Raw genomic sequence first — 72,089 nt, 5'->3', positions numbered from 1 at the left:
CGAGCTGCGGACATTCTTACAATATTCTTATCATGTGGCACATATTCTGTAACCAATGTATAGTATGACAACTGCCAAGACTACAGAAGAAGAACAGACACATCGAAAGACCAGTCGGAAAGTTCATAATTTTGTGAAAAAAGGGGGCACGAGGGAAGATCGAATACGGATCTGCCATTTTGCAATCCAACATCGTGACCACACAACCAAGACTGTGGTGTTCTTGCATTTACTTCGATGTTACACATCTAGATCTTGGACCGTTCACTGTCTGTATTTTGCTTCTTTTTTCATAGTTCAGTATACCTTATTCCTGTTTTCGTGTTTGATCTGTTTCAATTTTTGTCGGACGACCTAATGGGCTAACTATCAAAAAATCTGAGGGGGTAGCGATGGGGAGTTTCCCTTGTAAGTACCCTCTACAACCCCTGGTAGCCAGTAATAAGAATTGTGAATCATTGCGTGTAGTGTGTATACACTCATGCTCATAAATTATGGATAATGCTGATACTTGGAGAAACAACGCTGTGGTGGGCGGTTTGCGGGTTTAAATCACCTCGGGGTATGACCATGCAGTACATCTGACCTGCGATCGTCGCACGGTGGCGCTGGCAGGAGTCCACACAAGCAGAGGTGTGTTGGTGCATGTCAGAGTACGGTGCAGCGAGTAAGTGTGCAGATGTTTTCAGACGTGCTAATGGTGACTGTGTGTTGAAAATGGCTCAAAGAACACATACTGATGACGTTATGAGGGGTAGAATACTAAGGCGACTGGAGGCTGGTCAAACACAGCAGGTCGTAGCACGGGCCCTCCGTGTGCCACAAAGTGTGATCTCAAGATTACGGCAACGATTCCAGCATGCAGGAAACGTGTCCAGGCGTTACAGTACGGGACGTCCACAGTGTACAACACCACAAGAAGACTTATATCTCACCATCAGTTCCCGCAGACGGCCACAGAGTACTGCGAGTAGCCTTGCTCGGTACTTTACCTCAGCCACTGGAACAGTTGTCTCCAGACACACAGTCTACAGACGACTGAACAGCCATGCTTTATACGCCCGGAGACCAGCAAGGTACATTCAACTGACCCCTGGTCACAGGAGAGCCCGTAAAGCCTGGTGTCAAGAAACAGTACATGGTCATTGGGACAGTGGTCCCAGGTTATGTTCATGGACGAGTCCAGGTATAGTCTGAACAGTGATTCTCGCTGGGTTTTCATCTGGCGTGAAGCAGGAACCAGATACCAACCCCTTAATGTCCTTGAAAGGGACCTCTATGGAGTACGTGGTTTGATGGTGTGGGGTGGGATTATGATTGGTGCACTTACACCCCGGCATGTCTTTGACAGAGAAACAGTAACAGGTCAGGTGTATCGGGACGTCATTTTGGACCAGTATGTCCGCCTTTACAGGGGTGCAGTGGGTCCCACCTTCCTCCTGATGGATGATAACGCACGGCCCCACCGAGTTGCCATCGTGGAGGAGTACCTTGAAACAGTATATATCAGGCGAATGGAGTGGCCTGCCTGTTCTCCAGATCTAAACCCCATCGAGCACGTCTGGGATGCTCTCGGTCAACGTATCGCTGCACGTCTTCAAACCCCCAGGACACTTCAAGAGCTCCGACAGGCACTGGCGCAAGACTGGGAGGCTATAACCCAACAGCTGCTCGACTCTCTGATCCAGAGTATGCCAACCCGTTGTGTGGCCTGTGTACGTGTGCATGGTGAAGCATCCCCTTAGAAAAATTAGTGAATTACTGTGCTGGTAAACCCCTTACGTTATTTGATTTTCAAAGAGCTGAGCAAAACTGAACGTACTCAGACATTACTCTCTTTACGTATTCTGATCATCACTAGAGTGACACGCAATATTTTTAGCACAACGCAATCTGACTTTCAATAATCCCTACAAAAGAATGGCCCTGACTAACAATAACCTATACGTTTCATGAATCGCTTACCTCACAGAAATCTTCATTACTGGAACTACTGCAATACAGCGATCACCAATACTGCCAGCTAAATAATGGATTCTAACTACTGAAGGCACTAACTACTGATAGGCATAGTTAGCAAATGAGAGATTTTGATAGAGAACAAACAATGTATTTACCTTAATAGTGTTCAAAAGTCATTATTATATATCAGTTCATGACATCCAGTCTTACAAATTTACTCTCTCTGATTGACACACGTCCACATCATCCGCTCTCAAAACTCCGCCATCTCTCTCCACACATCCACCAATGCTGGCGGCTCACCTCCGACTGCGCAACGCTACACGCTGTTCACATCCAACTGCCCAACACTACAATAGCGAATGTTCCAACAATGCCACCCAGCCACAGACTGCACACAGCACAGTCTGTGATTTTCATACAGAGCGCTACGTGGCGTCTCCAACATAAAAACCTAAACAGCCTACTTACAATGGTAATCATATCCCATATTGATGCCGGGGTACATGCATATGAAACAGTGACGTTTTGTAGCACATGTGTTTCGGGACGGTTTTCTCAACTTATCACCAATACCGTGGACTTAAAGATCTGTGTCGAGTGTGTTCCCAATGTGCCTATGGTATTAGCGCCAGTTTTGTGTAATGCCAAGTTGTGTGGCACCAAATTCTGCAGTTATCCTTAACTTATGAGCACGAGTGTAATTTGATAACATGTCACATGCTGGCAGCGCCACCAGGCAGCATTTAATCTGGCTGTGAGCAGTGGTAGCAAAGTTTTGTGTCATCAGTGTATACTTTACAGCGGGTAAGCTACGGCAAGGGCGGAGGCAACAGCATTGGCACAGCCCCATTTGCCAGCGACCTGTGGCAGTGGCTGAAGGCGGCGGCCACTGGGTCGCGTCTTGTCGGCCTGTGGCCTGCGGCAGTGAAATGCGAACCCACGCTGCGGGTCGTCGGGTGCGCCGGCGGCGACGCGTCGTGCAGGCCGACTCCTCGCCGGTCGCCGAGCCCCGGAAACCTGCGCCGCGCCGCGCCGCTCCCGAAAATATCGCCTTTCGCCGCCACCCCGAAAAACAAGAGACGGCCGCCAGAAGCCGTAGTGAGTGCTGCGCCAAAACACCCCACCGCTCACTGGGTGGCGTCGCCGGTCGTGGCACGCCAGGGTGAGGTCGTCTCTCTCAGCAACAGACACTGGCGTGTCTAAGCCGCGGCAACACAAGCGCCACCACTGAGCGCAGTTTCCGTGGTGCAGCGTTTTTGTTACGTGCGCAAAACATAAACAGTGATTTATCCATGTTAATGGTGACTGACCTGTGAGGCTGTGTGGAACGATTCACCAAAAGAAATACAGCAATCTGTAATTTCTTTTATTACGTCTACATCTTGTAATAGGTCGTGACTCTCATACAGCAAGCATAGGCATTTGTAAATATAACGCTATCAAAATACTGCAATTTTTGATTGCATCATTAAGTTATTCTCGATTGTATGTGTCAGTTTACGAGCTTATTTCTTGTAATTTGCGTCAGAGGCTCAAAACGCCTGGGTAAGACGTATGGTGAGGCACCTATTAGTAAGAGGACGTGCAGAGAATGGTTTCAACTGTTCAAGAACGGTGATTTTGACTCGAAGATGTTCGAAGCTGCTGAATCATAGGAGATCGTTACCGAAAACAATTGATGTGTTTGAGCCGAGCACTCGAAGACAAACGGCTATTATGTAGCTATAGACGTGAAAAGGTGGTTGGCTGGTTGTCTGGGGGAAGAGATCAAACAGCGAGGTTATCGGTCTCATAGGATGAGGGAAGGGGAAGGAAGTCGGCCGTGCCCTTTCAAAGGGACCATCACGGCATTTGCCTGGAGCGATTTAGGGAAATCACGGAAAACCTAAATCAGGATGGCCGGACGCGGGATTGAACCGTCGTCCTTCCGAATGCCAGTCCAGTGTGTGAAAAGGTGATTTAGCAGCATAACAGCGATTGACCCACTGTCGCAAAACTCGTCAAAATATATTTGGAAACGTACAGTTGGCATCTCCTACCGCATCCGCTTCTCCAGACATTCCTCCCCATGACTAACAACTTTTTCGATGAATGGCACACGGTCTGGTTGACAGGCGCCCCCAGTCGAATGAACGAAAATTATATCGATTCATGGATATCCTCAAAAGACGCGAAGTTCTTCTGCCGCGGGGTTCGTATGCTGTCCGAAAGTAGTGGCCGAAGACAGAAAATATTTTGAATTGCAATAAATTTTTTGTAACTTTTTCACAATAAAGCCTCGAACTTCGAGAAAAAAAGGCGGAAGCGAAGTTGCAGACCTAATATATATAGCATTACTTAGGCCAAAACTCTTTTCGGAGTTCCACCCCTTTGTAGTTGGCATGATACATTTACATTTTAATCGAGTGCCTTTGAAGCCTACAAGCTCCAGCTGCCCTGCGCAAAATAACAATTCCTTTAGCAAATACGTTTCAAGAGCTGTAAATGGACGAAGAGTAACAGGTCTGTAACATGCAGTTCCATTTTTCGCCTTTATACCACTTTCTTGAACACGTTGGCACCGCCTTGTACTACCAGTGGCTTTCGCTAGATCTTCCTGTGTGTGTGTGTGTGTGTGTGTGTGTGTGTGTGTGTGTGTGTGTTTGTGTTTGTGTGTGTGTGTGGGGGGGGGGGGGGGGGTGGCATTGTGAACAATTGATGGATCACTCTAGATCTTCCCGTGGAGCGGAGTGTACCATTGTTGGCTCACGCTAGATCTTCCGGTGGAGTGGAGTGGAGTGGACTGTACCATTGATGGCTCACGCTAGATCTTACCATGGGGCCACGTGAGCCACCCGTGTTTCACGCTAGATCCTTCTAACGTGTGAGGGGGGGGGGGGGGGGGGGGTTCCATAAACAACTGTGCCTCACGCTGTATCTCCCTGTGTAGCACTGGACTCTACCAATTATGCTACTAACATTACAACAGTCTGTGATGTATTACCTGTCAGCCAGGCACCACCAAAATCCCTTAATACAATTTTGTGTGTCACTTGAAAATGAGAGTTCTCTGAAAATAAAAAAAGAGATATAACATAATTTCCGTATCGATTAGTGTAAAATTGTTTTATATGGTCTCACGTCGTTTGTAAAACAAAAGGTAACAATATTAAAATAATAGCCTAGGGCGTTAGAACCATGAACCATGGACCTTGCCGTTGGTGGGGAGGCTTGCGTGCCTCAACGATTCAGATAGCCGTACCGTAGGTGCAACCACAACGGAGGGGTATCTGTTGAGAGGCCAGACGAACGAGTGGTTCCTGAAGAGGGGCAGCAGCCTTTTCAGTAGTTGCAGGGGCAACAGTCTGGATGACTGACTGATCTGGCCTTGTAACACTAACCAAAATGGCCTTGCTGCTCTGGTACTAAGAACGGCAGAAAGCAAAGGGAAACTACAGTTGTAATTTTTCCCGAGGGCATGCAGCTTTACTGTATGATTAAATGATGATGGCGTCCTCTTGGGTAAAATATTCCGGAGGTAAAATAGTGCCGCATTCGGATCGCCGGGCGAGGAATAGTCAAGAGGACGTCGTTATCAGGAGAAAGGAAACGCGTTCTACGGATCGGAGCGTGGAATGTCGGATCCCTTAATCGGGCAGGTAGTTTAGAAAATTTAAAAACGGAAATGGATAGGTTAAAGTTAGATATAGTGGGAATTAGTGAAGTTCGGTGGCAGGAGGAACAAGACTTTTGGTCAGGTGAATACAGGGTTATAAATACAAAATCAAATAGGGGTAATGCAGGAGTCGGTTTAATAATGAATAAAAAATAGGAGTACGGGTAAGCTACTACAAACAGCATAGTGAACGCCTTATTGTGGCCAAGATAGACACGAAGTCCACGCCTACTACAGTAGTACAATTTCATATGCCAACTAGCTCTGCAGATGACGAAGAATTTGATGAAATGTATGGTGAGATAAAAGAAATTATTCAGGTAGTGATGGGAGACGAAAATTTAATAGTCATGGGTGACTGGAATTCGAGAGTAGGAAAAGGGAGAGAAGGAAACATAGTAGGTGAATATGGATTGGGGCTAAGAAATAAAAGAGGAAGCCGCCTGGTAGAATTTTGCGCAGAGCAGAATTTAATCATAGGTAACACTTGGTTCAAGAATTATGAAAGAAGATTGTATCCATGGAAGAACCATGGAGATACTAGAAGGTATGAGATTATGTAATGGTAAGACAGAGATTTAGGAACCAGGTTTTAAATTGTAAGACATTTCCAGGGGCAGATGTGGACTCTGACCACAATCTATTGGTTATGAACTGTAGATTTAAAATGAAGAAACTGCAAAAAGTTGGGAACTTACGGAGATGGGACCTGGATAAACTGAAAGAACCAGAGGTTGTACAGGGTTCCAGGGAGAGAATAAGGGAACAATTGACAGGAATGGGGGAAAGAAATACAGTAGAAGAAAAATGGGTAGCTTTGAGGGATGAAATAGTGAAGGCAGCAGAGGATCAAATAGGTAAAAGACAAGGGCTAGTAGAAACACTTCGGTAGCAGAAGGAATATAGAATATAATTGATGAAAGGAGAAAATATAAAAAATGCAGTAAATGAAGCAGGCAAAAAGCAATACAAAAGTTCAAAAATGAGATCGACAGGAAGTGCAAAAATGGCTAAACAGGGATGGCTAGAGGACAAATGTAAGGATGTAGAGGCTTATCTCACTAGGGGTAAGATAGATACTGCCTACAGGAAAATTAAATATACCTTTGGAGAAAGGAGAACCACTTGCATGAATATCAAGAGCTTTTATGGAAACCCAGTTCTAAGCAAAGAAGGGAAAGCAGAAAGGTTGAAGGAGTATATAGAGGGTCCATACAAGGGTGATGCCCTCGAGGGCAATATTATGGAAATGGAAGAGGATGTAGATGAAGATGAAATGGGAAATATGATACTGCGTGAAGAGTTTGACAGAGCACTGAAACACCTGAGTCGAAACTAGGCCCCGGAGTAGACAACATTCCATTAGAACTACTGACAGCCTTGGGGGAGCCAGTCCTGACAAACCTCTACCATCTGGTGAGCAAGGTGTATGAGACAGGCGAAATTCCCTCAGACTTCAAGAAGAATGTAATAATTCCAATCCCAAAGAAAGCAGGTGTTGACAGATGTGAAAATTACCGAACTATGAGTTTAGTAAGTCACAGCTGAAAATACTAACGCGAATTCTTTACAGACGAATGGAAAAACTGATAGAAGCCAACCTCGGGGAAGATCAGTTTGGATTCAGTAGAAATGTTGGAACACGTGAGGCAATACTTACCCTACGACTTACCTTAGAAGAAAGATTAAGGAAAGGCAAACCTACGTTTCTAGCATTTGTAGACTTAGAGAAAGCTTTTGACAATGTTGATTTGAATACTCTCTTTCAAATTCTGAAGGTGGCAGGGGTAAAATACAGGGAGCGAAAGGCTTTTTACAGTTTGTACAGAAACCAGATGGCAGTTATAAGAGTCGAGGGGTATGAAAGGGAAGCAGTGGTTGGGAAGGGAGTGAGACAGGGTCGTAGCCTATCCCCGATGTTATTCAATCTGTACATTGAGCAAGCAGTAAAGGAAACAAAAGAAAAGTACGGAGTAGGTATTAAAATCCATGGAGATGAAATAAAAACTTTGAGGTTCGCCGATGACATTGTAATTCTGTCAGAGACAGCAAAGGACTTGGAAGAACAGTTGAACGGAATGGACAGTGTCTTGAAAGGAGGATATAAGATGAACATCAACAAAATCAAAACGAGGATAATGGAATGTAGTCGAATTAAATCGGGTGATGCTGAAGGAATTAGATTAGGAAATGAGACCGTTAAAGTAGTAAAGGAGTTTTGATATTTGGGGAGCAAAATAACTGATGATGGTCGAAGTAGAGAGGATATAAAATGTAGACTGGCAATGGCAAGGAAAGCGTTTCAGAAGAAGAGAAATTTGTTAACATCGAGTATAGATTTAAATGTCAGGAAGTCGTTTCTGAAAGTATTTGTATGGAGTGTAGCCATGTATGGAAGTGAAACATGGACGATAAATTGTTTAGACAAGAAGAGAAGAGAAGCTTTCGAAATGTGGTGCTACAGAAGAATGCTGAAGATTAGATGGGTAGATCACATAACTAATGAGGAGGAATAGAATTGGGGAGGAGCTTGTGGCACAACTTGACTAGAAGAAGGGATTGGTTGGTAGGACATGTTCTGAGACATCGAGGCATCACCAATTTAGTATTGGAAGGCAGCGTGGAGGGTAAAAATCGTAGAGGGAGACCAAGAGATGAATACACTAAGCAGATTCAGAAGGATGTAGGCTGCAGTAGGTACTGGGAGATGGAGAAGCTTGCACAGGATAGAGTAGCACGGAGAGCTGCATCGTACCAGTCTCTGGACTGAAGACCACAACAACAACAGGGCGTTTGAAGACGACAGCCACCCCGCAGCGAGATACACGAAAGGAAGCGCCTCCAGATGAAGGAACGCATAGATACGTACGCCAAACCATAGCCTAAGAAACAATTCACAGCACCGACGTGAACGCGTTAATGCCATTAAAGCACTGGTGCGACGTATCATTCACCTAGTGTCAAACTTGGAAAGTACCGTAAACGTCAAGTTACAGTTTTCTTACACACTATGAAACTACTGAAATCAGTTATGTTTATAGACTTTGCTGAGCTAAAAAATCATACTACTCTCTATACTGTTAACAAATTACTTAACATAAACTGTATTAAAGTAATGAGTTGCAGTGGAATGTTTTACAGGTATTTCTGATTAATGATAGAAAATGACATTAGCATGCAACATGAATGGTTATCAGCCTTGTGGAGAAGAGGCTGCCTACCATTAACAGAACGATAGTCGTCGAAGTAGCGCCAAAAAAAATTACTTGCACCAGGCTGCCTGCCATCCCTGATGGACTGCCGACCAACAATGCCGGATGTTCATTTCAATGGTAACTAAATTACAGGGTGACAATTAATGAGCTGTATGAAAAAAAAGTAAATTACTTACAAACTGCAACGTGCACACACTTTATTCAAATGTAAACGTCACTAAAAGATATTCGGATCTAGCTTATGACTTGTTCCATATGCCTGCCATCAATAGCGATGATGTAGCGCAGGCGAATAGCGAAATTCTGCATGACCCGCTGAAGTGTCGAAATATCGATGTTGTCGATGACCTCCTGAATGGCTGTTTTCAGTTCAACAATGGTTTTGGGATCACCGCTGTACACATTGTCTTTAATATAACCCCACAACAACCAGTCGCATGGGTTCAGATCCGGTGAGTACGGCGGCCAATCGAGGCCAACGGGTGTCCTCTGAGCCAGAATGCGGTCCACGAAGTACTCCTCCAGGACGTCAAACACTCTCCTGCTCCGATGTAGTCGAGCTCCGCCTTGCATGAACCACATCTTGTCGAAAACAGGATCACTTTGGGTAAAGGGTGAAACCTTCCCGTCTCCTCCATATCTCTTTTGCTACGCAACCTTCCCTTCTACAATAACCTATGAAACCTTCCCTTAGGATTTCTATCTCTTGCTTAGTAATAACAAATGAAATTTTCCCTTTGAGATTAATTCTCTTTCTCAATCTTCGCATACAAATTTAAATGCTGCTTATTAAAAGTGATTTTCCGATTATTTCGACGAAACGTAGAATGTGTCGTCGTCGTGGCCCTCAGTCGTTATCTGCAATAACCTAGAACTGTTCCTTACCTTTTTTTCTGTTACTGGATCGCTATCTGACTGCTACATCGAAGTGCGACATGAATATACTTACTTTGTTTTACTATACTCTATTAGCTGCTGGTGGGCTGTCATAATACGTATTTGTTACCAAAGCTGACTTTATTCTTTAATAGCAAAGCTGACGTTGTTCTTTAATTAATTTGACTGAAGTTACGTAACTTTTTCTTGACAACAATAAAATTTTGCTAAGTTTTACGTTGATGGTTTTTGGGATGGATTATAATCAGTAACGCAATATTGTTGGCAAAAATTAATTATATTCTGAATGAAATGATTTTACAAATGTTCAAATGGGACTTACTTTTTACAATAATCTTACAACTAGCATTGCGCAAACATACCTTCAGTAGTCTTGAGTTTCTCAAAAAAATTATTCAATAATATTAGTTCCTCTTATGATAATAGTTACCTGATGTCTCTGTACATCCGTTTATAATCTCTTGTAAATCGTAGGTGGTAGCTGGCAGGCACACCGCTCCGCTCAGCCTCTCGCTTCAGACCTTCTACCGACTCGCTTCGCATTTCGCTTACTACTGACTTCCTACGAACGCTAAAGTGCGGTCTCGAATGGCTCTGAGCACTATGGGACTCAACTGCTGAGGTCATTAGTCCCCTAGAACTTAGAACTAGTTAAACCTAACTAACCTAAGGACATCACAAACATCCATGCCCGAGGCAGGATTCGAACCTGCGACCGTAGCGGTAAAGTGCGGTCTCTCCCGCCAACAATGCTTTCTGGTGCAGACAATCACTGCTACCATTACAAAATGTATCAATGCGCGGTCTTTCCTGCTCTTTTCTTAAAATGTATCCATACGCGGTCTCCCCCACCCTTTTTAAAATTATATCAATGTGCGGTCTCTCCTGCCAACAATACTTTGGTGCAGACATTCCCTGCTACCACAATTATTTCCAACATGACAAATATTAATTATTCCTACTTAATCCTATTAATAAAATATAAACATCTTCCATAAATTGTGGTTTGACAATAGACAATAGAAATATACACGTCTTACAAGGGGAAGAAATCATCTCCCAAACCCTTAACGTACTGTTCGGTAGTCACCGTGCCATGAAGGAATATCGCACCGATTATTCTGTGACTGGACATTGCACACCACACAGTAACCCGCTGAGGGGTGAAGAGATTTCTAGATCGCGAAATGCCGGGTCTCAGCCCCCCAAATGCGCCAATTTTACTTGTTGACGAACCCATGCAAATGGAAGTGGGCTACGTCGCTAAACCAAACGATGCAGCGCATACTAATTCCCATAATGCCCCGCTTTGAACTGCGCAGTTTGAACGTCCAAATGCAAACCGTTTAGAAATTACGACGATTTTATGCCATATTGTTAAATAACTGTTGCCCTGTATATTGCCTATGAGAAAAGTGATATTACACATTTTACATACACTGTCGAATCACATTAATGTGACCACTTGGTAGAAGCCTGAATAACCACATTTTGCATCGCGGACATGCGGGAGGAGACAAGTAGATTCTGGAGAGTACCGACAGGGATGTGGAGCCATGTCGACTCGAGTGTCGTGGCCAGCTGCACTAGAGTACATGGAGAAGGATCCATGGCGCGTATAGCCGAATCGGCTTGGAACCACAGATTCTCCATTTGGTTTTAATCCTGGGGTTTGTTGGCCAGGGGAGTACAGTAAATTCATCCACCGTGCCGAAGAAAAACAAATTGCACGTAGGGGTGGACACATTCATCAAGGATAGATGTATACTTGGTGGTGAGCCACTGTGCCTTCCAGAATGTCACCGACCTGGACACTTCCGAGGACTGTTGCAGAGCCGTAAGCTCCAAAGACCATCTGTCTGACGGAGAATAAAACGTAATTCGTCTGAAAAGGCCACCTGTCGCCACTCAGTGGACGTCCTGTTTCGGTACAGGAATGCAAATTCCAGCGTTCGTCGCCGATGAGTAGCAGTCAGCATGGGTCCACGAACCAGGCGCCGGCTGCAGAGGCCCATACACGTTCAATGAACGGTCGAAGAGACACTGTTGATAGTCCCTTGGTTCATCAGGGCTGTCAATTCCTTAACAGTTGCATTCCTATTCACCCGTACGTATCTCCGCAGCTGTCATTCACCCCTGTCACTTACAGTCTGTACTCGCACTCGCATTAAAACTCTGGCTACATAAGCCAGGTGTAAAGGCAGTCTAAGCAGCGGAGCTGCTGTTCCTGCGGTGACCTCTTTAGTGGGTGCAGTGGACCTAACAGGGTGAGCTGTCCTCACTAGGCGTCGGTCATTGTGACGCCCTCTGTTTCGACATCGGGCGGCGAGAGATAATTACTCTCGCAGTAGGTCTGGCCAACGAGTCGTTGGCCTGTGGTGGACCTGGCGGCCCAGACCACGAATCAAGCGGCTGCCAGACCGTTCAGCATTGCTGTAGAACTGCCTGGCGATTTGCCGGAAGCGATCCCGCAGGAAGGGGATCCCAGCTTCTTCATGGAGCAGCCTCGTCGGATAGCGAGGTGGCTTGTGGAGCGCAAGTCGCAGCGCCCTGTTTTGCAGTCGTTGGAGCGTCGCAATGTGCGTCACGGCCGCGTTACCCCACACCACAGCCGCGTATTCCAGTACCGGCCGAACAAGGGACAGGTACATGGTGAGGCCATGGCGTGGAGGGAGAGTCGAGGAAGGGTTGAGCAGTGGGTAAAGCGCACGAAGGCGCCCCACTGCCCGCCCTCGGACGTCACGGATGTGTGGCAGCCACGTCAGGTGTCTGTCCAACGTCACCCCGAGGTAGTTGCCGGTCCGCGACCAGGGGATGGGGCCCCCCATGATCGTGACCGGCGGTAGGTCCGGTGGCAGCCTCTTTCTGCTGAAGATGACAGCCTGACTCTTCGCAGCGTTGAACTTCAAGCGCCATTTCGTGGACCAGGCGCCCAGGACGTCACATCCGAGCTGGAGGCGACGGCGCATCTCGGCCGCGTTCATGCTGCGGGTGAACAACGCCGTGTCGTCGGCATAAAGTGCCAACTCCACGCGTGCCACCCGCGGGGCGTCGGCGGTGTACAGGGAGTACAGCAGGGGGCCGAGGACCGACCCCTGCGGCACCCCCGCTCGAATCTGCCGGTCGGTGGAAGTGCCTCCATCTGCTCGGACGTGGAAAGTGCGTCCCGAGAGATACGAGCGCAGCAGGACTACGTGCGACGTCGGTACCCCGTGCGCAAAAAGTTTGTACACGAGGCCGTCGTGCCACACGCAGTCGAAGGCACTTACAGTCTGTGGTTCACACACTCCGCTGCAGAATGAAAATCTCATTCTGGACTCATCCCCCAGGCTGTGGCTAAGCCATGTCTCCGCAATATCCTTTCTTTCAGGAGTGCTAGTCCTGCAACGTTCGCAGGAGACCTTCTGTTAAGTTTGGAAGGCAGGAGACGAGGTACTGCAGGAAGTAAAGCTGTGAGGAGGGAGTGCGAGTCGTGCTTCGGTAGCTCAGTTGGTAGAGCTCTTTCCCGCGGAAGGCAAAGGTCTAATAGAAAAATGTCTTTTTTTTTAATGTGTCGTTGTTAAAATATTTAAATAAATATATATGGTTACAAAAAAAAAAAAAAAAGTTCGAATCTCGGTCCGGCACACAATTTTAATCTCCCAGGAAGTTTCATTTTATCTTTCTGATTGACCATTTCACGAGTACAGAGATTTAAGGATAGCTTGTAAAGCTTCTACAGTTTTCATGCTTTATTTTGTGGTCTGCTTAATCTCCGATCACTTGATACTTCGCATTTTCTTCGTTCATTCGTTATCAACTGTATCATTCGCCAGACTATCACTTGTCTTCTTGGATTCCATCTTTGCACAGCACTAAGCAATTCTGAACTGTCGGGTGAGGCAACGGGGCGATATAGAACACGCCGTTGTTCTCGCCTCGGCAGAGGCGGAGCATACGCTCTGCCCGAAACGAATCTTCCGCGGGAGTTCGACTGCACCACAACCAGATGGCAGGCATTGCTCATCCGGCGTGACTTAGTTGTTGCGGCGGGTACTGACGGATTTGACTCTGCGGACGTTGATCAGACGGCGACATGACCACGAAATATTGCTGGATTATTCCCTTGGCAGTTACACGTATTTCGGGTTGGTAGTTATCCTGCGTAATCCTATTTAGACCACGGAAACGTCTCCACGGCTACAAGTTACAGCGCAACATTAAGCTGCTATTCCTTGCTTTAGTATTCTGTTGGTGGAACCTTGCTCATGAACTTGCTGTACTTTGTTAATTATGTCTACACTGTTGCTCTGGCTGATCATGTGCAAAGGTTATTTTGTTGTCATGAAATATTATTAATGAGAAGTTGCATATTATGATTTGTTTAGTAGGCGAACTCCCAGTCCGACCAAAGAAATACAGCTGGCTTAAATACTTTAATTGTACTTTTTAATGTTTAATAAATCAGTCATGAACTGTTGCACGTCGTCAGCACAACTGTCAACGTTGTGGATATCTCTGAACAGTTTTTTTTTTTAATTCGGTCTGTTCCGTTTTGTTCCTATTATCACTTACTACAAGCTTTCGCCTGCAGCTGAATAGTTCATTTAATATAGCTCTTTGTTCTGCTTTCTGACAAACAGCAATACCAGTGCTGCTTACACATCCATTACCATTGTTGAATAACTGTTCGCTTTGTCTATGTCGGTTTTTTTTTTTTTTTTTTTTTTTTTTTTTTTTTTTTTTTTTTTTTTTTTTTTTTTTTTTTGCTAGGGTGATGAACTTGTTAGTTTCTGTAAGCCTTTGTACAAATTACTGTTTCTTCCTGTAGGAAAAAAGATTTACAGATGAATTTTTTCAGTATAGACACGTTATAGAGAAGTGCCCAACGTTCCTTTATAAATTTACGTATGTACCTTTCTTCACCGACCAGTCATCTTGCAAAGTTCTTACGCTTCTCGCTTTTATTAAAATCGAGCTCATTTCGTATGCAGCTTATTGAATTATACAGACACTTCAAACGTCATTAATTGGCTCCTCGTTAGCCAGAGCGGTAATTTCGCTGAAGCAGCAAAGTAGAGGTCGATTCTTATTACAATATGGCATAGTCGTAGTATCGTTCACAGTGGCAGCACTGTAGTGTGTACTTTTGGAAGGGCGGAAGACATATTACGATATGGTGTAGCGCCGACTACGATGTCTTTAGGGACTCAGCCCAAATTCCGTTACAACACAGTTAGGCGAGGAAATTGACCGTGGCTTTTTCAAACGGGCTGTTCCAGCATTCACTTTAATCATTTTAGACAAACCACAGAAAAACTGAATGGCCGTATGGGGACTTGAGCATTTCTCCTTCCGAAACCGAGTTCTGCAGTTCAACCACTGTGCCCCCTTGCTCGGTGGAATTCATTCCGCCCATAACGACATTATGAGACAAACCGTACGATGGACATCAGAAAAAAATGTTCAAATGTGTGTGAAATCTTATGGGACTTAACTGCTAAGGTCATCAGTCGCTAAGCTTACACACACTTAACCTAAATTATCCTAAGGACAAACACACACACCCATGCCCGAGGGAGGAACTCGAACCTCCGCCGGGACCAGCCGCATAATCCGTGACTGCAGAGCATCAGATGTTAGACATTATTATTCTTAGATTATTAGATGTTACACTGATGGGCGAAAAATAATGTGAAGTGTGGCGATACAATCCTCTTGTGCAGCTATTAAAATAGAAAAGCCTAGGCACTTTGATTCTGTGCGTTGGGTTTGCAGTTCTGGCCATGGCGAAAGGCTAGTGATGCCATTTCCGGATCAAAGACTTCTCGGTTTCTCGGAAACGACAACCCAGAAGGAGAGACCATTGGCTCAGGTGTCCTTCGGCAAGAAGCAAGGACACTTAATGGTGCTTCCACGGGTGGCCAGCAAAGGCTGCGCGCCAAACATTCTCTCAGCAAATCAACGAACAGAGGTAACTATATAAATAAAAAAATAATTAAAATTCTTGTGACCCAGAGACAATAGGGTGGCGTTTTGAGCAAGACACCAGGCACAGAGTCAAGGTGAGTGGTCCAGTTTACACACGGAGACGTCACTGACGCAGTGTTATCTTCTCCTGTTGAGTTTACAAAGTTATAAAGTGTATTCAGAGCGGTGATCAGAAGCCGGGCGTCGGCGAGACCTGAATTCACCTCACGGTCTAGTGAGTCATGGACGTATACTATAGGATCAAAAGTATCCGGACATCCCCGAAAACATACGTTTTTCATATTAGGTGCATTGTGCTGCTACCTACTGCCAGGTACTCCAGTAGTCATTAGACATCGTGAGAGAGCAGAATGGGGCGCTCCGCGGGACTCATGGACTTCTAATGTGGACAGGTGATTAGGCGTCGCTTGTGCCGTACGTCTGTAGGCGAGATTTCCACACTCCTAAACATCCCTAGGTCCACTGTTTCCTATGTGGTAGTGAGGCAGAACCGTGAATGGACACGTACAGCACAAAAGCGTACAGGCCGACCTCGTCTGTTAACTGACAAGAGGCTACCGACAGTTGAAGAGGGTTGAACTGTGACGAAATGTCACGGTTGGTCCTCTGCGTTTCCTCCTTGTCTGTAGCGCGTTCCTTTTGAAATTCCCGCTTCGCGCTCTGCTGTTTCCTTACCCTAGCCAGAGGGCGCTGTGGCGTTGCTGCGGTCGGTTGCCTGCCGTGTTTGTGGGAGAGCGTCGGTCTGGACGAGGAACTCTAATTGCGGACGTCTGGGATCGTACAGGAGGCCACGCCGTTTTGTTGATGTTTGGCGTGACTCGTGTCACGTGTGATGCATCGTTAAGGCTGTGATAGCAGCCATTGTTACTCTCTTGGTCGCAGACGGATCAAAGGGGATGAGGCCTGGATGTCCATTGAAACTTCTATCCTACGGATGTCGTCGGACTTAAAGTAAGACGTTTGGACCGTTATTTTACGTTATTTGCGAGCAACTGGGCATTCCGTCGTCTACAGTAATCCGGCGAAGATGATTTGTTTCGTCGGTGTGTAAATGACTGAACAAGAACCAGTTTATTTAATGTTCACCTTATGTTCGTGTTCTGCGTGTGCTGTTTGCCAGTGTAAATTTGACTCTCACCTTCGTTGATTTTGAGCGCATCGTCAAATACTGGATCAAAGCAGTAACTTTCAATTAATTATCTGGATTCTTCCTTTTTCTCGTCACGACACGCGTTAAATGGCAAAGTAGAATTGTAGACCTTAACCTCATTTGCGTGGCTTCAATAACAGAGCCCAACCTGTTAACTAATTAAGGCTTGTGGTAAACAACGGTATTTAAGTATGTTGTTTTAAAAATTATCTGACATGTGTCAATGATTTATGCTACGCTACTTGATTCTGGGGTATGAATGGATGCGTTGGCACGTCTACCGTGTAAGGGAATCCTGCTAGTTTTGATCATCTTCTGACCAGGTTCCTTGCTCGACGCTTGTATTTAAATACGCCACTAACCTGGTTAGCGTATGTTGTGGCTATTTTAAATTAATCACTGCTCAGTAGCCCAACACAGTTTGTCGGCCGTCAGAAGCCGTGTATGTGTTATTTATTCCTTTATTCTGGTCAATCTATAAGCATACTGTTCTTAATTTGTTGCTCTAGGTAGCCATTAAGTTGCCATTTTTGGGGTGTTTAGATGGAGTGCGGCTCCTTTGAGTATGGATTTGTCAATTTCCAATGGAGTGCGGCTCCTTTGAGTATGGATTTGTCAATTTCCAATTTATTGTGCTCTTGCAGGTATATATATATATATATATATATATATATATATATATATATATATATATATATATATATATATGGGTGGAATCTAATTTTTTTAATTACTATTGACCTGTGCTTAATGTCATATTGTAAAGAAAAGAACTTACTGGAGATTAACTGTCGCCGTAAGGTGTTGTGGAAGGTGCACTTTCCTATTATTCATTTTAATGTTCTAGTCAATGTGTAAGCTTGCTAATTCTTTTCTCTTTACATGGAGTGTGCCTACCTTGATGTTACAAGTGACTGTTTCATAACCAGTTCTTTAACGCGTCTACGCGCATATGTATGTTTATGGGAGAACTTAAAGTGTATTCCCTTTTTGAACTTTAACTTAAGTGCAGAAAACTGAATCAGGTGTTTATTATTGTTCTAGTGCTTTTATCTGTCAAGTGTAACACACGAAATTTTCTCGGTCTGTTATCAAGTGTTACAATAGATGCAAATTGCAGTGAAGCGATGCGCTATTTCAGTTGTTCCCGTGATATCCTATCTCCGCATTGGTTAATCTAAACTCATAGTAATTAATTCTTTAAATAGTGGAGGGAGGAGCGTGTGTTCAAATGGTTCAATTGGCTCTGAGGACTATGGGACTGAGGTCATCAGTCCCCTCGAACACAGAACTACTTAAACCTAACTAACCTAAGGACATCACACGCATCCATGCCCGAGGCAGGATTCGAACCTGCGACCGTAGCGGTCACGCGGTTCCAGACTGAAGGGCGTAGAACCGCTCGTCCATAGCGCGGGAGGTGAGAAAACGTGGATTTCATGGTCGAGTGGCAGCTCATAAGCCACACATCACGTCGGTAAATTCCAAACGAAGCCTGGCTTGGAGTAAGGAGCGTAAACACCGGACAATCGAACAGTGGGAAAACGTTGTGTGGAGTGACGAATAACGGTACACAATGTGGCGATCTGATGGCAGGGTGTAGGTATGGCGAATGGCAGGTGAACGTCACCTGCGAGCGTGTGTAGTGCCAACAGTAAAATTCGGAGGTGGTGGTGTTTTCGTGTGGTCATGTTTTTCATGGAGGGGGCTTGTACCCCTTGTTGTTTTGCATGGCACTATCACAGCACAGGCCTACACTGATGTTTTAGGCACCTTCTTGCTTCCCACTGTTGAAGAGCAATTCGGGGATGGCGATTGTATTTTTTAGCATGATCGATCATCTGTTCACAATGCACAGCCTGTAGCGGATTGCTTACATGACAATAACTTCCCTGTAATTGACTGCCCTGCACAGTGTCCTGACCTGAATCCTATAGAACACCTTTGGGATATTTTGAAACAACGACTTTGTGCCAGGCCTCACCGACCGACATAGATACCTCACCTCAGTGCAGCACTCCGTGAAGAATGGGCTGCCATTCCCCAAGAATCCTTCCAGCACCTGACTGAACGTGTGCCTGCGAGATTGGGATCTGTCATCAAGGCTAAGGGTAGGCCAACACCATACAGAATTCCAGCATTACCGATGGAGAGCGCCGCGAACTTGTAAGGTATATTCAGCCAGGTGTCCGGATACTTTTGATCACATAGTGTATGCTTACGCATTTCTTAAGGCGGTAATAATGTATCTTATCACCTTTTTAGACTTGGCAATCGTTGACGGGATTGTAGGAATATAGTTGCGTGACAGTAATTCTGTGGCTACAGAGGAGCTGGGAGTGCGAAGGTGGCAAAGTAATATTTCAACCAGAGAAGACGATTTACTTGTCTAAATATGGTAATACAAATATTTATGTACTTTTTAGCACGTCCTCTGTAATTTTTAAAACTTCCATAAATGCAAACAAATAAGCAGTACATTTTTAGATTTAGAAACTGAACAATTTAACTGAACATAAAAATCAAGGAAGATTCACCAAAAGCAAACAGACGAACAATACAACCTTAGCAATAAAAATTGAGCAGTTTAACTTAATGTGGCGAAGAATTAAACTTTACCTCGCCCCGGTCGTTCTGTTTCGACATAAATTAACAAACAGTGTTAACCAAAACAGAGAGAAATACCTTTCCGTTGCCGGATGTTAAATACCAACATATGGACATTTAGTTATCAGGTCTGAGCAGGAAACGACCCACTATTAAAAAACAATTTAAAACAAATGGTCAACGATGAAGCATATGAAAATAAACTGATGAAACAATACCCAGCTGGCTTCAGCTAACAGTAATACACACATCAAAAAAAGTTAAGCATCACCTCGGTTCCGAGAATTCCGAAACCTTTTCAGACAATTTAAATAGAGATCAACATAAACATCATTTCCGCTCTTTTTATTGCTCATGAAAACCACACACTGCATGTTGTACCACCATACAGCGAGACCCTCAGAGGTGGTGGCCCAGATTTCTGTCCACACCGGTACCTCTAATACCCAGTAGCGTATACTCTTGCATTGATGCATACCTGTATTCGTCGTGGCATACTATCCACAAGTTTATCAAGGCACTGGTGGTCCACATTGTCCCAATCCTCAACGGCGATACGGCGTAGATCCCTCAGAGTGGTTGGTGGGTCAAAAAATGGCTCTGAGCACTATGGGACTTAACATCTGAGGTCATCAGTCCCCTAGAACGTAGAACTACTTAAACCTAACTAACCTAAGGACATCACACACATCCATGCCCGAGACAGGATTCGAACCTGCGACCATAGCGGTCGCACGGTTCCAGACTGAAGCGCCTAGAACCGCTCGGCCACACAGGCCGGCTTTGGTGGGTCACGTCGTCCATAAAGAGCCCTTTTCAATCCATCCCAAGCATGTTTGACAGGGTTCATGTATGGAGAACATGCTGGCCACTCTAGTCGAGCGATGTCGTTATCCTGAAGGAGGTCATTCACAAAATGTGCACGATGGGGGCGCGGGTCGTCGTCCATGAAGACGAATTCCTCGCAAATATGCTGCCGATATGGTTGCACTATCGGTCGGAGGATGGCATTCACGTATCGTACAGCCGTTACGGCGCCTTCCATGGCCAGCGACGTACGTCAGTCCCACATAAGGCCACCCCAAAACAGCAGGGAACCTCCACCTTGCTACACTCGCTGGACAGCGTGTCTAACGCGTTCAGCCTGACCGGGTTGCCTCCGAACACGTCCCCGACGATTGTCTGGTTGAAGGCATACGCGACACTCATCGGTGAAGAGAACGTGATGCTAATCCTGAGCGGTCCATTCGGCCCATCTGTACCTCGCTGCATGTTGTTGTTGTTGCAAAGATGGACCTCGCCATGGACGTCGGGAATGAAGTTGGTCATCATTCAGCCTACTGCGTACAGTTTGAGTCGTAGCAAGACGTCCTGTGGCTGCACTAGAAGTTTCATTCAACATGGTGGCGTTGCTGCCAGGGTTCCTCCGAGCCACAATTCACTGCACTAGTAGCCCTTGGGCGGCCTGAGCGAGGCATGTCTTCGACAGTTCCTGTCGATCTGTATCTCCTCCATGTCCGAACAACATCGCTTTGGTTCACTCCGAGACGCCTGGACACTTCCCTTGTGGAGAGCCCTTCCTGGCACAAAGTAACAATGCGAACGCGATCCTGCTTCGGTATTGACCGTCTAGGCATCGTTGAACTACAGACAACACGAGCTCTGTACCTCCTTCCTGGTGGAAAGACTGGAACTAATAGCCTGTCGGACCCAGTCCGTCAAATAGACACTGGTCATGCATGGTTGTTTACATCTCTGGGTGGGTTTAGCGACATCTCTGAACAGTCACAGGGACTGTGTCTGTGATATAATATCCACAATCAACTTCTGTCTTCAGGAGTTCAGGGAACTGGGGTGATGCAAAACACTTTCTGATGTGTGTATACTTAGCCCTGCGTGTTCAAGCAGCCAAAATGATACTCCCTAAACTACAAATCGGGCTCGAACCCAATAAACAAGGATATTCATAACATAAAACGAGAGGAGCCCACAGCATTGCATACAACTTGGCTCTTTTAAATTCATATAAAAGCGTTTAAATATAATTTGAACCAGAATGAACACACGGTTTCAATTAAGATTGAAGAAATTGAACTTGCCTTTATGTTGAGTACACATTACAGGCGCAATTCATTCATGCACCTTCTACAGTCACAAAATTAACAGTCAGAACTAAGCATGAAGCAGAACAAAATGTACCAATGGAAGCACCGGAAAACTACTCTGAGCAACGCTGTAGTCTCGTGAAGGTTAGATCACATTGTATAAGGATACCACAGAACAGCACATACCTCCAAATAGTTTCTCTGACAATCTGCATATTACGATGCTCACTAGGAAAATTCATGTGCTTCAGCCATTCCACTTCACCTGCAATTTCCGTAGATAGCCAACAATATATGTAAAAGCAAGGCCGTCTTCCACTCGATTCGAGCGTCGTGCTCTCAAGCATATAAAATGACAAATTTTCCATAAAGACTTTCGCTCAAAGTGCTATTCAGTTTCATCTGTGTTTGCAGCGTCCATGTCCCATGTAGCCGTCCTGTTATCTGTCGGCAACAACTGATAAGGAACACCATTAGTGCGAGGTCGCAAAAGGCCAGTGATGTTTACGGCATTCGACACCCCACATTGTCTACCATGCAACCACAATATTGACTGCTGATGACAATAGGGGGAAGGGCTGGAGGTATCCGATGGTGAGTATAGAATGAGACTATGGAAAATAGTTGAACTGTTTCGTCGACAAGTAACATACAACAGTGGTACAGGGCTAGTGGTGTTGACAAAAAAAGAGCAATGACAACGATAAACAAAGCAAACATTACATTATATCTACGACAACAGTTGGTGAAGTTGACGTTTTCGTCAGAAACGAAACCATCTAATATCGCAGAGAGAGGAAGAAGTGGCAGATGAAATATTAACGTTTCTGCAAGATGAGCCAGTTTAATGCGTGGTGTCGTATACGCTCGACTGTGGAAACAATGTACATGAGGGGTACAGTGATGATGATACGTGCTTAGGTGCAAGTGATATTGAAAGAGGTGTCGAGACATGCAGTTCATCTTCCTTGACGGACAGGGAGCCACAAACCCTGCCTCCAGTTAAATATAGTAAAGGACAATCGTTGTCCAAGGAGCGGGAACAAAACATAATTAAATACACAGAAGATCATCTGCAGCGTAGTATAAAAGCAATTACGAATGGATTTCGAATAAATTACTTTTGAATGCATTATTTCGAATAAGTCCGCAGCAACACGACCGTGTAGTGCATAAAAAAACTACGGATATTCAAGGGAGACTAGGCGCACTTCTTATAAAAACTGGTGTTTGCTCGTTTCAAGTGTATTCAATACAATTTACAGGATGCGCATGATAGATACCCACCACGTTATCCAAATCAAATTGCGCACGACATAGATTTCAAGGGAAGCAGTGGATGGTTGTATAACTTCAAGCAATGCTACAGAATTGAAAGACGTAAGATAACGGAATTTCAAAGAAAGTGTCAAAATGACGATGCACAGCAAACTGCGGAATCGGCCAGAGAAAGTTTGGATGAGATAAACAAACTTACCCCATCGTTCAGTAAGGAATTTGTTTTCAACTCTGACCAAGCGGGATTTGAAGAGAAAATGCATACCAAAGCAAAGCTGGAAATCAGAAGTACCTAGAGACTTGTATCAAGATCAAATAAGATCAAACCCTTAACGTATTCGAATACAATTACGCCGTCTGTTAAGATAGATGCGAGACGTTGGAGGTGCTTTGCTCCCTACAATTCTTTCTCACGCGCGTGATCTTGCAAGGGCGGTAGGGAATATTTACGTCACATCAAGCAAGAGGGGAAAAAATGGACTTAATAGAATTACAACCTTGTTACAAGCCAAGAGATAGTCAAAATAACTTTCTTTTGCTTAATTTCTGGTCTGTGTATTAAAATCATACTCCTTTAGAGCGAACTATCCCTCTCCAAAAGAGTGTGTCTGAGTCAGGGTTGTGCATTTTTTTAAAATAATTCTTTGCTTACGAGGAAAGTAATTGCCATAGGATACATTTTACGAAACAGGGATTGGGATGTGTGGGAAAAATCTGTAGCAATATCGGTCAAATTCAATTAAAACTAGACTGAACATTTATGTATTCAGAGATTTATATAGGAAATACACTAAACCTTTACGTAAAAACATAATGGTTCCTGGTGCTTGGGTTGCTTAGCAACTGAACATAAAAATTAAACACCTATGCTCATGATCCGCTGATAATTCGTGAAATACGGATTGTTTGATGTGTAGGTATAACAGATGCACTTCATATCCACTTTAGCACCTGACAGGGAAAAGAAAGGAAACGAAAAGAGTTACAACAAGAACCACAAACACATACTGTCGGCAGGAAAATATGTTGCCTCCGGTCTAATACATCAATGATAAACACGGAAAACTCATACCATAGAAATGAATGAAAAATTACGGTATGAAATTCAGTTTCGATCAGGAACAGTGACTCAAAAATGAGCACTTGTACGGATTCATCCAAATGGACGAGATAACAACCACGCGGTTGAACGAGATATCATGCAGAGTAAACCGCAAAAATCCCGCACTTTCGAAAGTAATAAAAGAAACGACAAAGAATCGCGAACTCAAAGACACACTCCAATGCATAAATAATCACAGCTGAGAATAGCTAGCCACATCCGGTATTACAGTCACACAAAGCACATTCACCAAGAAAAGAATAACGGAGAATTAGGAAGGTCAGAAACATATGTGAAAAGTGGTAGACACAAATGAAATTTATTGCAAAGCCTAACGATAAGGAAAGTAACTGAAAAACGAGGAGCTGCAAGACTCGTTCGTTTGTCGAACACATGGTCCAAGTTTCACAAAGAAAATCCAAGAGAAAACATGAAAGTCATAGAAATTTATTATTTCGGAGGACGATTTATCGACATCAGACAATTACCGCGTGGTCAACAGTTTCAGAGAACTGAAGGCTCATTAAACAGTATACAAAAACTTGTGATTGAACAGACAAAGGCACACGTACCAAACGGATAGAAACTGCATAACAAAAATGAAACTAATGAAAGACAATAATTAAAAATACAAAAAAAAGCAAGCCCACGCACATTCACATCGAGAAAACAATAATACTAGCCGAAACTAAGCATATCCCGTCCATTAGACTTCCACATTCCTAAGTTCTGATCGGAAAAAGTAACTACTGGAAAAAGCCTAGCAATCCCTGTACTGAATAAAATATGCTACACGTTTAATGAATCTACATACGTACGCGTAAACAAGATAACTACAGGGAATGCGTGAAATTGTGGCTTATAAGGACACACTGAGCGGCTCACCCTTTAGTCTGGCGTGATTAACTGAATTTATGTCAGTAGCTTTCATTTGATGAATGACGATGGGCAAGAAAGTTATGGTACGTGGAAGAATATCAACTGCTGTCACGTACCTTCATGCGTGGGTAAGCATAGTTCATGATGTGCACCCCGCTCTCTTAAGCATGATGCGTTGGCACGCACAGCATCGCTGGCGAGCAGTGCGTACGGAGGGGCATGGGTAGGTGTGTACAGTTAGGAGATATGCATCGTGCTATTGAAGTAGATGTATATTACGTAGTGTGTACATCATGCAACAAATTGTGTGGAGGTTTGTTTTAAACACGCTGAAGTTTGTGTAGGCATTCATTCATTACTTTGAATCATATCACGTAGCACATATCAACCAATAATGGCATTATCAGGAACATGATAAAGTTCAAAAATCAAAGAGTAAATAGCGTTTTCCAGAGTAAAAATTATTTCCCTAATTCGCTTAATTTTCTTCAAATCACTGAGTATCCGGCACTATACACTTTCTAAAGTAGCCTATGGTCTTTCTCAGCTATACTAAAATGTGCCGTGCTCAGTGAGTGGTGCAGTTAAACGTAACAGACTTACTTTCGCATTTATAACATTATCAGGGACATGGATAAAACTTTCAATTACGATATCATTTTTTTCCATGATCCCATTTTACTGAAGCAGAGCTCCTACGGTGGCCCAAGCTATGCTCATGTTAACTGTAAAAACCCCATGACAAAGATTGGCGTGTTCAAAAAGACAGAAACGAGGCTTTTAGATAAGACTTCAAATCACGATATATTTTTCTCCGCGATCTGAGTAGACATAAAGCCTACACGGTATCCAAAGATATGATCAAGTTACCTTTGAAAACTCCACGAAAATTCGCACAGGAGTTTTGGAGACTAGGGTCCTCAGACAAACAGACAGACCAGATGGGTATAGTAAAACTTTAAAGCCCGATATCTTTTTTTCCGTGATCCAGTTTTGATGAACTAAAGCCTATACGGCTCCCAAAGCTATGCTCAAGTGACGTGCAAAAAGAACTCCATCTGAACAGCCCTTTAAAGGCCTAACGTTACCAGGCGACTACCGTGTCATCGACAGCCCATAGGCGACACTGGATGCGGGTACGGATGAAGCACACCACATTCCCAGCCGTTGTCAGTTTATGAGACCGGAGCCGCTTCTCGCCAATGAAATAGTTCCTCAGTTTGCCTCACAAGAGCTGAATGAACTCCTCTCGCCAACAGCGCTCAGCAGACCCAGTCTGTCACCCGTCCAAGTGACGAGAGCTGGTGTTACCACTGCGGCAAGGTCGCTAGCCTAGTTATCTGCAAATACCACACGAAATTGCGTTTAGCAGTTTTGTAGAAACGTGTGCAAACAGACTAACAAAGAGCAGTTTCACAATTTATTGTTAGTATAGATAGTTTAGGGAACCAATCACAGATGATGTGGTTAACAGGTGAAGTTCCATGGTGGATGTAAGCATCTGAGCCTGCTGATACCACGACGCATTAGAGATAAGAAATACAGTAAGTAATTAAAAATAACGTGTATTTTTTTAATATAATTTCAAATAAAGTATTTGTAAAGTACATGTAGATCGGTAGTATAATTTTTTGTAATTTATATAACAGATACTCTGTTGTGGTATTATAGTACACATTCTCTTTTTATGCAGTAGTTACCACGGTTTATGTTAAATGGTAAACCTTACGTAAGATGGCAAATCCCTCTATATAAAAGGCAATGTCCTGATTCACTGACTAACTGACTGATCATCGCCCAGCACAAACCGCTAAGAACAGGAACTTGAAATTCTGAGGTGTGGATCGTACACTTAGGCGTCGTTTAACAAGGGATTTTTCGAAATTCCAACCCTAAAGGGTTGAAAAAGGGATGAAGGGCTTTTTTTTAAAAAAAGTGTCGCTAGTAAGATAATTTTGAAGCTAGACCTACGAAAATTGGTATTTGATTTCTCGGTCAGAAATAAATAGAAACATGTTGCAGAATTTTTGAAAATTTAACCCTATGGGGGTGAAAGAGTGGGTGAGAGTTTTTTTGAAAATATTATTAAAGAACCAGTAATTTTAAAGCAACATCTAGCAACACTGATACTTGACTACTCGGTTCCAAATTAAAAATGTGTTTAGTGTTTTTTGAAATTGAACCTCTAAGGGGGAGAAATAGGGATGAGATTTTTTATGAAAATATTTTATAATGAAAACATTTATAAAGCTGAGTCATTGAAAATTTAAATTTGGCTTCTCGGTTAGAAATAGAAGAAAATGTTCCGTTTCACTGCTTTTGGAAATTCAACCCGTAAGGAAAGAAGGAGGTGCAAAACTTTTTATGAAAATATTTCATTGCGAAAGCAGTTTTAAAGATAAATCTTTGAAAAGTGGTGTTTGGCTTCTTAGTCAGAGATGAAAAAAACACATATTTCACGGTTTTTGGAAATTCGACTCCTAAGACTGTGAAATAGCGTCGGAATGGCTCACTGACTCATCATCACCCAGCCCAAACTGCTAAGGATAGAAACTTGAAGTTTGGAAAGAGTGTAGATCTTATACTGTAGGCATCGTTTAAGAAGGAATTGTCCGAAATCCCACTCTTAAGGGGGTGAAACAGGGGATTACAAGCCTGTTGAAAGTATGTCGCTGCTATGGGAATTTTGAAGAGAGACCTACATAAAGTGGTATTTTGTTACTCAGTCTGAAAATAAAATGTGCTTCAGCATTTTTGGAAATTCATCCACTAATATGGTAAAACAGTGATTGAAAGTTGTTTTGAAAATAAATGATTACTAAAGAACTACTAACAGATTTTTCAGGCTACATCTATGATAACTAGTGTCTGACATCTCGGTTAGGAATAAAAAATACATGTTTCAGTGTTTCTGACAGTTCAACCCCTAAGAGAATGCAATAGGGGATGAAAATTTTTAAGAAGATATTTTGTTACATCAACAAATTTTAAATTTAAATTTATGAAAATTGGTATTTCACTTCTCTGTTAGATATAAAGAAATATTTGTTAGGTGATGAAAGTTGCTATGGAAATATCTCCACAAGAACGCAAAAAACATGATTAAAGAAAACTTTGGACTCCATCTACCAGGACTACTTTTTGATCAGAAGTCCATGCGGAATAGGACACGCTGATATGGCCATAATTAGCGTGAAAGGTTTTGAAGGTGTTGCAATTTGTGAACAAAATCTGATTAAATAATAGAAAAAAATCTCTGCAGGTCATACAGTCTATGCGAGCGAAGCAGTAGGCGCTAAGTTAGTAAATAATAACTGATCTAGCCCATGTCGCTATTAATGTTACATATGTTTTCTCAAGCATAAGTGCACCGCACTTCCAGAATCACCAACATCGTCTATTGCTGTAGTTGATCTATCACATTTTCGCTGTAACAAGTAGTCACAACGTGTAGAACGCATAGAACAATGAAAAGCATCATTAAGGAAAAAATAAAGTCCTCAAACAATTTATAGCATTTCCACACCTCCCAATAATGATCAGATTTTGTAACTGGGTATCCATCAGTTGCTCTGTGTTGGAAGTCTAAACGATTAACTATCTGAAAATTCTCCCCTACAAAGGCGGATTCCAATTGCAAAACAAGACATGTTTACTTTACAGTCACAGAGGACTAAAATTAAGCAGCTCTGCAGACTTCAAAATGTAAAACGGCAGCAGTATTCAGAAAAGGGGCGTCTCTGCATACACTGTGAGAGATAGATTTCCTTAACATAGTGGAACTATCATTTGGTTATTGGCAAGTATAATTTCACTCGCCAAATTCTCGGATGCAGTTTGGTTAACAACTACAGCAGGTAGAGCATGGACAAGCAGCTTATTACATGATAAAAGAGGAATTCCGACATCAGCAGCAATTGGGCACGGAAATAAAGTCAATGGCGACAAGTGAAAATTTGTGCTGCACTGGGACTCGAATCTGTATGCTTGCTTCTCACCAGCATTTGCCTTAACGACTTCGGCTATCCGAGCACGCTTCCCATCCAACCCAAATCTCCACATGTCTTTCACTACAGACGTAGTGTCTCCTGCTCACTATTCTCATTTTTCGCAGCCTCACCTGATTCACGCAAGAGGTCAAACAAAGAGTGCATCCACACTAAACGTATCATTATTTGCCATCAACGCGCAGATATTTACGTGTGGTGTCCATTCTTTCAGACGTGTCCGCAAGAACAGACACCAGACAATTAAAAAAAGCAGATAATTAGGTGAGTTATGAAAGATGTGATTTCTGCGACAGTATACACTTTGTTAAACTGTTTGACATTTTATGTTCATCTTTTAGAGACAATGCACCCTAAGTTTTGCAAGGCTACAGAACCCATCTTCAAATATTGCTCAGGAGCGTTAGGTACTTTGCACAAATCTGAAACCAACAATTTACGCGACATCGTACATGATCGCTAAACTAACGATCACCTGGTTTCGCCATAAAGCATTATGAAATCATTGAAGAATTGCTTTACGTTACGATGCACAGACTTCGAGATATTTATCTTCCTTTCTAGGCCGTGTGAACTCAGACCTATGATGCACATCAATGATACTGAAGAAGGGAACATGCGAGCTCAGAACAGAGCTCCTAACAGTCTTCGCGACTTGTTACGGCCCTTGACTGTTCCAGTGTCAACTCGGCTCCCCTAGACACTCATTGCCACTTGGATTTCATTACATGAGGTGTCACGGCCGTAACCTGAGTAAAGAAATGAATATTTTGTACCTGACAACCTGATTCAAGCCTTTTGATTTGACTGCACTTGATCGACTTGCGTCTCAATTTCGCTGCTTACTTATTTACGTAAATTCCAGGTTAGCCTCACAAAAGTGACTGTATCCTGCAGCAGAAACATGTGATGTGATGGCAAGAAGTCGAATCCACGACCTTGTTGCGATGCTGTTCCATCTCAGAGACGGCAGTATTCATGTCGAATGACGGTAGCTCCATCCTTCCAGGAAGGCACCTTTAGTCCATCCGCTCAACAGTAACATTGTACTTATACCTGAGCTCCTGCGGTTAAATTATCGCTGAAGCTTTACCGTATAAGCTGTGAACCTAAACATATCTGGAAACTTCAGTGTTAAGTACACTACTAGCGAAAAAAATTGCTAAACCAAGAAGAAATGCGGATGATAAACGGGTATTCCTTGGACAAATATATTATACTAGAACTGACATGTGATTACATCTTCACGCAATTTGGGTGCATAGATCCTGAGAAATCAGTACCCAGAACAGCTACCTCTGGCCGTAATAACGGCCTTGATACGCCTGGGCATTGAGTCAAACAGAACTTGGATGGCGTGTACAAGTACAGCCGCCCATGCAGCTTCAACACAATACCACATTTCATCAAGAGTAGTGACTGGCGTATTGTGACGAGCCAGTTGCTCGGCCACCATTGACCAGACGTTTTCAATTGGTGAGAGATCTGGAGAATGTGCTGGCCAGGGCAGCAGTCGAACATTTTCTGTACCAGAAACGCCCGTACAGGACCCGCAACATGCGGTCGTGCATTATCCTGCTGAAATGTAGGGTTTCGCAGGGATCAAATGAAGGGTAGAGCCATTGGTCGTAACGTATCTGAAATGTAACGCCCACTGTTCAAAGTGCCGTCAGTGCGAACAAGAGGTGACCGAGACATGTAACCAATGGCACCCCATACCATCGCGCCGGGTGACACGCCAGTATGTGCATTCACCGCGATGTCGCCAAACACGGATGCGACCATCATATTGCTGAAAGCAGAACCTGGATTCACCCGAAAAAATGACGTTTTGCTATTTGTGTACCCAGGTTCGTCGTTGAGTACACCATCGCAGGCGCTCCTGTCTGTGATACAGCGTCAAGGGTAAATGGTCTCCGAGCTGATAGTCCATGCTGCTGCAAACGTCGTCGAACTGTTCGTGCAGATGGTTGTTGTCTTGCAAACGTCCCCATCTGTTGACTCAGGGATCGAGCCGTGACTGCACGATCCGTTACAGATATGCGGATAATATGCCTGTCATCTCGACTGCTAGTGATACGAGGCCGTTGGGATCCAGCACGGCATTCCGTATCATCCTCTGGAACCTACCGATTCCATATTCTGCTAACAGTCATTGGATCCCGACGAACGCGAGCAGCATTGTCGCGATACGATAAACCGCAATCGCGATAGGCTACAATCCGACCTTTATAAAAGTCGGAAACGTGATGGTATGCATTTCCCCTCCTTACACGAGGCATCACAACAACGTTTCACTAAGTAACGCCGGTCAACTGCTGTTTGTGTATGAGAAATCGGATGGATATTTTCCTCACGTCAGCACGTTGTAGGTGTCGCCACCGGCGCCAGCCTTGAGTGAATGCTCTGAAAAGCTAATCATTTGCATATCACAGCATCTTCTTCCTGTCTGTTTAATTTCGGGTCTGTAGCAAGTCATCTTCGTGGTGTAGCAATTTTAATGGCCAGTAGTGTAATTAGACAGATGGTTTTATTCTCGAAATTCCATATCCTTAACATGCAGAAATTTCATAAGGAAATTAATGAAACCCACGCTAGCAGACATCAACCCGGCGTGGTACTAATGGGCCCTTAATATACATGTTAAGCAAAATTTGTTCATAGATGTTTGCTGCGTATATCAGTACAAAAGAACACTGATCTTTGGTGATCCAATACAGAGTAATTACATAGCGTTTGATTTCTTACCGCCAGTCATCCTTGTATCTGTACTGTAGTGAATATCCCCGTTCAACAGTGCAAATGCTGACAGTATGCATTGAGCATCTTGACTGAAAATAAATTTGCTCCATTTACCGCGGCACTCGCTATTGATAACAGTAATGTCCACTACAATATGCGTCATAAAGATTGCTTTCAGTAGTGCTTTACACCGGTTGTATTAGTTGTACGTTAACAGTGATACGCAACATTGTGGATAGGATTACCAGTGTATTGGCCCACATGCGTCTCGTATATGGTTCGTGTTTTAATCTGAAGGTTGTGGCATACTCTGTATATAGTAGTAAGTTTTGATGATTGCATTTTTGTCATTAGTCGGTATCTTGTGCAGTAAGTTTTGTTTACTGCTCTTTTGACACTGTGGAAGGCATAATCACTGAAACAGAGGTAATTTGGGTAACAAACTGAATGAATCAAAAATCTGGTATGACCCCCTAATAATCAACCGGAGATCAGAAGTCAACTATACCGAAATGGAAAGCGTCCCCGAACGACCTACAAAATTTTGTCGGTCATCCTTTTGGAAAAGGAAGGATAATTTGTGTTTAACATACCTTCGAGTACGACATCATTAGAAACAAAGCACAAGCACGGATTGGCTAAGCATGCGGAAAGAAATTGTCCGTGGCGTTTCAAAGTAACCATACCGGTATTTGCCTGACGCGTGTAGGGAAATCACGGAAAACCTAAATACGAACAGCCGTACGTGGGCTTGAACTGTCGTCCTCACCAATGCTGTGGAAGAGTCTCTGTTGCGAGATATAAGATAGAGCTGCAGCCCAAACAAGGGTAACATATTAGTTACCAGAAGCCTGTGAAGCAGCTTCCTTGTTAAACTCAATCTCTTTTCGATGAAATGTTTCATAACAATTTATCTTCCAACAAGTATTTTCCTTCGGCAAAAAGTATCAGTCCTTTACGCAAATTTCGTACAACATGTAGAGCCATAATTTCGACATGCTGTGTTGCCTATTGGTCGGTAAGTATTACATGTCTCTACTGTGAGATTTTACAACCCAAGTTCCTGCGATAAGACGACGGAACGGGTTCTTCACAAGGACGAGCCGTCTTTAAGAGCAGCTGAAGGCGACTTGCCCTTGGGACGCGTAAGATCTTCCCCCGTTAATCTCGGTGGCCATCATTTTCCAGCCTTAAGGGAGAACATTTTGCAGCTGAATTTCGCGAATTCCTCCATGACATTATCTACATAACCGTCCGAACCATAAACTAGAATTACTTTGCGAGTCACTGCTGCAAAAGCCAGAGACCAGACTCCTGGCGATGCTTTTTGTGGCTTAGCAAGAAACGCCTACATCGTGAGTTTCTGCAGATGCTGACAGCCATGGACATAATTCCATGACCGTGTGTCAGACGTGGCCTTGTAGTTAATGCCCGCTTCACTACCGAAGAATTTCAGATTATGCATTTTGGGTCTTTCTCACAGGTATTCGAAGCCATCTGCATCGTCCGTTAGATTATGGTAATGTCTGGGAAATCTAACAGAAAGCTACGTTTTTCATTTACCGATCCAACTGCATAAAACCGTAGGACCTGATAACATAAAAACTAAGTATTCTATCGACACATATGACGAAAATTATTTATTTTGAGACGATAGAAAGGCAAAGGCACCAGACAGGCAGTTGTGGTGCTGCATTTGATAATGGAAGCAAGATTGTAAAAAAGATCAAAACTCATTCACAGGATTTGTCCACGTGGAAGAAGTCTTCGACAGTGTAAAATGATGAAAAATGTCCGAAATTCTGAGAAAAATAGGAATAAGCTATAAGAAAAGAAGGGCGACATAAAATATCTACAAGAATTAAGAGGAAAAAATAACACTGGACGACGAAGAAGTACTCTAATGAAAAAGAGTGTAGGATAGGGATTCAGTCTTTCTTCTGTGCTATTCAAAATATACTTCAAAGAAGTGATGATGGTAATAAAAGAATGTTCAAGACTGAGATTAAAATTCGGGGCATAAGGATATCAGTGATAAGATTCGCCGATGACATTGCTGTCCTCAGAGAAGAGGAAGAAGAATTACAGGATCTGTTGAATGGACTGAACAATCTAATGAGTACAGAATATGGATTGAGAGCAATCCAAAGAAAGAGGAAAGTAATGAGAAGTAGCAGAATTAGTGTATCACGAAGTAGACAAAGTTAAGGAAGTCTGCTACTTTGGTAGCAAAATAACCTATTACAGACAAGGGAAGGACATAAAAGGCAGAAAAGCTCCTTGTATGAAACAAGGGTCTTAATTTGAGGAAGAAATCTCGGAGAATGTTCGTCTGAAGCCCAGTATTGTTTGGTAGTGATTCATGAACTGTGGGAAAGCCAGGATAAAAAAACAATCGAAGCATTTGAGATGTGGTGCTACAGAATAATGTTGAAATTCAAGTGGACTAATAAAGTAGGGAATGAGGAGGTTCTCCACGGAAGCGGTGAAGAAAGGAGTTTAAGAAAATCACTGACTAGAAAAAGGTACAGGATAATCGCATATGTGTTAAGACATCAGGGAACAACTTCCATGGTACTGGAAGGAGCTGTAGAGGGTAAAAACTGTAGGGAAGGACAGAGGATGGAGTACATCTAGCAAATAATTGAGGATGTAGGATGGAAGTGCTCAAAAAGGTCATCAGGGCCCATACAGAGAGAAGTGGCGTTAAATGGCCTAAATTACTTGCGTTTCGAAGCTAGTATACTAGATACTTAATACTGCATAGAAAATACTATGTAGATGGCTCAAATGGCTCTGAGCACTATGGGACTCAACTTCTGAGGTTATCAGTCCCCTAGAACTTAGAACTACTTAAACCTAACTAGCCTAAGGACATCACACACATCCATGCCCGAGGCAGGATTCAAACCTGCGACCGTAGCGGTCTCGCGGTTCCAGACTGTGGCGTCTAGAACCGCACGGCCACTCCGGCCGGCCTATTATGTAGAGTTCCCTGGTTAATGTACAAGTGTGTTTGAGCAGACAAAAGTTCAGGGGTGAAAGGTAAGTGGGAAACACATAGGAAAAGAGAGAAAATCTACATAATATTATATATTTCGTACAGTTGAGCTCCACAGCTGGTAACCTTTACTGAACACCAGTTTTGATCAACCGATCATCACCAGATACTCCGTACAGCAACGGAGAGAACACAAAAGGTGTATTTGACCATACAACTGTGAGCACAAGGACGTTTGATGAACGTGCTCTTGAAACATAATGCAACCTAATTACATCAACATGTAAGGTATCGTCCATCGTGATACCGTACGTGATGTCGTAACCCGACATACTTACGTGACACCTTCTGACGAAAAGGAAGCGATGTGGGATTTTTTTAGGTCTACCAACTCTTAGCACGAGAGCGGCTTTGTACAACGGAATAAGTTGGCCGTAGGGTGTAGCTAAGACTTATCAGGTCTATATGGCTGGAGAAAGTACAGGTAACACGGGTATCAGGATATGGAGGTAGCAATGAAGAAACGAGTTTCTGGATTGGGGAGCTGGTCTGATATTATCTTCCCGAGTTTTCATGAACATATCGAAGAGCACAGACACTGGGTCATAATTTTCAATGAGCGTAGAACATAGATGAGGCTTACTAAGTACTCAAATTACTAGAACAAGTAGCCTGTCAGGCCTATCACTTTCACTCGACTTATGAAAAGGAGCCAGTTTCTTATTGCTCACATCGAAACCTCAGGTTCCGTCACACGTCACACTGTAAGTGACAGTCATAGGTACAATTAAGTCATGACGGACTAACTACCCATAGTCGAGAGGAACGTGCAGGGATGAATGCAAGTCCTTCTTAGTGTACAAGCGTAATTAAAAGATTCAATCAGTCACATACGAGGGTAAGTCAATTATTATCAGCCATTCAGTTATATATTTTTTTTTTATTTTGGTAGTACTGTCATTCTACGTTGATGACGCATGTGTTGTTTATTTTTTTTTTATATCTTTGCAGTTTTCAAGCTCCTAGGTTAGTTTCGTTATCGCTGCCGTGCTGTTAATCATGGCTGCTCCGCTATCTATTTGCACCAAAGAAGAGCAACGTTCAGTGATCCGTTTTTCTGGTCGGAAGGCGTATCAGGGGTCGAAATTCATCTAAGACTTTCGGTACAGTACGGGAACAGTGTTTTGCCACAACGGAGTGTCGCTAAATGGATTGAAAAATTCCAAAATGGTCGCACAAGTGTTACGCGCGATGAAGGAGCCGGACGACCGTCTAGCGCCACAAATGAAGAAACATTGAGCGTTCACGTGAAATGATTCTCTTAGACAGACGATTAACTATTGACGAAGTGGCATATCGTCTGCAAATTAGTCACGGTTCTGCCTACGAAATCATACACAACAGACTTGTGTTTCATAAAGTTTGTGCAAGATGGGTCCCAAAACAACTCGCACAGATGCATAAACAAACACGCTTGGACATCTGAGAGAAAAAAAAAATTGGATCGCTATGGTAACGAAGGGGACAACTTCTAGCTGAACGGGGTGGCCGAGCGGTTCTAGGCGCTACAGTCTCGAACCGCGAGACCGCTGCGGTCGCATGTTCGAATCCTGCCTCGGGCATGGGTGTGTATGAATGGATTGCGAGGCCGCTAGGATCGCAGGTTCGAATCCTGCCTCGGGCATGGGTGTGTATGATATCCTTAGGTTAGTTAGGTTTAAGTAGTTCTAAGTTCTAGGGGACTAATGACCTATGTAGATGGCTCAAATGGCTCTGAGCACTATGGGACTCAACTTCTGAGGTTATCAGTCCCCTAGAACTTGAGTATTGCTCATCAGTGTGGGATCCGTACCAGATCGGTCTGACGGAGGAGATAGAGAAGATCCAAAGAAGAGCGGCGCGTTTCGTCACAGGGTTATTTGGTAACCGTGATAGCGTTACGGAGATGTTTAATAAACTCAAGTGGCAGACTCTGCAAGAGAGGCGCTCTGCATCGCGGTGTAGCTTGCTCGCCAGGTTTCGAGAGGGTGCGTTTCTGGATGAGGTATCGAATATATTGCTTCCCCCTACTTATACCTCCCGAGGAGATCACGAATGTAAAATTAGAGAGATTAGAGCGCGCACGGAGGCTTTCAGACAGTCGTTCTTCCCGCGAACCATACGCGACTGGAACAGGAAAGGGAGGTAATGACAGTGGCACGTAAAGTGCCCTCCGCCACACACCGTTGGGTGGCTTGCAGAGTATCAATGTAGATGTAGATGTAGAAGTTAAGTCCCATAGTGCTTAGAGCCGTTTGAACCATTTTGACAACTTCTTAGACAGGATCATTACTGGTGACGAAACATGGGTCCATCACCACGAGCCGGAGAGCAAACGGTAGAGTATAGAATGGAGAATATCCAAATTCGCTGTGCAAGAAAAAGTTCAAGACCCAACCGACCGCAGGAAAACTGATGCTTTCGGCTTTTTGGGGCGCACAAGGTCCAGTACCGGAACACTATGGGGAAATGGGCACAACAATGTACAGTGTACCTTACAGTGAGATGGTTACCGCCTGGCTAAAGCCTGCAATTCTAAGCAAACACCGAGGATTGTTGTCAAAAGGTGTTGTGTTGTTGCACTACAATGCCCGTCCGCACACTGCTGCCCACACTGCTGAAACGCTCCATAAACTCAAATTTAAAGTACTGAATCATCCTCAATGTAGTCCCGATCTTGCCCCTTCTGACTATCACTTGTTTGGTCCACTCAAACAGGCATGAAAGGGCCGTCGATTTGCCTCGGACGAAGCAGTGAAAGAAGCGGTGCATTCCTGGCTCGCAGCTCAGTCGAGAACCTTCTTTTATGAGGGCATCAGGAAGCTTGTACAACGATGCACCAATTGCGTTGAAACGCAAGGAGAATGTCGAAAATGATGTTCTTGTAAGTTTCCTATTCGATAACAATAAAATTTTATAGCTACTTTGCGGATAATAATTGACTTACCCTCGTAATTTTCTGCTTTTCGGCTGACTGACGCCCGAGGCTCGTCTGCTGACAGAAACTCTCTAACTGATGAATACTGCCCTGCTCGTCAACTGGCTGGGGATGCTTGCTTATAGATGGTACGTGACCGCGCCGCGCTAAAGCCGCAATCAGTCAGCTTGCAATCAGCGGTTTCATAATGCTCGCGACCTCATATTGGTCTGGCAAAAGCGACAATCACTGTTCATCTCCGTTAGGTTTCCAGGCTCTACTTGTTAAAATTCGTACCAAAATGAGTTATTATTTTTTTGTTGGCAATCCCTTCATGATTCGGCCATTACAGCGGAACCGCTGCTCGTCTCAGAAGACGAAGTGGTGCTGCCGCTGCTGTGTGCGGTGATGTCGCTGGGCGCACCACTATCAACGTGCCACACTCTGCTGAAACTTCAAGGCTAGTCGCAACAGTCTGCACCACGTGGCATACGTCGTCGCGCGCTCCATTTGGATTCTTGTCTTCTGGCAAACAGGTCTGTTCAGAGGACAATCCACGGCTGAGTGATCTTATAGAAGCACTATCGTATGGTGCCGATGAGATCCTGCTCAAAACAAAGATTACGTATTCGTTTGACAGTAGTGGCATTCCGACCAAACCCTGAGCAACACTGGCCATACGGCGGAGCAATAAACTGCAGTCTCGCTAGGCAACTGTCATACTGTTGACAAGTTCCAATACGAGCTGGCAGACGTTACGCCTTCTTGCAGGAAGCATAAGACGTTATATTCACATTAAAAAATTCAAACGTAATTTCTGACTATTCTGATGTAAGGAAATATTATTATTATTATTATTAAGCATCAGATTGAGAAGGGAAAGCAACATATACTTGTGTGGCTCCCTTTCCCATTTAGGAAGTGCCGCGTACCATTGGGGAACAGTGAGGCTTTGTGCAACCGATGTGCGATTTGAGATGTAAAGTTTGCTAAGAAATTCCCGGACGTCACTCGCACTGAAAATGTACCTAAGGGGCAGTTTAAAACTTAGTTTGAAGGGTATTACAAGGGGGGAATACAAGTAGTATCTTAACGTCGGCCTCGACTGTTCTGTCCACACAATGACACGTCGGATGCGGTTGGCTCTGTGAAAAAACTTCGCACATAGAAAGTAAATGATTAACGTTGTCCAACTATCAAAGGAAAACACCAGTTCAGAGCAATTGACACTATAATTGCGAGCTTGGCTTTAACACACATACAACACGTTAACACTTACGTCAATAACAATGACAGAGCCTGAGTGGTTTGTTATGTCCATTAAAGTTTATAAATCACGTAGCAATGTCCATTCATTAACCACTCTGTGTTTTTCACACATACTAGTCTCACATGCAACAAAATAACAGTATTTCTCAATAGATTTAAACAAATTATAAATTTTATAATGACGCCTATGTAATTGTGCGTCCGTATTATACAGGAGATAAAAAGAGAGTGATATCGTCCGGCAGTGGACGATGGGTTGCGCGCTTGTTTATTGTAATATTCAAATGTCTTCAGAGTCTGTCTTTAATATCGATGTTTTTACATGCGCGCTGAAATAGTCTATAGTTTCTTTGTCGCGTCAGTAGCGCTGGATTCATTTCTTCTTGTAAGTCGTCAAAATACATCATTACAATGTGTAGTTAAATATTACACATTGGCACATAAATGGCTATTGGCCTCTTTCATTATTCAAATCAGAGTTTTATGTGAAACGATGTGGCGGTGTGAAAATACAACATCTCAGTAACAAACGCACTGCGTAATCTTTCGTTGTGCACAGAATGTACACTGCCTGACAAACAAAAAGAAAAAGATACACTCAGAGGCAAGGTGCAAACAAAATGAAACTTCACCGAGTTGGTAGGCTATGTGACGTTTTATCATTGATTACAAAATCGACTAAAATTTTGAAAGAAATTGGAAGTATAAGCACACCTATCAGTACAACACTGCACTCTCTCTGTATTCCGCCGTAACGAAAGCGCCGGCACGAAGATGAACGACCGAGCAGAGAAGGCAGTGAGACGGCGACAGCCAACTGCCCGCTGACTACGACCGCATTACGACAGCAGCGTCCTCTGCAAGAAGAGAATATAAGCGCCGCTCCTGCCAGCCTTGGGGACATTAGAAGACGGAGACTAACAGAGAGGCCTAGGTGAGCAGTGATAACAACGATAGCAGTGACCTATGAGCGAGTGTGAATCCTTACATGGACATTGTATATAGCGAAGGACACTGACTGTTTACATGTATCCGATCGCTTGCGATAACTCGTTGTAAATCCGAAGTTAAGTATTATCAAACTTCCTCACTGTAGTAAAAACTATTAATGTGATTTGCACGAATTTTTGTATAGATATGCGACAAGGCAGCATTCTTAAGGTACCCTGTAAGAGACGAGTGGACAGGACACCAGACTCTGGCTTGGATGCATTCACTGATTCAGTTGGGAATTCAGAATGAGATTTCCACTCTGCAGCGGGGTGTACGCTGATATGAAACTTCCTGGCAGATTAAAACTGTGTGCCGGATCGAGACTCGAACTCGGGACCTTTTTCGTTCGCAGGCAAGTGCTCTACCAAAGGTCCAAAGGTCCCGAGTTCGAGTCTCAGTTCGGCACACAGTTTTAATCTGCCAGGAAGTTTCAGTTGGGAATTGTTTAATAACACCGTTGCATCCTCTCCCGAGGCAAGTGACCCATAACTGTTGTAACTGGTCTTCGATATCCTGGTTGCTGCCAAGAGGAGGTCCCAGCAGGTTCCACACAGTACTATCAGGGAAAAATCTGGAGTTCAAGCCGGCCAATATCATGCTGTTTTATAGAGCATTGTTATATGTAAGGACGAACAATGTCCTCTTGAATAAGGACACCACAGTAATGTTGTGTGAAGTCGCAGAAAAACCGTGAGGTTCTGTCACGCCACCAGAGGTCCTCCATCACTATCAGCTGTGGCTCCAATGGCTCCTCACACCATGACTCTTCGAAACGTAAGAAGAATAGGACCTCTCTCGAGGCTGTTGCCATAATCGCCAACAATTATCATCCATGATAATGCAGAACCACGATTCCTCGCTGAACACAATGCGATGCTATTCATCAGCAGTCCGTAGTACCTCGTCGCGGTTCCATTCCAAACCCAGCCTTGCGGAACAGAAGAGAAGCATTTGACATGTGGTGTTGCAAACGAATGTTGAAAATTAGGTGGACTGATAAGGTAAGGAGTGAGGAGGTTCTACGCAGAATTGGAGAGGAGGGGAATATGTGGAAAACACTGACAAGGAAAAGGGGCAGGATGATAGGACATCAGCAATGAACTGCATGGTACTAGAGGGAGTGGTAGAGGGCAAAAGTTGAAGAGAAAGACAGAGATTGGAATACATCGAACAAATAATTGAGGACGTAGGTTGCAAGTTCTGCTCTGAGATGAAGAGGTTGGCGCAGGGGAGGCCGCATCAAAGCAATCAGAAGACTGGTTACTAAAAAAAAAAAACATCCAGGTGGCGTGTCAGCAGATGGACATAGCAGAATAGAGAGTAATAAGAGGGACTGTGGAAAAACGAGACGCACAAAAAGGAGGAGGAGATGTGTGCGACAAATGTGACATAAGCACACATGGACGAAGCTGCAGGTAAAAAGCTAGAACGTATATATTCATTTAAGAAATACATAATTTCGTAAGAATGTTTAAAATCTGTTGAGAAATTTCATATACACAAGACCAAAAAGCAGAAAATAATTATGTAAACAAAAATAAATTTTAATATAGGACGCTTTTAAAAAGCATAAAATAATTTCTCCTAGCCCTGAAGTTATCTCTAATCCCATACTGTTAGTCCTGAAAATTTGTGCCAGCGAATTTTTAATTATTTACGCATGACTTCAGATTTATAACAAAAAATGTGGGGCACGTGCAGTAGCTAATATAAAGGGAGAACAAAAGTTTCAGTTCGGAGGCCGTACAGTTCAGAATCTGTAGGTCAACCAGTATCAAACACGGGGCTTAATTTGAGGAAGAAATTTCTGAGAATGTACGTTTGAAATACATCATTGTATGGTAGTGGAACATCGGCTTTGGGAAAACCGGAAAAGAAGAGAATCGAACTATTTGAGATTTGGTCTACAGAAGAATGATGTAAATTAGGTGGACTGATAAAATAAGGAATGTGGAAATTCTCCGGAGAGTCGACATATAAAGGGATATACGGAAAACACTGTCAAGAAGAAGGGACAGGACATCACGCAGTAACTTCCATGTTACTAGAGGGAACTGCAGAGGGTAAAAACTGTAAATAAAGACAGAGATTGGAATACTTCCAGCAAATAATTGAGGAATTATGTTGCAAGTGCTACTCTGAGAGAAAGAGGTTGGCGCAGGAGGGGAATTCATGGCGGGCCGCATCAAACCAGTCAGAAGACAGATCGCTCAGATAAATTAAAAAAAAAAGTGTTGTGCTGTGAATGGCAGCCTATTCTTGGGATGGCAAATCCCTATTCTTCCTGCTGCTTGTCTTCGACCAGTGGCATAGGATGACACACAAGGTTGCAGCAGTCCATGACTTGTTATTGGATGGCTGGTGCAGATGTGAAGGAGTTAAAACGTGCTTCACCACAAGGGTGGTCAGACGATTCAGACCGAAACTTGGACGATGAGCACGCGTGCCCTCTCATTCCCGCAATCACATCCGAATGCCCCGTACATCTGGATACTGCACGATTCGGTCCACAATGAGGCCCCTTTCCAATCTGTCAAGTGGTGATAACGCCGTTTCATACGATACGGTGTCTCCATGTCCTTGACAGGTATCGCTCACCGTCTGGCCCTGTTCACGCCCTTTATATACGCCAACAGGCCGGGTAACAACAGTAAACCAGAAGAGTACTAATGCACTTTGCTGGCCATTTGGCCTGTTACAGAGAATTTCAACTCTAGCCATTTACATACCCGCTGATGACGTGTGCGTATACAAAGTTGCACTGACGTCCGACAATGCCTTCTCTGTGCTTTATTCTTTTAGTCATGCAGTGAAGATGGGTCACTCCTAATTCCTTGTGTTGTTTCGTTGAGGTGCCAATTGTAACCTCGACAGGGACTGTCGCGGGGTTGCCGCTAATGAAAACGCGGCGGGACCGACGGTGGCCGGCCACGGTGGCCGAGCGGTTCTAGGCGCTCAGTCCGGAACCGCGCGACTGCTGCGGTCGCAGGTTCGAATCCTGCCTCGGGCATGGATGTGTGTGATGACCTTAGGTTAGTTAGGTTTAAGTAGTTCTAAGTTCTAGTGGACTGATGACCACAGATGTTAAGTCCCATAGTGCTCAGAGCCATTTGAACCATTTTTGGACCGACGGTAGCGGCCCGCGAACAAACAAGATGTACGAACGGGAATGGAAGGACAAACACGACGACGTACAACCGAGCAAGACACCAAGATCAATGGTAAGTACTAAGCAACGAGGTCACAATAGACAACCTCACGAAATCAAAACAACGCCCACTCGTAAACGGGAAGTAAGCACACGCAACGTAAACATGATGTCTGTAAGCGAGATGTCAACTGAATCAACGTGAATACCAGACTGACTCGCTGAGTTTTTTTCCCTTTATTGAGTTTCGATTTCGCCCCCTTCGATTCCCCCTAAAGGGGGCGCGCTGGCAGCAGCTTATTACGCCGCTCTTCAGCCTACAGAATATGTTTTTAAAAAATGAAGATAATAAAAAAATAATAACAGTTGACGATAAAATCGGTGACTTAAAGGTAAAATGGCAGAAAATTCTGGAGCTTAAAACATAAAACACACGGTTGATGATGCTAATAAAATACACAGAAAGCAGAAAAATAATAGACAGACAATTAAAAAACACGGCGACAGTCTGGGTTCTGTTCGCAAGAGATATAAAATGCACACCCAGCGACAGCATGATTTCTGTTCGCAACACTGTGGAAAGACGCACAACACTGAACACTCACTTAAACACTGCACTAAAAAGTTGGCACAAATATGACATACGACACCCGAGAGCAGGTGGCGGGAAACTGGTCAGATGACTCGCTGAGTGAGATGCAGCCGCATAAATACACGACAGGATATGTCACTATTGGCCGTTGGGACCACGTGCTCCACAGTGGCGCCCTCACGTTAGATTCTGGGTCAGTTCCATGCCGTCTGGTGCGGATTCGAAACCTGTGGTGCTAGGAACCAGGCTAATCATCTGTGTATGCAAACGCACACTGAGGTGACAAAAGTCTTGGCATACATCATAATATCTATCGGATCTGCTTTTGTCCGTCGTAGTGCAGCAGCTCGAAGTGGCATGGGTTCAACAAGTCGTTGGAAGTCCCCTACAGAAATAATGAGCCACGTTGTCTATACAGTCATCTATCTATCTATCTATCGCTTGTGCCTTGTCCCGCGGTTACGCAGGGTCGGCCATGGTTAACCGGATGTGGCATGTTAATTGTAAGGGGTGGCCGGATGCCCTTCTTGCCGCCTCCCGTACCCCCCAGGACAGAATTAGTGTACCACAGCTGTCTGTGTCTTGTGTAAATCGTGACATAGTGTGAATGTGTTTCAAATGTCTGTGAGTAGTGTAACTGAGGCGGGGCGTGGGGACCAGCCCGGTATTCACCTAGTAGGATGTGGAAAACCGCCTAAAAACCACACCCAGGCTGGCCGACACACCGCCCGTCGTCGTTAATCCGCCGGGCGGATTCGATTCGGGGCCGGCGCGCCTACCCGAGTCCGGGAAGCAGCGCTTTAGTTCTCTCGGCTATCCTGGCGGGTGTTGTCTATACAGTCGTCTATAATTACGAAAGTGTTGCCGGTGCAGGATTTTGTACACGAACTGACCTCTCGATTATAGCCCATAAATATTCGATGGGATTCATGTTGGGAGATCTGTGTTGCTAAATCATCCATTCGAGTTGTCGAGAATGTTCTTCAAAACAGTTGTGGTTCACTGTGGCCCGGTGACATGGCGCATTGTCATCCATAAAAATTCCATCGTTTAATACTGCTAATGGTCTCCAAGTAGCTGAACATACCCATTTCCAGTCCTTCCCAGTCGTCTAACGTCCAATCGACATAGTGACGAGCCCAGGAGAGGCTTTGCACTCGATATCCTGCTGTTAGCAAAGGCACTCGCGTCGATCATCTACTACCAGTAGCCCATTAACGCACGATTTCGCGGCACTGTCCTGACGTATAGGTTCGTCTTACATCGCACATTGATTTCTGCGGCTATTTGATGTGGTGTTACTTGTCTGTTAGCACTGACAACTCTGAGCAAACAACGCTGCTCTTGGTCGTTAAGGAAGGCAGTCGGCCACTGCGTTGCACGTGGTGTGAGTGATGCCTGAAATACGCTATTCTCGGCACACTCTTGACACTGTGAATCTTAGAATACTGAATTCCCTAACGATTTCCGAAATGGAATGTCCAATGCATCTAGGTCTCACTACCATTTCGCGTTCGAAGTCTGTTAATTCCCACAGTGCAGCCATAATCACATTAGGAATCTTTTCACAAGAATCACATGAGTACAAATGACAGCTCCGTCAATGCTCTTATACACCTTGACTACGCTATTCTACAGCCGCCTGTATATGAGCATATCGCCATCCAATGACTTTGCCACCCCAGAGTGACTCTGCAATTTTAATTGCCAGTAGTGTATTAGATGTGGAAGCGATACTGCACAAGAATAAGCAGTTAAAGTAACTTCTATTTTCAGAAGTTGGGGCCTCACAGCTCGTAACCACACACACCTAAAACAGTTTTGCATCACCTCAGTTTCCAGAACTCCTCAAGATAGACATAAACTGTGGACGTTGTATCACAGCCACAGTAACTTAAACTGTTCAGGGATGTCACTAAAACCGCCCAAAGGTGTAAACAACCACGCATGAGCAGCCCTTGTTAGACGGAGGGGATTCGACAGCCGATCAGTACCAGTCATTCTACCAGGAAGGAGGTACACTGCTCGTGTTGTCTGTAGTTCAACCAAGCCTAGACGGTCAATACCACGGTACGATCGCGTCTGCATTGTTACTTTGTACCAGGAAGGGAAGGGAAGTGTCCAGGCATCTCGGAGTGTACGAAAGCGATGTTTTTCGGACGTGGTGGAGATATAAAGAGACAGGAACTGTCAATGACATGTCTCGCTGAGGCCGCCCAAGGGCTCCTACTTCAGTGCATGACCGCTACCTACGGATTACGGCTCGGAGCAACACTGACAGCAACGCCACCATGTTGAATAATTCTTTTCGTGCAGCTATAGGACGTCGTGCTACGACTCAAACTGTGCGCAATAGGCTGCATGATGCGCAACTTCATTCCCAACGTCCAAGGCGAGGACTATCTTTGCAACCACGATACCATGCAGCGCGGTACAGCTGAGCCCAACAACATGTCGAATGGACCGCTCAGGATTGGCATCACTTTCTCTTCAGCAATGAGTGTCGCATATGCCTTCAACCAGACAATCGTTGGCGACGTGTTTGCAGGCAACCCGGTCAGGCTGAACGCGTTAGACACACTGTCCAGCGAGTGCAGCAAGTTAGAGGTTCCCTGCTGTTTTGGGGTGGCGTTATGTGGGACCGACGTACGCCGCTGGTGGTCATGGAAGGTGCCGTAACGGCTGTACGATACGAGTGCCATCTTCCAACCGATAGTGCAACCATATCGGCATCATATTGGCGAGGCATTCGTCTTCATGGACGACAATTCGCGCCCCCATCGTGCACATCTTGTGAATGACTTCCTTCGGGATAACGACATCGCTCGACTAGAGTGGCCAGCATTTTCTCCAGATATGAACCTTATCGAACTTACCTCTGATAGATCGAAAAGGGCTCTTTATGGACGCCGTGATCCACGAACCACTCTGACGGATCTATGCCTAATCGCCGCTGAGGAGTGGGACAATCTGGACCAACAGTGCCTTGATGAATTTGTGGATAGTATGCCACGACGAATACAGGCATGCTTCAATGCAAGAGGACGTATTAGAGGTACCGGTGAGTACAGCAATCAGAAACACCGCCTCTGATGATCTCGCTGTGTGGTGGTACAACATGCAATGTATGGTTTTCATGAGCAATGAAAAGGGCGGAAATGATGTTTATGTTGATCTCTACTCCAATTATCTGTACAGGTTCCGGACCACTCGCAACCGAGTTGATGCAAAACTTTTTTTGGTGTGCGTATTTGAAGAACGTCACGGTTTACTTCCAGGCGCTGCTGATAAAATGTCTTTGTTGTGCAACCAGTTGCTGTCACGGACCATCATGAGGGTCATAAAACATTTAAAACATCGTACTAGGCCATATAAAAATCAATGTCGTCAGATAATAAAATGCATGACTTGATCTGTCACAAAATGTAACAGACAGTGCACACAATCATGCTATAGCAATAGGCAGCCTTAATGCTATGATGGGAGGAATTCTACATACCCTGTCGACAAGCTTGCATATGCAAGTAGAATGCCCCCGTTCATAGCGTTAATGCTGGTTGTTGATACAGAATGTATGTATGCGCTGTGTGGCACGCGTTATGATTATGATTGTAATTTATATTGCTATGTAACCACAGTGATGTATTCATATATTTTATTATCCGGTGCGGTTGAGAGTATATCGTGTAGTATGACGTTTAAGTGCTTTTATGGACCTGATGATGCTCCGTTGTTGAAATTGATTATTCAATAAAAAATTTTATCTACAGCACTTAGCAGTAAATCATGATTTCGTCAAACCTAATTTATATTTACTATATATGAAGTAACGGTTGGAGGAAGGAAGGAATAAGATCCATCGACTACCTTAGAGGTGATTCATAAGCTCAGACTGTCGGAGGATGGGAAGGAAGTCGGCCATGTTTTTATAAGAAACTGGCCATGAATAATGTAAGAAAATCACGAAAAACCCCAATTCTTGAAGGCTAGGAGGAGATGCAAACCGCCGTCATCCCGGACACCACTGTCTCATCACTGCTCCAGCACGCTCGCTAATGGTCCGCAACGCTTTAAGTGTCTCGCCAATTTATTCTAAATTTTCGCCGTGTTATGAAATTAGAGGTTACTGATGTTAATGAGTATCTAAGCTTCACATCGATTGGCAACGGATAAAGTTAAGTCACGAATGCACCTAGCGGATTTACACGAGTAAATGTGCCGTGGGAAGAGTTTCGGGTCTCGTCACAACTTCGGTTTTATTAAACAGACCATTAGCTGGAAGAACAGCAGCATACTAAACATCGCAGTTAAAGCAGTGCACAAGAACATGTAATTTTTAAAGCTTCACTTACATAAGAGACCAAAAATATTGAAGATGCTGCAGCGTTATCATCATCATTGCCATTATAACCATCATCGATATCTTCTTTGCTATCATGATCACCCAGTTGTCATTCAGTGCCGGATAAACGCCTGCTCTGGACTTTCTCCATGCATGAAGTTGAGGATACATATCCTAACTTTGCTCTTGCCTGTTTTCTAAAGTCAAGCACCCACTTTCCATTAAGTAGACGTCTCTCGTGTTTTCTTGACATGACGATGCTGTACTTTCGGGTGCTCAGCCAAGTTTTTTTCAGCACGATATTTCTGCAACTGATCCCGTCATATGCTTCAAGTGCTGCTAACTGTCTTATGATTGTATTCACTGTCCTAAGAAACACAGCTCGCAGCGCCTGAAGAGGGCGACTGGGCGTGTCGTGCAAATAATGTCCAGATGAACGGAAACAAGTATTCAGACACCTGAAAGGACGGCAATAATCGCGGTCCTATCTGATATCTTCTGACTTGGTCACTGTCCTACTCCATCTCTTCGCCTGGCTGTATATCTCGCACAGTATAATTCGTGCTAATTACGGTCATAGTTGCGTCTCCCACTTCTTTTCACTAATCAATTTGTTTTGACTTCAGACGATTGTAATCGGTAATAACACGGTGGATCTTCTCTTTTTTTCTGTCTTCCGACATATTTGATCTGTACCGCCAAGGATTCCTAAAAAGTGTCAATCTCTTCAACTCAGATTAACACTTGTATCCCACGTCCACAACTAGTACTTGGATGTGGTTCAACCTCTCCCTGCTCTGTTAACACATGTCCAACCATTCTGTCGTTGTTAGTGTTTTTCTTATGTTCCTTTCTTCGCCTAGTCAGATGCAACAGTTTTTGATGTAACTGAAAGAAAAGTACGGAGACGTTACACGAGTGTATTACTGCAGAAGACGTTGGTTAAGACAAGGGGCATGATTGGAACGATTTTTCCGTTTAATACCCGGTATTGCTGAGTTTCAGAAGGAAATAAGTAAACAGGAATGGAAATTGGAACATCCACGACAGATTGAAGACCTCTCACTTTAAGTGGACTTGACTGGACATAACAACAATAAGACACTGCAAGGTGGGAAACAACTTCTTTCTGATTTGGTGAGAATGCGTTTAAAAAGATCATGGATGAGTGAAAGGGGCACTTTCTGACTACGAAACTGTCCGTTTCCCTGAGTCCAGAGGTATTGAAGAAAAGGGAATTTTGGAGAATTCAATATGGCGTTGAAAGAATTTCAGGAATAACTTTCTAAATGGTTTGAGGACACTGCCAATCTTGTATCTGTTTTTAAGTTGCTCTTGAGGTCGTCCGCCACTTCAGTTGAAAGCACCCCTGGACATACGGAGATGGAACCGTTAGATCTGCAATGCAATTCCCTTTTCAAACTCTTTTACGATAGAACAGTCAAAGAGTTCTGCATCGTTTTCCCCCATAATGAGGTTGCAAAGGTAATAGCTACAATGTTTCGACCAACATATGCCTATGAAATGTTTTTTTTCGCCGTGAAACTAATAGAGTCACGATTACGTGGCAACCCAAGTAACAAAAATCTGCGAAATCGTCTGCATTGTAACAGATATAGCCGCGCGGAGTAGCCGTGCGGTCTGGGGCGTCATGTCACGGTTGGCGCGGCTCGCCCCGTCGGAGAATCGAGTCCTCCCTCGGGCATGGGTGTGTGTGTTGTCCTTAGCGTAATTTAGATAGATTAGGGAGATGAAGAAGCTTACACAGGATAGAGTAGCATGGAGAGCTGCATCAAACCAGTCTCAGGACTGAAGACCACAACAACAACAACAACAAGTAGTGCGTAAGCCTAGGGACAGATAACCTCAGCAGTTTGGTCCCATAGTCCTTACCATAAATTTCCAATTTCCGTACCAGGTATAAATTTTGTTCTGTCCTCATGCAAATCGTTCATTGTTCCTGGCGCCATTGCATGACCAACTAAATGCGACACATTCGCAGTTTCTTCTCTCCCCTCTCTTCCCACTCACACAGTACGGCGTGATAGTGGGGGAACTGTGCAGCCAGGCGACGGAACTCTGCATGCTTGCGGAATTCTTGACCTCAAATCTTAGGCAGTGACAGCAGTCACATACGTGATAACCTGCGTACTTTGCATAGGATTGATTTCATATTCTGTCATATTAACAGAAATATGACTTTAGTTGCATTTTAGGTATCCATACAGTTGCTTGCTTTCTAGATGTACATCAAGCTGAAATTCATAAAGAATTTGTAAGTGACATACATATCACTGATACAGCGATGCATAATATGTCACTGAGGGTGGGTTATACTTTCGAATACTGGTATGGCTAGTTAACATTTCAGTTGCAGCTGATAGTGTTTAGAAGATGTCCTCTAACAAACATCTAAACCCTGCGGAGCAACAAACATTCACGACTTTAGGTATGTGTTTCATTAAAAAACAATGTGCGTGTGGTGTGAGTAGTGAGCACAGTGACTGAGACATGAGTGAACAGTGTAGATTTTCCTTTTACATTATTAAATTACTTCTTTGCAAAACAGAATTGTACACGGGATAGACCGAATGAAGCAGTACCTTTTCAGACATTCTGGCCTTGTATTTGGGAGGTTCTTCACCCGGCCATCCTGATTTTAAGTTTCCCAGGTTCCTAAACTATACCAGGTAAATGCCCGGAAGGTTCCTAATACGAGGCCACAGCAAATTACTGCCCAATCCTGGCCAAAGTAGACCTGTAAGTATGAAAATGCCAGTATATATTGATTACATTATTTTTGTTGTTCTTAAATTGTAATAACAAGACATGGTCAGTATCCATGTAAAAGTGATCTACAGATGAATAAAACTACTACTACTACTACTAGTAGTAGTAGTAGTAGTAGTAGAAGTAGTTGTAGTAACAGTAGTGAAATTAGATACTGGATTGTAAGGCGTATCCAGCAATACATATAAACCAGAATCCCAATTCAGTTAAGATGAGGAGTCAGCTGGTTTTCGTTATGAAGAATCTATCTGAAAAGAAGTGGGATGATGAACCAATAACCAATGATGAAATGCTTTTGATTTCTTTAAGACAGTATAAAGTGCGACAATAAATAGCACAGGAGGCAATTCGTTAAAGATGAACGGAGGGAAGTGAAGCTGGTCACTATAGAATCCAATCGGATGATTAACAAATGTGGTCTAATACAGGATGTTACAAAAAGGAACGTCCAAACTTTCAGGAAACATTCCTCACACACAAAGAAAGAAAATATGTTATGTGGACATGTGTTTGGAAACGCTTACTTTCCATGTCAGAGCTCATTTTATTACTTCTCTTCAAATCACATTAATCATGGAATGGAAACACACAGCAACAGAACGTACCAGCGTGACATCAAACACTTTGTTACAGGAAATGTTCAAAATGTCCTCCGTTAGCGCGGATACATGCATCCACCCTCCGTCGCATGGAATCCCTGATGCGCTGATGCAGCCCTGGAGAATGGCATATTGTATCACAGCCGTCCACAATACGAGCACGAAGAGTCTCTTACATTCGGTACCGGAGTTGCGTAGACAAGAGCTTTCAAATGCCCCCATAAATGAAAGTCAAGAGTGTTGAGGTCAGGAGAGCATGGAGGCCATGGAATTGCTCCGCCTCTACCAATCCATCGGTCACCGAATCTGCTGTTGAGAAGCGTACGAAATGAGGATTGACACATTGTTGGATGAACCATTCGCAGAAGTGTACCCGTGGAGGCCAATCAGCTGCTGATAGTGCCTGCACACGCTGTAAATGGTACGGAAACAACTGGTTCTCCCGTAGCACTCTCCATACAGTGATGTGGTCAAAGTTACCTTGTACAGCAGCAACTTCTCTGACGCTGACATTAGAGTTATCGTCAACTGCACGAAGAATTGCCTCGTCGATTGCAGGTGTCCTCGTCGTTTTAGGTCTTCCCCAGTCGCGAGTCATAGGTTGGAATGTTCCGTGCTCCCTAAGACGCCGATCAATTGCTTCGAACGTCTTCCTGTCGGGACAACTTCGTTCTGGAAATCTGTCTCAATACAAACGTACCGCGCCACGGCTATTGCCCCGTGCTAATCCATACATCAAATGGGCATCTGCCAACTCCGCATTTGTAAACATTGCACTAACTGCAAAACCACGTTCGTGATGAACCCTAACCTGTTGATGCCACGTACTGATGTTCTTGATGCTAGTACTGTAGAGCAATGAGTCGCATGTCAACACAAGCACCGAAGTCAACATTACCTTCCTTCAATTGGGCCAACTGGCGGTGAATCGAGGAAGTATAGTACATACTGACGAAACTAAAATGAACTCTAACATGGAAATTAAGCGTTTCCGGACACATGTCCACATAACATCTTTTCTTTATTTGTGTGTGAGGAATGTTTCCTGGAAGTTTGGCCGTACCTTTTTGTAAAACCCTGTATAATTGCGTAGGTTTCCGCGGCCAGAGTCACTTGACATAAAAGTTTTCTGGGTTTGGTACCGCGTCATAATGTAAAAACTACTGCTGCTGGGGAAAAACCAACGTTTCGGCCACGATTGCGGGGCCAGACGAAGACCGCTACAATCGAGGCCGAAACGTTGGTTTTTCCCCAGCAGCAGTAGTTTTTACATTATGACGCGGTACCAAACCCAGAAAACTTTTATGTCGACTGTGCTCTAGTTTACTGGCCAACATGTGAGTTCAGCCAGTTTCTCATGATCAATTATACAAATGCTGGGCTGGTTCTCAAATTCAACCATAGAAAGTGCTCTACGCAAACCATCAAAATACGATAACACACAGAACTAAAGTTTACACGATTCGCAGTCAGATGGAGGACAGGAGCTCCATTCCTTAGATTACGTTGATGAGTGTGGCGTCAGGAAAGACAATCGGCAAGAACGTTTTGTTCTTACACGTAGTATTGGCTCTCGTTCTGTCTGTCTCCGCTGAGTGGGTCACACTGACCTTAATCAAGCGTTAAGTATTTGTTGTAACTCAAACTACAGTATGCCGGCCGAAGTGGCCGTGCGGTTAAAGGCGCTGCAGTCTGGAACCGCAAGACCGCTACGGTCGCAGGTTCGAATCCTGCCTCGGGCATGGATGTTTGTGATGTCCTTCGGTTAGTTAGGTTTAACTAGTTCTAAGTTCTAGGGGACTAATGACCTTAGCAGTTGAGTCTCATAGTGAACAGAGCCATTTGAGCCATTTGAGCCAAACTACAGTATGGCACTGAACTGTGGTATGTTGTATGACATTTGCTTTCCTATTTCGAAAAATTATTTTGACTGCCTTCTAAAAAGATTTCTCAGTGTCTGATGAGTGTTGATTTTGTACAGTATGGCAGTAATATTTGTTTTTCTAGTTTGTGCTAGTATAGTCCTTCGGCGATGAAATTCAGTGTAGCGTAGGTGTCTTTCATTTCTTGAAATACGGGGTGGTTATAATTAAAGTTAACTCATTTAACACGTTACAACATGGAAAATAACTACCGTACGAGTACCAAACTTGGTAGCATTAATGTCCAGAGTATGGGTCGTATGATTTCCATTCCTCACACCGCCACCGTCCAGTTTCAGTTGCCATGGTCAGTCATCATGATTCATAGTCCCATACACCTGACCAGTGGCACTGCACTTGTTGACGTGTCAGCACGAGCTTGGGCAAAAGGTCCAGGGCATTATTGGTGAAGTTCTACTATCAAAACAACAGTAATGCTGTAGCTGCTCCTCGAGAATATCGCCGGCTAAAAGGATTATGGAATGGTCCTCTCTCCTGCTGTGCGGAGCGTGATGAAGTAGTTCTATTCAAAAAGATTTCGGGCTTGCAGCCGGTCGTCGTTAGCTTCCATCCACGATATTTCGACTGGAAAACTGTCAGCCATCCTCAGGTGAGCCATCGAAGACTGACGAAGACGCCCTCCGTTCCGCAATATATAGCGTCCGCCGTCAGCGCCCTCGCTGGTGAAAATGCAGAACTCAGCTGTCTTAGGCGTTGTCAATTGCCGCGGCCATCGGAGTACTCTGACGTCTTTGTCTGGAGCAAATACTAGAAATGACGGGGTTCCACGCATTATCTAGCTGGTAGCCATTGTCACGGTTCATAAGATTGCTGTTGCTACAGCAGACAACGCTGCGCGCAATTCCCGATCGTCAGGCAGTGTGCATGTTGTGTCATGACAGTTGAGCATCACGTGATCCACCGTACGGAAGGTGCTTCGAACCATCGTCAAATGCTATCCACAAAAGACCCTTACCGTACAGCAGCTTACACCACAGGACGCACAACGACGTGTTTGGCTTCGGTCTCCTCTTCCTCGCAAGGATTGAAGTTGACGAAGTTTGCCCTGGACCATCCTATGGACAGACGAAGCTCATTCTTCTCTGACGGCTGAGAACACACAGAATTTCCGGGTGTCGGAATCTTCACCTCCAGTCGCTGTCCATGAAGTTGCTCTGTATGGTGAACTTGTCACCGTATGGTGTGGCTTCACGGCTACGTTTATAATTGACCCATTCTTTTTTGAACATGTTGGCACTATAGAGTCAAAGACGCAATGTGTGACTAGCCAGCGTTACTGCAATATGCTTCGCCAGCATGTCATACCCGTCCTACTGGAGAGAGACGCATTGAACTCAACAGTTTTCATGCAATATGGAGCCCCACCGCACTTCACCCGTGAAGTTCACCTGACTGTCTTCAACACTTTTGGAAAAGATCGAATTATCAGCCGATCGTTTCCAAATGCTTGGCAGGCACGATCACTTGATCTCACTCCTTGTGATTTCTGGTTGTGGGGCCACCTAAAAGGCAGGGTTTACCAAGAGAACATTCACACATGTGCTGATCTGAAGCGCAGCATATCAAGAGAGGTAGTCAGCATACCTACGGAAATGCTTCGTTCTGCTGTGAAGAATGCAGTCCTGCGCTTTCAGACCCGTCTGGACACTGGTGGGCGCAATACTGAGCCCATTTGTAGCACTAATGGTAGCGGTATGTAATGGTATGACGTACCGTAGCAGCACATTAAAGGTGTCTCGATTGAATTGAGTCTGCATTATTTCTCTTTCCCGTGTCCTTGTCATTAATGCGATCAAGTTTGGTACTCGTACAGTGAGTATGAGAGTTGGCAATACTCTCTTAGGATTTAAAGGTTGTCTACAGCGCGCATACACAATCTCTGGAATCTAAGATATTGTTGTCGCGCTTCACAGCGCACGGATTAATTAGTGGCAGTTTTGAAGCCAGCGTAGGAGCCCGCCTGCTGTGGTGCGCACGTGTATTGGGCGAGGGGTCGTCACCGAGCTGCCGCACTGCCGTGTCCGCCAGCAGCGACACAGGATTTGGTATTTAGTTGACATTTTTTATAATTTACAGCGCGCTTATTAATTTAAAGAAAAGGGTTTGTGTATGTGCGTAGCCGCAGACGGTAATTTTTTGATAATGATAGGAGTTGAATTCTTAAGGGAAACCACTGTTAGGCAAATAGATTAAGTATTGATTTTTGTCATTGATTTCTTTTGTAATTGTCAGGGAATTGTTTCACTATGTATTTAATTGAGAAGTATTTCAGTCTGTCTCAAGAGATTGATTAATTTGTAATATTGCTTTGATGCCACTGGAGGCAGATTTACATGCGAAGCAAGAGCTTCTAGCGTTTTGTTAATTGAATGAGAAAGAATCGCTTTCAGAATATTGTTTTTGAAAAAAGGAATTACTTGTTTGGATTATCATTTATCGAGTTTAGATTTGACTAAACCCTTTCTCTTGAATTATATGTAGTTGTAGTAAGCAGCAGCAAGCGCAGCAACAGCAGGAAAAAAATAGTTCAGATGGCTCTGAGCACTATGGGACTTAACGTCTGAGGTCATCAGTCCCCTAGAACTTAGAACTACTTAAACCTAACTAACCTAAGGATATCACACAAAAAAATGGTTCAAATGGCTCTGAGCACTATAGGACTTAACATCTATGGTCATCAGTCCCCTAGAACGTAGAACTACTTAAACCCAACTAACCTAAGGACAGCACACACATCCATGCCCGAGGCAGGATTCGAACCTGCGACCGTAGCAGTCGCGCGGTTCCAGACTGAAGCGCCTAGAACCGCTCGGCCACACCGGCGGCGCAACAGCAGGAGATGCCATACAGAACATGCATTGCACTCAGCATAAATAATAGGTTTTTTATGTTTTTGTTACATAATGGAATGCAGCAGATCAAGCAGTGGCAGCAAAAAGACCAAGTACGTTATTTGTTGCGCACAGGACCAATTAAAAAAAAGATAAAGTTTAGGCGATCTCTGTAATAGTAAATTTAACAAGGGTACAAGCACGAGATTTTCAGTAGAAAACACGAGATAAGAAGATAGAGCTCGCGGCTTTTAATTAATTTCCGTGTTATAACGTGTTAAATATGGAAAGTTTAATTATAACTATCTTGTGTATACTCGCTGTTCACTGTCGCCTACGTGAAATGTTTCCGGATTTGGCAAATTTGAAAATATCATTTGCCAAATCCTTAAACAGTAGACCATGTATTAGACAAGTTGAATGACAGGGAGAGGAATGTAAGAACTCATATTGATTTCTATAGGTTTTTTACAAACGGTAGACTATAATCAGTTAGTGAGACAGTGTAAGTCCCGTAATTTTTGAATTCGAATTACCCAGGTTGTTGCACCTCCACATCGTATACATTAGACATAGAAGCAATCGGGGACTGCAATAATCTCATCAAGAGTAGTGTTACAGGTTTACAACAATTTGTTTATGCTGCTGGGTTCACCCGAGTGTGCAAGACATGTGCTGTAAGGCCTTGTAATTTGAAATCCGTTTTCTTCCTACCTATTTTTTGTTCTTGGGGAGGGAAATCTAACTAGCAGTAGCTGCAGACGCGAAATTGTGTGCACTTTTTTCTTTGGCGCGGCTGGGTGCGAACGGCAGCATAGCATTACGACTTAATAGCAGGGTCCTGGTGTCGGCACGTTCCCGCGCGCAGTGTGTAAATTTCCGCCCGCTCCAAACCGCAGCGGTCCGTTTTAATCTCCGCCCCAGCCGAAGGCCAAACGGCGAAGCAAGAAACACAGTGGCGGGTGGCCGAGAGGAGGTGTCGAGTGAGATGTGCTGCGTCCGCAGATCTCATTCCCACCAGCACTACAGCGAGAGAGAAGAGAGAGAGAGTCGCAGGCGCATATACGCGTCAATAATGACCGCCATTACGGACCTAGAACAATAGGGGGAAACGCGGAGAGAGTACATATTTGGGCAGCGCAGTAACCGCATCACTGGTCACCGAAATTCCCTCCCGTGCGAGACGGCGGGGCAGCGATCGCGCATTCGTCTCGCGCAGTAAGCACAAACCCGCGCTTCCGAAAAAGGCGTACACGCGTGTTCGTGCGTGCGTGGCGGACGCAGTAACGAGTGCGGTTAAGGACGGAATAGCTACACGGCGGAGGCGGCAGCCTAATGTAATAAGCCCTCGGCCGGAATGGAGACGCTGGAGTCGCCGCCACTGGAACGGGCAGCCCCCTCCAGCAGGCGGCTGCCTCGCACAGTAGCCGTCCTCCAGACGCGGATGAAACTCCGCGATGGCTACGTACCCTCGGAAAGATAACGGGTCCCGCGCCGCTGCCGTAACAATAATTACCCGAATTAGGGTCGGCGGCACCGCACAGGCGTAGCAATCTCGGCGGTAGCCGCGTGTTGCGTGCACGTGTGTGTACAGCACCGCTCCGGCTGATCGCCGGGACGCGATTATGGAGTACGTTTAATAACCAGTTTCTGAGCCGCGTGTGTTGCCCGACACAGTACCGTAACGCAGGTCGTTCCGACAGCTACGGAGATGAGGGGAAAAACAGCACCACTCAACACGTGCTCCGGCCTTCCCCGTAACGTCGGGTAATGAAGGAAAATCTTGTTTGATTTCGGGGTAAGGAGCAGGTGGCCTGCTGAGTACGTCGATTACGAAGCGAAGTAGGATGCCGCTGCAGCAGTAGTGCTGTCGGCTGCCGATATCCCTCCCGGCGATTTCTTTCATTACTGCCTGATCTTAAAGAAGCGAGGTAAATGTGAAGCCGGAAGAACTTGTGTGGCATAACGTGTAGAGCTCTAGCTTTCAATACTGATCTGGATCAAATTCAAACGCCTATACACGATTACTCGTGGTATTGTTTTTAAATGGTTTCTCATTCGCTAAAACGAAAATCGGGTCTTTAGTTTTTTTTTTTTTATTAGTTCCATTCAGCCCACCACGAATTGCTACCCTGGCTCACCTCTCTACGTTACAATGGCACTTACTTCCAACGGCAATTACACTGCTGGCCATTAAAATAGCCACACCAAGAAGAAATGCAGATGATAAACGGGTATTCATTGGACAAATATATTATACTAGAACTGACATGTGATTATATTTTCACGCAATTTGGGTGCATAGATCCTGATAAATCAGTACCAAGAACAACCACGTCTGGCCGTAATAACAGCCTTGATATGCCTGAGCATTGAGTCAAACAGACAGTGGATGGCGTGTACAGCTGCCCATGCAGCTTGAGCACGATACCACAGTTCATCAAGAGTCGTTTTCAGTTGGTGAGAGATCTGGAGAATGTGAAGGCCAGGGCAACAGTCAAACATTTTCTGTATCCAGAAAGGCCCGTACAGGACCTGCAACATGCGGTCGTGCATTACCATGCTGAAATGTAGGGTTTCGCAGGGATCGAATGAAGGGTAGAGCCACAGGTCGTAACACATCTGAAATGTAACGTCCACTGTTCAAAGTGCTGTCAATGCGAACAACAGGTGACCGAGACGTGTAACCAATGGCTCCCCATACAATCGCGCCGGGTGATACGACAGTATGGCGATGACGAATACACGCTTCCAATGTGCGTTCACCGCGATGACGCCAAACACGGACGCGACCATTATGATGCTGTAAACATAACCTGGATTCATCCGAAAAAATGACGTTTTGCCATTAGTGCACCCAGGTTCGTCGTTGAGTACACCATCGCAGGCGCTCCCGTCTGTGATGCAGCGTCAAGGGTAATCGCAGCCATGGTCTCCGAGCTGATAATCCATGCTGCTGCAAACGTCGTCGCACTGTTCGTGCAGATAGTTGTTGTCTTGCAAACGTTCCCATCTGTTGACTCAGGGATCGAGACGTGGCTGCACGATCCGTTACAGCCATACTAGTGATACGAGGCCGTTGGGATCCAGCACGGCGTTCGGTGTTACTGTCTTGCACCCACCGATTCCATACTCTGATAACAGTCACTGGATCTCGACCAACGCGAGCAGCAATGTCGCGACACGATAAACAGCAATCACGATAGGCTACAATTCGAACTTTATCAAAGCCGGAAACGTGATGGTACGCATTTCTCCTCCTTACACGAGGCATCACAACAACCTTTCACCAGACAACGCCGGTCAACTGCTGTTTGTGTATGAGAAATTGGTTGGAAAATTTCCTCATGTCAGCACGTTGGAGGTGTCGCCACTGGCGCCAACCTTGCGTGAATACTCTGAAAGCCAATCATTTGCATATCACAGCATCTTCTTCCTGTCGGCTAAATTTCGCGTCTGTAGCAAGTCATCTTCGTGGTGTAGCAATTTTAATGGCCGGTAGTGTATCTGTTGAATTTAGAATGAGGTGACAAAAGTCAGGGATGCCTCCTAATATAGTGTCCAACCTCCCTTTCCCGCCGCAGTGCAGTAGCACGACGTGACATGGACTCAGCAAGTCGTTGGAAGTTCCCTGCAGAAACAGTGAGCCATGCTGGCTCTCCCCCCATCCACAATTGCGATAGTGTAGCCGATTCAGGGTTTTCTCCACGATCTGACCTCTCGATTATGTCCCATAAATGTTCGATGGGATTCATATCGGGCGATATGGGTGGCGAAATCATTCGTTCGAATCATCCAGAATGTTTTTCAAACCAATAGGGACCAGCTTTGGCGTACTGTCGTCCATAAAAATTCCATCGTTGTTTGGGAACATTAACTCCAGGCTGGCTGCAAATGGTCTCAAAGTAGACGAACATAATCATTTCCAGTCAATGACCGGTGCAGTTGGACCAAAGGAGGACCCTGTTCCATTCCATGTAAACACAGCATCCGTCATTATGGAGTCACCACCAGCTTGCGTAGTGTCCTGTTGACAACTTGGGTCCATGGCTTAGTGCTGTCTGTGCTACATTCGAACTCTACCATTCCTTACCAACTGGAATCAGGACTTATCTGCCGTGCTATTAGCACTTGTGAAACTTCCTGGCAGATGAAAACTGTGTGCCGGACCGAGACTCGAACTCGGGACCTTTGCCTTTCGCGGGCAAGTGCTCTACTTGCAAGGTTCGCAGAAGAGCTTCTGTGAAGTTTGGAAGGTAGGAGACGAGGTACTGGCGGAATTAAAGCTGTGGAGACGGGGCGTGAGTCGTGCTTGGGTAGCTCAGTAGGTAGAGCACTTGCCCGCTAAAGGCAAAGGTCCCGAGTTCGAGTCTCGGTCCGGCACACAGCTTTAATCTGCTAGGAAATTTCAAATTCTAAAGGTGGCAGGGGTAAAATGCAGGGAGCGAAAGGCTATTTACAATTTGTACAGAAACCAGATGGCAGTTATAAGAGTCGAGGGACATGAAAGGGAAGCAGTGGTTGGGAAGGGAGTAAGACAGGGTTGTAGCCTCTCCCCGATGTTGTTCAATCTGTATATTGAGCAAGCAGTAAAGAAGACAAAAGAAAAATTCGGAGTAGGTATTAAAATTCATGGAGAAGAAATAAAAACTTTGAGGTTCGCCGATGACATTGTAATTCTGTCAGAGACAGCAAAGGACTTGGAAGAGCAGTTGAATGGAATGGACAGTGTCTTGAAAGGAGGATGTAAGATGAACATCAACAAAAGCAATACGAGGATAATGGAATGTAGTCTAATTAAGTCGGGTGATGCTGAGGGAATTAGATTAGGAAATGAGGCACTTAAAGTAGTAAAGGAGTTTTGCTATTTGGGGAGCAAAATAACTGATTATGGTCGAAGTAGAGAGGATATAAAATGTAGGCTGGCAATGGCAAGGAAAGCGTTTCTGAAGAAGAGAAATTTGTTAACATCCAGTATTGATTTAAGTGTCAGGAAGTCATTACTGAAAGTATTCGTATGGAGTGTAGCCATGGACGATAAATAGTTTGGACAAGAAGAGAATAGAAGCTTTCGAAATGTGGTGCTACAGAAGAATGCTGAAGATTAGATGGGTATATCACATAACTAATGAGGAAGTATTGAATAGGATTGGGGAGAAGAGAAGTTTGTGGCACAACTTGACCAGAAGAAGGGATCGGTTGGTAGGACATGTTCTGAGGCATCAAGGGATCACCAATTTAGTATTGGAGGGCAGCGTGGAGGGTAAAAATCGTAGAGGGAGACCAAGAGATGAATACACTAAGCAGATTCAGAAGGACGTAGGTTGCAGTAGGTACTGGGAGATGAAAAAGCTTGCACAGGATAGAGTAGCATGGAGAGCTGCATCAAACCAGTCTCAGGACTGAAGACCACAACAACAACAGGAAGTTTCATATCAGCGCACACTCCGTTGGAGAGTAAAAATTTCATTCTAAAGGCACTCGTGTCGGTCGTGTTGCCGAAGCCCATTAACATCAAATTTCCCCTCACTGTCATGATGGATACGCACCATATTGATTTCTGCGGTTATTTCACGTAGTGTTGCTTGTCTTCTAACACTGACGACTCTACCCAAACGCTACTGCCTTCAGTCGTTAAGGGAAGAGATAATGCCTGGAACTTGGTGCTCTTGGTATAATCTTGGCACTGTGGATAGCGGAACATTGAATTCTTTAAAGATTTCCGAATTGGACTATTCCGCTTTCAAAGTCTGTTGATTCCCGTCATGCGACCATACACACGTTGGAAACCTTTTCACCTTAATTATCCGAGCACAAATGACAGCTCCGCCAATGCCTGCCCTTTTATACCTTGCGTTTGCGTTTCTATCGCCACCTGTATATGTGGACATCGCTATCCCATGACTTGTCACCTCAGTGTATTCCAATCGCTGTCTTCCCCTATGGTTTTTATCCTCCACACTTTCGTCTAGTTGCCGGCCGGAGTGGCCGATCGGTTCTAGGCGCTTCAGTCTGAAACCGCGAGATCGCTGCGGTCGCAGGTTCGAATCCTGCCTCGGGCATGGGTGTGTGTGATGTCCGAAACCGCGCTGCTGCTATGGTCGCAGTATCGAATCCTGCCTCGGGTATGGATGTTTGTGACGTCCATTGGTTAGTTAGGTTTAAGTAGTTCTAAGTCTAGGGGACTGATGACCCAGATGTTAAGTCCCATAGTGCTTAGAGCCATTTGAACCTTTGAAGTTTACAAACGGTGGACTATGGAACGTTCAGCCGTCGTGACACAGCCTGGGGTCGCGCATTGCGTCCAGGATTCTCAGCCATGGCAACAGTAATTTCTTCAACAGTAATTTCTTGAACATTGGCTCAAATGGACGTCGGCCTCTCGCAGGAACAATTCCCAAATCACCAGTTTCTTCGAACTTCCGAATAGCTTTCTTCGCTTCCGATGCGGAAGAGGGACTATCTGCGTAACTCGCCGATATTAATGACGAATTGGAACGCCACTGTTCTTATTTTATAAAACAGCTTTAGAAGTAAAGACCTGCTCACCTTGACCGAACCCATCCTGCCTGCAACTGTAATACACATTGGTGCTTGTATTTCAGCGCCATGTCGCCGTAATAGTATCGCTGCCTAAACATTAATCACGACACTAACATTACTAACAACGCAAACCCCGCAGCTCAGAGTCTCAGCATCATTCCTACAAAGCTAGGTGTCCACTCGCTGAAGTAGCAGGGTTTAATTATAACCAACCTATACATTGCTTTCTTCTTCTTATATGTAGCAAAATGACATTGGAAGTAAAATTGGAGGGATTAGAGCTCGCACGGTGGACTACCGACAATTGTTCTTCTCGAGGACCGCTGGCTATTTGAACAACAAAGAGAGGACATGACTGGTGGAAAAGGTACCCTACTCCCCGCCTGGTAAGTTGGCTTCGAGGGTATAGATGTGGATGTAGATATAAGTCACTTACCTTTCACAAATGTAGCACGCTGTGACACCAGAAGTACTCTCCGGCACACACTGTAGGAGCGGAAGGTTGGTGTAAATACAGTATGTGATCAAAAGTATCTGGACACCTGGCTGAAAATGACTTCAACGTTCGTGGCGCACTCCATCGGTAATGATGGAATTAAATATGGTGTTGGCCCACCATTATCCTTGATGACAGCTTCCACTCTCGCAGGCATACCTTCAGTCAGGTGCAGGAAGGTTTCTTGGGGAATGGCAGCTCATTCTTCACGGAGTGCTGCACTGAGGAGAGGTATCGATGTTGCTCAGTCAGGCCTGGCACGAAGTCGTCGTTCCAAAAGATCCCAAAGGTGTTCTATAGGCACAGGCAGTGCGTTATGAACAGATGCTCGATCGTGTTGAAAGATGCAATAGCCATCCCCAAATTGCTTATCAATATTGGAAAGCTAGATGGTGCTTAAAACATCAATGCCACGCAAAACAACAAAGGGTGAAGGCCCCCTCCATGAAAAACACGACCACACCATAACACCACCGCCACCGAATTTTACTGTTGGTACTACATACGCTGGCAGAAGATGTTCACCGAACATTCGACATACCCACACCCTGCCATCGGATCGCCACATTGTGTACCGTGAATCTTCACTCCACACAACGTTTTTCCATTGTTCAATCGTCCAATGTTTACGCTCCCTACACCAAGTGAGGCGTCTTTTGACATTTACCGGCATGATGTGTAGCTTATGAGCACCCGCTGGACCATGGAATACAAGTTTTCTCATTTTCCGCCTAACTCTCGTAGTACTTGCAATGGATCCTGATGCAACTTGGAATTCCTGTGTGATGGTCTGGATAGATGTCTGACTATTACACATTACAACCCTCTTCGACTGTCGGCGGCCTCTGTCAGTCAACAGACGAGGTCGGCCTATAGGCTTTTGTGCTGTACGTGTCCCTTTAAGTTTCCACTTCACTAAACATCGGAAACGGTACACTTAGGGATGTTTAGGAGTGTGGAAATCTCGCCTACAGACATATGACACAAGTGACACCCAATCATCTGACCACGTTCGAAGTCCATGAGTTCCGCGGAGCGCTCCTTTCTGCTCTGCCACGATGTCTAATGACTACTGAGGTTGCTGGTATGGAGTACCTCGCAGTAAGTGGCAGCACAATACACCTGATATGAAAAACGTATGTTCTTGGGGGTGCCCGGATACTTCTGATCACGTAGTGTATAATTTGGAGAAGGATGGGGGGAAGGAAATCGGCCAAGTCCATTTCAAAGAAACCACAGAATTTAGGGACACCACAGAAGAGCTACGCGTGGATGGTCAGATGAGTATCCGAAGAGGCGCCCTACTTAACGCAGGTATATTGCCTTAACCACTCCGCCACCTCTGCTGAACAAGAGAGCCACTTCGCTGAAGCACAGGGTGCACGTAAATTATCTTTACACCTTAACACATCAATAAATTTAATACTATACTAGACATTAACAATGGTTTTCAACAAAACTCATAAAGTCTTTTTTATATTCCAGGTGACGCAATTTCGATGCAAAAGTGATCTTGAAAACCTGGTAAAATGTGGACACCACAGGAGAAGGCTCAGTGCGCGGCCTGCTTCGCACAAACGTCGTCTGATATCCAACTGCAACGGAACTTTCGAACACGGTATGGAAGGCAACGACCGTCCCGACCAACTATTCGGCCTAGGCGTACGTCATTTATGGAAACAGATAGTTCAAAATGGTTCAAATGTCTCTGAGCACTATGGGACTTAACTTCAGAGGTCATCAGTCCCCTAGGACTTAGAACAACTTAAACCTAAATAACCTAAGGACATCACACGCATTCATGCCCGAGGCAGGATTCGAACCTGCGACCGTAGCGGTCACGCGGTTCCAGACTGTAGCGCCTAGAACCGCTCGGCCATCCCGGCCGGCGAGACAGATAGTGTTCTCCCTAAAAAACAGGAGGTGGCCCATCTGTTTCAGACGCCACCGTGGGCAAGGTACGGCAGGCATTTGCAAGGAGTCCGACCAAATCGGTGCGTACGGCGGCCAGAGAGTTGGAAATGAGACAAGCAACAGTGGAAAATGTCTTGTGTAAGAGGATCCGGCCATATCCCTACAAGATGTAGCTGCTTCAGGTATTGAAACCTACGTACGAAAATCAGCAATATTGACACAAACAGTGACTTTTTGGAAAAGATTTGTTTCTACGATGAGGCAACGTTTCATGTATTGTGCGGTGTGCTTGTCATCTTGGTCATTACAGAAATATTAATTTCTTACTCTGATATATCAATATGCACACATCTGAGGGCAAGCTATGTTGAACGGCGATGCCTGGGGGCATTCACAGAGAGAGCATTGTTATTAGCCCGGGAAGCAGACGTGGAACTGAATAGTCAGGAAATTTTTATGGAACTGAGCTGCTAAATTATGAATATAGATCGGCTGGAAATAATTGAATAATCCAATGATGAAAGTACACTCCTGGAAATGGAAAAAAGAACACATTGACACCGGTGTGTCAGACCCACCATACTTGCTCCGGACACTGCGAGAGGGCTGTACAAGCAATGATCACGCGCACGGCACAGCGGACACACCAGGAACCGCGGTGTTGGCCGTCGAATGGCGCTAGCTGCGCAGCATTTGTGCACCGCCGCCGTCAGTGTCAGCCACTTTGCCGTGGCATACGGAGCTCCATCGCAGTCTTTAACACTGGTAGCATGCCGCGACAGCGTGGACGTGAACCGTATGTGCAGTTGACGGACTTTGAGCGAGGGCGTATAGTGGGCATGCGGGAGGCCGGGTGGACGTACCGCCGAATTGCTCAACACGTGGGGCGTGAGGTCTCCACGCAGTGCCGTAGGGGACCGCACCGCCACTTCCCAGCAAATTAGGGACACTGTTGCTCCTGGGGTATCGGCGAGGACCATTCGCAACCGTCTCCATGAAGCTGGGCTACGGTCCCGCACACCGTTAGGCCGTCTTCCGCTCACACCCCAACATCGTGCAGCCCGCCTCCAGTGGTGTCGCGACAGGCGTGAATGGAGGGACGAATGGAGACGTGTCGTCTTCAGCGATGAGAGTCGCTTCTGCCTTGGTGCCAATGATGGTCGTATGCGTGTTTGGCGCCGTGCAGGTGAGCGCCACAATCAGACTGCATACGACCAAGGCACACAGGGCCAACACCCGGCATCATGGTGTGGGGAGCGATCTCCTACACTGGCCGTACACCACTGGTGATCGTCGAGGGGACACTGAATAGTGCACGGTACATCCAAACCGTCATCGAACCCATCGTTCTACCATTCCTAGACCGGCAAGGGAACTCGCTGTTCCAACAGGACAATGCACGTCCGCATGTATCCCGTGCCACCCAACGTGCTCTAGAAGGTCTAAGTCAACTATCCTGGCCAGCAAGATCTCCGGATCTGTCCCCCATTGAGCATGTTTGGGACTGGATGAAGCGTCGTCTCACGCGGTCTGCACGTCCAGCACGAACGCTGGTCCAACTGAGGCGCCAGGTGGAAATGGCATGGCAAGCCGTTCCACAGGACTACATCCAGCATCTCTACGATCGTCTCCATGGGAGAATAGCAGCCTGCATTGCTGCGAAAGGTGGATATACACTGTACTAGTGCCGACATTGTGCATGCTCTGTTGCCTGTGTCTATGTGCCTGTGGTTCTGTCAGTGTGATCATGTGATGTATCTGACCCCAGGAATGTGTCAATAAAGTTTCCCCTTCCTGGGACAATGAATTCACGGTGTTCTTATTTCAATTTCCAGGAGTGTATTTATGGATTTTCAAATGAGTTTTGCGATGAACTGATTTAAGGTAAATTTACAGCTTTGTGTACTTGCGCATAGTTTGCGCTCTGTTGTAAAATTAATAGTCGTGTCGCAATTTCGTTGAAACATATCTCATGGACTGCTCACAGCTAGGGACCTAAGTTCTGCTCCCACACAAATACGTGTTTTTTTCGGGTAGGTTAAACTTCGTGTAATGTTAAATTTTTGTATAAAGTCAATAATGTTCACGATATTGAAAGTGAGGCTACAAAGTAATTTTTTGATGTAAAATTGTTTCAGGAATATCAGACATTAGTACCCAAAATTATTCCCATACAAGAAATGCTATGCTTCCTGCATCAGCATATTGTTCACGATCTTGAAAGTCAAGATATAAATTAATCATTTGCTACAAAACTGTTTCAGGAAAAAACGTTTGTGGAACATTAGTACCCAGAAATTTTCTGTGATATACTATGTTTCTCGTGTCCGCATTGCACCTGAAGGTACACATTCGTCTGAACATCATTTTTAGTTTACCATTTTAATTTAGCTTTGCTGCGGCGCTATGCTCCACTTTCGACAGAATTTTTACTGTTCCGAGGCAAGTGCAAGAATAGTTCAGGGCCACTGTCACACTGTTACGGTATACATACAGAAGAAAGTCATTACGTAGATAATCAATGATTATGTCTTATAGCTTACATTCAGTTTGAAAGTTATTTTCCTGTTATACAAAGTACATTTCAGTGAACAGTGTGATATATCCGTGTGTGAAACACTTTTCTTGTTCTGAGTTTTCAAAAATGGTTCAAATGGCTCGATGCACTAAGGGACTTAACATCTGAGGTCATCAGTCCCCTAGACTTAGAACTACTTAAACCTAACTAACCTAAGGACATCACACACATCCACGCCCGAGGAAGTATTCGAACCTGCGACCGTAGCAGCCGCGTGGTTCCGGACTGAAGCGCCTAGAACCGCTCGGCCTTCGGAGTTTTGTTTCGCAAGTTAGCTACGTAAATCAGCAGCGGACATTTTAATTAAAGTAATTTGAATAATTTATTCAGACAAAATTTAGTACCTTATATGATGTGTAATTTTTATTGGTTTAATTTTGCTGTTATTATTGAGACGTTGAACACATTCCACTGTGACGTCAGGCAACACGTCACTCTTGACTGGACTGCACAATGCAGGGTTTAAGCAATCATATTTTTCAGTAATTAGTTTTGTGCACATTACACAACATACATACACTTGCAAAGTAGAAAAGTTACACCATCGGGTAAACTGAATCGTGGTAACGTTCGTATATGAGGTGGACAGCATCCTCACAGTACACATGTAATAGAAAGAGACAGTCCCAAGGTCAATGGCTGGTGCAGACAGATGCACAAATTAATCGTTGGTTCATTCTTTATATCGAGTCTGCTGTCCACGGTGGTGTTTACCTGGATACGTTACAAGAGTTGGTTCGTACCACAATTGGAACACCTAAAGGAGGGTATCATATTTCAAAGGATGGGTGATCATCCCCTCGCATATCTAAATGTTGGCCAGTCTCTAGATGAAAAGCTTCCAGATAGGAAGAGATGGACCAATAAGATGGCCGCCACGATATCCTGGTCTCACACCACTAGATTGCGACCTGTGGGGTACAGGATCTGGTGTACCCAACCACGGTTAGAGACCTACAGGATTTGAAGGCACGCATTCGCAATGCATTTCAACATTGAGCAGTGGTAAAATTTGCTGTTTTGAAGAGCGTGCCGCAGCGCATAATGTGAAGCAGTTGCCCTCCGTTTCTAGCGGTGGCGCTGCTGTGGCAGTCGCAGCTTTGGTGTCTCCCTCTGGGAAAGTGGAAAAGTTGCCTGTTCAAAAATGGCTCTAAGCACTATAGGACTGAACAGCTGTGATCATCAGTCCCCTACAACTTAGAACTACTTAAACCTAACTAACCTAAGGACATCACACACATACATGCCCGAGGCAGGATTCGAACCTGCGACCGTAGCAGTCCCGCGGTTCCGGACTGCAGCGCCTAGAACCGCACGACCACCGCGGCCGGCCCCATAAGAGTTCTTTTAAAAACAAGTTGCACTTTCGGTGGCAAATAATTTTTAATGTGTTTGTACCATTTCCATCCCTCTTACAGGGTGCATAGTTTATGTGTTTGTGTGAGTTGTAAAAATTTTTAGTTTAAAGTAATCTGGTGTGTTGCAGATTTGTACAATTGTAGTCTGTCAGAGGTTGTTGTGAGCGGTCGTGACTACAGCCGAGTTAAAAAAGAGCGGCAAGGTTCTCAGCCCAAAATCTCATACTGTTAAAAGAAAAAAAAATGTTATCTCTGCCTCTGAATAAATTGTAACTTGATATTCTGATTATAGTTTTTAAATCTTATTTTTTTTAAAGAAGGAAAATACTTTTAGCAATAAAATTTCAATTTTTGAAAGATATTTGATTTGTTCCCATCAGTTACCCACTTGCAACTACTGCCACGCTCACATAGTGTGGTTGAATGTGTTAATGTTCTTGATGAATCGCTGGTAAATAAAGTAAAATCTTAAGAAAAGGTTTTGAAAGTTAAAATCTCGGTTCAAACATGTCACCGTAGAGACCCTGAATCGTTATGTGGAGAGAAATGGAGATCCGACTAGACGTTATCCGTGCCACTGAGGGTGCACCCATTGACGTGTATGAACGAGGAAACAAAACTTTAAGTGTTATAAGAGCATTTTATTAACATCTAGTGTAGTTTCGCAGGTAATGAAGTCTTTAAATCGTAAATATTATTTACGAACACAGTGTACATCCCGTTTCTGTGCTAAGTGAAAACGTTTTGTTCCTCTAGCCTACCCGCGAGCCTCTGACCTCTGTCTTGTGGCAGGCCCACCTCTCTCTTGTCACAGCGGGCAGCCACTTGTCGCTGTCTCATTGTCGGCAGCTGCGGCCGCAGCATCCAAGTTACAAGCGGCTGCTCTTCCCGGTAACGGCTGTGTTAACTAGGAGCGCCGGCCTAACTAACTACCCTCCGGACATCTCGGCGTGTCCTCCGCAGCGCAGCTTCAATTAGAACGGTCCCAACGACTAGACGCGCAATTACTGCCTTCAGCCGTGTGTGTGTGTGTGTGTGTGTGTGTGTGTGTGTGTGTGTGTGCGCGTGTTTCTCGTGGCGGAGGCAGGGACTAGGTGTGTGCTTCCGCGAGTAAGTGGTGCAGCTGTTCCTATCAGACGGGAGAAGGCTTCATTTTCTTCCAGCTGCGCGTGTCGGTGAGCCACTGAATAATTAATCACCGGATAACTGTTCCGGTCCGGTGGTTAGGCGGGGCGCCCGAGACTCCCGACGAGGAAGCGAAGCCGGAACAAAACGAGCAGCTAGGGAGCCACGTTCCCACGGTTAGGACGCCGACTACACAGCCAGGTGCAGGTGATCGACGCGAGGGTCCTGGTCTCGAAATACGTAACAGTGAAGCGTCATTAATACAATCAACAGCTCGCCCCGGGCGAGCTACTCTTACTACGATAGCTTGTGACGCAGCGAGGTGGTCCACACTCGAGAAACACAATATGTATGCTGAAATAACGATCATAAATAATTAATCGTTTATTTTGCGGGTAAGATAATGCTGCAGCTTCGCTGCTGGCACACCTCTGCTGTTTTGTCCCCTTACCGGCGGGGGGCGGGGGGGGGGGGGATGCTACATTAGAGCAAAATTTTAAAAACGCAATATAAATGCTGCACATGATAGTTGGCAAAAATAAACGTTTCGTACAGTAAAAGTTGCATAAGTTAAAGTATCAAAGGTTGATCTCGTGATGAAATATAGACACAGATGAATCGAAAACGAATGTCACACGCGAATATATAAAAACAGATAGACAGTTGCGTGAGATAAAACGCAAAGGCCATGTGCAGACTGATTGAAATACATACGTGGATGGATGACGGGCTGTATGTATGTAGACTACCAGTGATAAGGTTATCACGGGAACATTGCACTTAAAGGTAGTGTATAGTAGTGGATTTCTGTGGGTATATATTTGGAGGTAGGATGGGGAAAGAGTGGAGAGGGATGCGATTTCGAACCAAGACTTAGGAAATGGGTGGAGAAGATTGGAGGTGAAGGGAGCCCCGACAAGAGCACGGTGACAGGGATCATCATGACGTTGTAGAACAATAATACATCAGGGTGGATTTCGTGGTCAGGCAAGGGCACGCGAATGAAGCTTCTTGGGTGGGGGGGGGGGGGGGAGGCTGGAGGTACAGAGTTGGGGGAATGTGCTGGTAGAGGTTCAGCGGAATACCAGGATCAGTTGACGGTGGGGAAAGTAGGGGATCGATTGTGTCGAGTTTACAGGTAGCGGAAAATATTCGGAGGACTTCAAAATGGAAGAGTAGGCTGCGGAATTTTGTAAGCTGGTAGAGGCTGCGAGTGGTGTAAGGGGATCCAAAAAGCTAGGCGAAGTGCACGGCGTAAGATCTGTAGGGAACCATAAAAGGAGCAAGGACCGCTGCTCCCTACTCCGTCAATACGCTGTGCATGTTTACGCTAGTTGAGAGCATTACTTGCGTTGGAGTGTGCGGAAACGATAACGTCTGTATCGTCTGACGAAAGCAACAGTGGTTCGTTCACGGCCAAAATGTGGTTACTGACAAGGAAAATAAGGAGGCTGTATGAGCGGACCCTTTGAATGCAGAACGTCCACACTGCAGATACTTTCACCAGCAGTTTGACAATAGTTCAAGTACACGGTCCAGTGACCACCGCCTATGTTCTACGTCAACGTGCAACAGCCACTCACAGACAGCAAGGGGAGTATAAACAGCGTAACCGGCCGCTGTGGCCGAGCGGTTCTAGGCGCTTCAGTCGGGAACCGCGTTTTTGCTACGGTCGCAGGTTCGGTGCTGCCTCGGGCATGGATGTTTGTGTTGTCCTTAGGTTAGTTAGGTTTAAGTAGTTCTAAGACTAGGGGACTGATGACGTCAGATGTTAAGTCCCATAGTGCTTAGAGCCATTTGAACCTTTTTGATAAACAGCGTCTCGGTGGTACTCGGAAAACACTGTAGTCGTTGTAACGCAGAAAGGGAGCGATTCATCCGGACGTCCAAGAGGTCATCATCATTGACTTCCCGGTCAAGGTTGGAAGCATATCCAAAATGGCTAAGTCTGTAAACTATTCGCTTGCCACAGAGGTTAAAGTATACCGTGTACGTATAATATTTCTGGCTTGACAGCCATCGTATTCAGGTAGAAGAAG

The sequence above is a fragment of the Schistocerca americana genome, chromosome 2 (assembly GCF_021461395.2).
Source record: "Schistocerca americana isolate TAMUIC-IGC-003095 chromosome 2, iqSchAmer2.1, whole genome shotgun sequence".
In the NCBI taxonomy this organism is placed as follows: Eukaryota; Metazoa; Arthropoda; class Insecta; order Orthoptera; family Acrididae; genus Schistocerca; species Schistocerca americana.
This window is presented reverse-complemented; position numbering follows the sequence as displayed.